Source organism: Brassica napus, chromosome C1, assembly GCF_020379485.1.
Source record: "Brassica napus cultivar Da-Ae chromosome C1, Da-Ae, whole genome shotgun sequence".
Classification (NCBI taxonomy): Eukaryota; Viridiplantae; Streptophyta; class Magnoliopsida; order Brassicales; family Brassicaceae; genus Brassica; species Brassica napus.
Window position 1 is genome coordinate 21,136,463 of NC_063444.1, and position 61,653 is coordinate 21,198,115.

General features: G+C 39.8%; 2 protein-coding genes and 1 non-coding gene across 5 annotated transcripts; 2 read left to right on the forward strand and 1 right to left on the reverse strand.

Annotated features, from left to right (window-relative positions):
* Positions 1-19,406: 19,406 nt before the first annotated feature.
* Positions 19,407-33,948, reverse strand: LOC125579880 (meiosis-specific protein ASY2-like). The gene is made up of 7 exons (XM_048743775.1): positions 33,753-33,948; positions 20,511-21,056; positions 20,301-20,435; positions 20,086-20,219; positions 19,745-20,011; positions 19,526-19,663; positions 19,407-19,418 (listed from the first exon to the last, which is right to left on the reverse strand). The coding sequence occupies exons 1-7, from the start codon at positions 33,946-33,948 to the stop codon at positions 19,407-19,409; spliced, it is 1,428 nt and encodes a 475-aa protein (XP_048599732.1).
* Positions 33,949-51,145: 17,197 nt separating this feature from the next.
* On the forward strand, positions 51,146-51,264 carry LOC125581221. The gene has a single exon (XR_007318921.1). It is a non-coding gene; the product is annotated as a 5S ribosomal RNA (ribosomal RNA).
* A 225-nt stretch (positions 51,265-51,489) lies between these two features.
* On the forward strand, positions 51,490-58,047 carry LOC111202332 (extensin-like). 3 transcript variants are annotated; one of them, XM_048745961.1, is made up of 3 exons: positions 51,493-52,563; positions 53,477-55,161; positions 55,244-58,047. In XM_048745961.1, the coding sequence occupies exon 3, from the start codon at positions 56,842-56,844 to the stop codon at positions 57,889-57,891; it is 1,050 nt and encodes a 349-aa protein (XP_048601918.1). In that variant the 5' UTR covers positions 51,493-52,563; positions 53,477-55,161; positions 55,244-56,841; the 3' UTR covers positions 57,892-58,047. The 3 variants fall into 3 exon arrangements, with proteins under 3 accessions (XP_048601917.1, XP_048601919.1, XP_048601918.1); XM_048745960.1 differs by having other exon boundaries at positions 51,490-52,630; positions 53,477-58,047; XM_048745962.1 differs by having other exon boundaries at positions 51,490-52,544; positions 53,477-58,047.
* The last annotated feature ends 3,606 nt before the right edge of the window (positions 58,048-61,653 follow it).

Here is a 61,653-nt window from a genome sequence, read left to right on the forward strand (position 1 = left end):
CGGCGTTCAGCTCCTTAGTGTTCTCGAACACTTTGCGCATGACAAAGTCACCGAGTTCAAGGGGTCTGGCTCGGACCTTTTTGTTGTAGTGACTCTCTATCTGATGTTGATAGTTTTGGATTCGCAGCAGAGCTTGGTTCCGTCATTCTTCAATTTCATCGAGGGCATCAAGCAGCATCTCCTTGTTGAGTTCGACGTACTGGGGCATTTCTGAGCGTCGGAGGCTTGAAACGTTAACTTCTGCGGGAGCCATAGCCTCGACACCGTATGCAAGAGAAAAAGGTGTCGATTTGGTCGACCCTCGTGGTGTTGTGCGGTGGCTCCATAGAACTTCGTCGAGTTCGTCGGCCCAATGACCCTTTTTCAGGTCTAAACGTTTCTTAATGCCGTCGATGATGAGCTTGTTGGAGGATTCCGCTTGGCCGTTTCCCTGTGGGTAACGAGGGGTAGAGGGGCTCAAACGAATGTTCCATTTGCTGCAAAACTCCTTGAAGTTGCCCGACATGAACTGTGATCCATTATCAGTAACGATTTCGTACGGTAGACCGTGGCGGCAGATAATGTTTTTCCAGACGAACCCACGGACTTCTTTGTCGGTGACTTGAGTGTAGGCTTCAGCTTCGATCCATTTGGGGAAGTAATCAGTGAGGACGAGAATGAAACGCCGCTGGCGGGAGCATGGAAGAGGTCCTATGTTATCCATTGCCCATCGCATGAACGGGTACGGTGTGACCGTCGTTCGTAACATTTCAGTTGGACAATGGATGCTTGGTGCATGCCGTTGGTATTTGTCGCAGCTTCTGGCGTAGGACTCGCAATCTGCGTTCATCGTTGGCCAGAAGAAGCCTAGGCTTCTCACTTTGATTGCTAATGCTCGTCCACCCGAATGGTTTCCTCCAGCGCCTTCGTGTGTTTTGGTCATAACCCTGACTGTTTCTTCGCCATGGATACATTTGAGGAGTACTTTACTCGCAGTCCATCGATGGAGTTTGTTGTCTAGGACGACATAATGGGCACTGCGCGTTTTTAGTCGGCGGGCTGCCCATTTCTCGGTTGGAAGTTCCCCCTTTGAGAGATAGTCGATGAACTCAGTTCGCCCGTCGGGGCCGAATTCATCAGTAACGAGAGTGTTGGTTTCGGCGATTGGGGCTATGATGATGGTTTGGTCCGTCGAGATATCGATGCTCGGCTTCTCAATGCGGTGTATTGGAATAGTTCGTTTAGCTTGGTCACGAAGCTTGCTTCCAAGGGCTGCAAGGGCGTCGGCGCAGACGTTTTATCCTCTGGAAACTTTGACGAGTTTGAAGAATTCGAACTCTGCGGCTAAGCCCTGTACGATCTTGAGGTAGGCGTCCATCCGATCGTTGCGGGTGTCGTAATCGCCGCTAAACTGACTGGCGACTAACTGCGAGTCGCAGTAGGCGCTTAGGCGTTTGGCCTTGACAGCTTTTACTAAGCGGAGTCCAGCGATCAAAGATTCGTATTCTGCTTCGTTGTTCGAGGCTGGAAAGCCGAAGCTAAAAGAATGCCTGATCAATTCGCCGGTCGGGGATTGCAGTTGAACTCCAGCACCTGCGCCCCTGTTAGTCGAAGATCCGTCGACATGCAGTGTCCAGTTTGGGTTTGGGAGTGTGAGATCTTGCTCTAACTCCGGGGCCAATTCGATTAAGAAGTCTACGAGAACCTTAGATTTCGCTGCAGTTCTGTTCTTGTAAGTGATATCAAGCTCACCGAGTTCGATAGCCCACTTCGTTAGTCTTCCGGACCTGTTTCTATTTTGAAGTATCGTTCGGAGGGGCTGGTCGGTTAATAGTTCAACCGAATGTGACTGAAAGTAAGGGCGAAGCTTTCTCGCCGCTTCGATGACTGCCAGTGCCATTTTCTCCAGAGTTGGGTATCGCGTTTTGGTCCGGTCATGCGCTTACTCGTGTAGAAGATTGGCTTTTGCTCACCACGATCCTCTTTTATTAGAACACTACTGACTGCTGCTAGTGATACTGCGACGTAAAGAGATAGAACGTCGCCGACATCTGGCTTGGCGAGAACGGGTGGTGTTGTCAGATAATGCTTGAGTTGGATAAATGCCTCCTCGCATTTCTCATCCCAGATAAACCTTTTGTTACCTCGAAGGAAGTCGTAGAATGGCAAGCATTTGTCGGTGGATCTGGAGATGAACCGGTTGAGTGCAGCTATCCTACCCGTAAGCCGTTGCACTTCTCTACTGTTTTTTGGGCTCGGAAGGTTCAGGACCGCGGAGATCTGCTTCGGGTTGGCTTTGATTCCCCGCTACGTGACTATGTATCCAAGGAACTCGCCTGAGGAAACCCCGACGTGCACTTTGCTAGGTTCAGTTTCATGCCGTATCTGTTGAGGGTTTCGAAGCAATCTTTCAAGTGACAGAGGTGATCAGCAGCGTGTAACGACTTGACAAGCATATCGTCGATGTATACTTCCATGGTGACGCCCAGCTTGTCTGCGAACATTTTGTTCACAAGCCGTTGGTAGGTTGCTCCTGCGTTCTTCAAACCGAATGGCATGACCTTATAGTAGTAGGTTCCTCTATCCGTGATAAATGCCGTTTTTTCGCGATCGTCGGGGTGCATCATGATTTGGTTGTACCCAGAGAAAGCGTCCATGAAAGTGAGCATCTCATTTCCAGCCGTGGACTCGACTAAATGGTCGATGCTGGGAAGAGGATAGCTGTCCTTTGGGCAGGCTTTATTTAAGTCTGTGAAGTCGACGCAGACGCGCCACTTCCCGTTCTTCTTTTTGATGACTACTGGATTTGCTAACCACTCAGGGTAGCGCACCTCAGCAATTGAACCAGCGCCAAGCAACCGGTCGACCTCTTCGTTTACAGCCTTTGACCTATCTGGACCGAGCTAGCGTCGCTTCTGTCGGATAGGCTTGACTGTCGGATCGACGTTTAGTTCGTGAGTTGTTATGGCCGTATCAATTCCTTTCATGTCTGACATGGACCACGCGAATGTGGACACATTCGCCTTGAGAAAGTCGAGAACTGACCGCTGCATTTCTTCAGACATATACGCACCCATCCTTGCGGTTCGGCTTGGATTGGTATCGTCAATAGGTAACTCGAGAATTTCGCCTTCCTGGGAGCAGGCTTTATAGGTTGGAGGAGTGACGTAGTTAACCGATAAAGACGATCGTTGGAGTTTAACTGTGGCGACTAGGAGTTCCCTAGCGGCTTTTTGATCTCCTCACAGTGGTTTGATTTTTCCGTCCGTACCGGGAAACTTGACACACTGGTGATATGTAGATGGAATGGCCTGCATTGAGTGTATCCGGGGGGTTCCAAGTATGGCGTGGTAAGGGGCCTTCGTGCTTACAACGGCAAACTTGACAGTCCGAGTGACTCCACATGCGCGTACCGGAAGGCGGATTGTTCCCAGTATTGTTTCAGAGGATCCGTTGAAGCCGGTTAATGTTCTGGAGGATGGTTTGATGTCGTCGAGATTGACTCCCATCTTCTGCAGGGTTCCTCGGAAGATGAGGTCGACGGAGCTTCCTGTATCGATGAGGACCTTGGTGACGTCGTACTTCCCAATTCCAAGAATCACAAGAAGAGGGTCATTGTGGGGTACGTGAATCCCCTCAGCGTCATCCGGCGAAAAGGTTATCGGAGGGTGATTTGGCGGTCTAGTCGCCCATCTCTACGAAGTCACGACCTGCCGGCGGTAATCCTTGACGGAGCGAACAGAGTTGCCGCAAGGAGGAGAACTCCCCATCATGACATTTAGTTGACGTCGCGTTTGTACATGCTTGGAGTCTAAGAAGGCGCGTAAATCGGTTGGTACACTGCTGTCGTTTTTTTATGACGGAGTGTCATTGCTTGACATCTTAGTTTGCTCCAAACGCCTCCGGAGGTCAGTGGGCTTCAAACGATTGAGGCGGATTCGGAGATCGCATGCTCCTGCGTTGAGTTTATCCCTAAGGTCGCCGTTCGAGCGTTCTTTGGGATCGGGGTCAACTGTCGAGATACGCCGCAACTTCCGTGCATTCAACGTTGTTCAGAGATCATTGCACGTGGAGCTGTTGCTATTTTCGGATTCAAACTTTTGTTTCAGAACATCTCTCAAATCTTTGAGTACAGGTGTGTCATCGTTCTCATCGTCCGACGATAAGGTTTCCTGAGAAAGTATGACCTCAATGCGTCTGCGGTTAGCTGGTTGCTCTTCGTCGGCCGAGGAGTCTGCCTTGCCGTTACTCTTCGGAGCATCCTCCTCGTCATCTTGTTGTTGTTGAGTTTTGCTATGTCGACCTTTGCCTGTAGCTTTGCGCTGGGCTCTCCTTTCTTTATTCTTGCTCCAGCTCTTGCCGTTCTTTGGCTTAGCCTTTAGGGGTTCGAACTTGAAGTCGCCACTTGCTAAGGATGAGAGGTAGTGCGCATAGAGTGACTTGCACTCTGTCATATCGTGCCCTTTGACGTCGTGATACTTGCAATGTTTGGTGAGATCGACGGTTCTGGAAGGTCATGCCACTGAACCTGCTGCTGTTGTAGCCTGGGTCGAGCAAACGGCGTCGACTGGTTTGTCGGACGAATCGAGCTCCCTTACCCACTTGTTCCATCCTTCTCCACGGACTACGAGAGTTGAAACCAGCACGTTGTTCTCGTTGACGACATACATGTATCCGTCTTTGCGGCCGTTTTTGTCGATTGGAGCATGATGGCGCGGTTCTTGTCGCGTGTTGGCGTTTTTAGCCGCTGGAGCTTTGGGTGCGTTCATCTTGCTGAGAATGGAGTTAGTATCTTCTTCCATTCGGATGAAATTGTCAGATCGCGCGATAGCGTCATGGAGCGACGTAGTTGGGTTTTGGTATAAATCCTCTCAGAATTTAGAACAAACCCACAACGTGATCCGCAGGGCGTCGATGGCAATACAGTCTGGAATTTCAATCCTCGAGACTACGGCTTTGAACTTCTCCATGTAGTCGCGGAGGCTCTGGTCTTTGGTTTGGTTGAGATTCCACAAGCTAGAGGCGGTAGCGCTGCGCTTGGTGAACATAATGTAAGTCTTGAGAAAAGCTGCTGACAAGTCGCGGAAGCTTCCGATGGAGTTTTCTTCTAACTGAGAAAACCAGGTTAGGGCTTGCTCGTGGAGAGTTTCGACGAACAGTTGGCAGTAGCATGCGTCCCTTTCTTCGTCGGGGAGTCGAGCCCGTGCCATCGCGATGTTGAAAGCTGTCATGTGTTCCACTGGGTCTCCACCGGGTTTGTACTCGGGTAGGCGCAGCTTCTCTATCTTTCCGAGTTGCACACTGGTCAGAGCGCTAGTAAAAGGAGTGCGTGATGTTGCGGCGAGGACGCTCTCGATTTGCGGGGCCGCGCTGGTTACTTGATGGATCTTCTCACTCATTTGTTGGAAGCTGAGTTTGAGCTCAGCGAGCTCGCATATGGTTGCAAGATCAGAACCTACTGGGGGGTGGTCGGCGAGAAGGGTTTCATTAGGCTCCGAATCGTCTGAGATATGGTCGCCTCCGGTCACCGTTGGGTTGGTGTTAAAGAGGCGACGGCGTATCTGCTGGGGACGGCTTGTTTGGCCGTCGGGAGCTGTGAGTACCGCGACCAAAGCAGCTAATTGGTCGTTGGTCGTCTTTTGGACTTCGTCTTGACGAGCAAGTCGAGCCATGATAGAGTTCATAAAATCTACGGCGATGGGTGGCTCGGTTTCGGGCGTTGGGGTCGGTTCTCCGCCCGGAGCGCCGAAGGTGGCGTCCTCTTGAACCATGAGATCTAGAACGTTACTTTAGTCAGCCCCACGGTGGGCGCCAATTGTTTGAATGAGAGTACTTCTGGTCGGCTTACTCGACCGGGTAAAAGCACTCTATGATCGAGCCGATACGTTTGGCCGCCGAGCCGACCAAACTGATCCAACTTGCTGGAATAGGACCTGTTATTCGATAGGCCTTGTGGAAGGGTGTAATCCATCTCCTACAAACTTAAAGCAAGATTCGAAAGGTAATCATTACTGTAGGCTTGTAGTCATATTCTTGTAGTGCACCAAGAAGCAGCCTAATTAAAATCCATCCACAAATACGAATATTCTTCTTATTTTGAGGGATGCGATCGAGTTGGTCGCTAAAGAGTAGAATATGAGACAACTACAAAAGCGATAACGACACGGTGTGTTTTGTCATGTGGACGTATAAGTTATAACAAATGAATGCTATAAGCAACTAACGTACTTTTTTTTTTCTAAGTACCTTGCTTAATTTTTCTTGGCTTTTCTATATGGACATTTGACAATGTTTAAAGCTATTACAAAGAGACACGTAGGAAGTTACAAAAAGCAGTAACTTAAGGACTGGTAATCTCTCACAAGCAGAGTACAATAACAAGATCAATAAAGTGATGAATGCTAAGAATGGTTAGAGTCTTAGAGAGAAGCTCTGAGGGCATCTCCAATAGGATTCTATTTTTTCTTCTATAAAACTATTTTCAATAGCTTTATATTTTTCACTTTGAAATAGAATAATCCTATAATATAATTGAGTTATACTCTAATTAATGGTACTATATTTTAGAATGAAAAATAGAGTGATGAACAACAAAAAATAACTTACTCTATATATAGAGTAAATCCATTTTTTACTCTATTATAGAGTGAAAAATAGAATACTATTGGAGCACTTTTACTCTAAACTCTATTTTAGAGTGGAAAATAGAATGGGATTGAAGATGTCATAATTTACACTAAAATAAAGTAATTATATTATAGAGTAATTTTTGCTCCAATGGTGTTATTCTATAATATAGAGGAATATCATATTTTACTCTATATTTGAAGTGAAAAAGTGATATTCATCTATATTTCACTCTATAATAATTCTATTACAGAATAACACCTTTAGAATAAAAATTACTTTATAATAGAATTATTTTATTTTAGTGTAATTTATTGAGGAAAAAATAGAGTTTCATCGGAGCAATGCAATAATTGACCTACCTTCTTTCCCGTGTTAGGTTTGTTATAAGAAACTTTTATCTGGGCCACAGTAATTAAGCTCATATTGTAAATCACACATTTATAGAACAGAGTTGTTATCAATGTTATTTGTCATCACGCACAATACACAGAGTTGTGTGTTCTCTCGATTGATGAGATATCTTTTGCAACTTTGCGGTTATATTTGAAAATATTTGAGCAACTTGTGGTAGGCTTGGGCGTTCGGGTCTTCAGATCGGGTTCGGACCAGTTTCTTTCGAGTCCGGGTCCTTCGGGTCTTGAACATTTGGATCCAATAGGTATTTAGAATTTTTTTTGTTCGGGTTCGGGTCGGTTCTTCTCGGGTCCGGATCGGTTTGAATCAATAATTAAAATACCCCTAAAATACCTGTAATTTTTTAGGTCCATATCAGGTCCGGGTCGAGATGGAGTATTTAGGATCTAAAAAGTACATAACATATCCAACTCCATCAAATTTAGTCGATATTTGTCATATATATCTAAAGTTGTTTGAGAATTGACTTGGTTGTTAAAGTTTGTACATTCTCTAGTTTGTTCCGTCTTTAGTTATGTAATGAAGTAGCAGCAACCATTTGCATTCTAGGTAATGAATCACGATGTTAAATTGTGTTTGAAATTTCTATATGCTAGCCAGAGCCTTGTTTTTGTTTGCATCTCCAAAGTCCAAACAATTACTTTCCAAAGCACTACTCAAGACCGGCTCGGACATTGATACGGTCGGACGAGACCATATCTTTGAATAGTAAGTTTGGTCACTATTCTTCCGCGTCAGTAGCTTAACCGGTGTAATAGCTGACCACCAAAAGAAAAGTATCGGTCAAAGTCGCGAGTTCGAACACAGACAACAAATAAAAGTAACGTTTCAGATTGTACAAGAAAAAAAGAAGCGATACAAATTAATCAAATCAATATACAGACGAATACACAAAATCAAATGTTCTTACATGTAACCCAGTTCGAAACTTTCTTAATGTTAATTAAAACCAACTGTAATAATGTCTATAACCACTAGCCGTTTAATGCTTTTCATATCATAAATAATACAACCAGGCGACGAAAGCGCGGCAAACTTTGTGCCACAGTGATCACAAACATCATACCCAATGGTCGATAACCTGCTGAGCATAAGTGAGACGGATCTTCAAGCGGGTCAATGGATTTGTTCGAGGTGCCTCTTTGTACACAGAAATCAACTAGTTCTCTTAACTCTTCTTGCTTGCTCGCTGGTGCCTTTGAGAGAAGCAGCTCCAGCATCTGCTTAGAGTCGCCATAGTTTTGGACTTCCATGTTTCGTTTGATTGCAGTTCGTATGCAGTTTATACGGTGCTTTGCCAGAAGTGGCAGTGAAGCTAGATGCCTTGAGAGTCTTGCCATTTCGTCCTTGGCGCTTAATGAGATGATTTTATTTCATAGAGAGGGGAGATATCATATATGAGAGAGTTAGGCTTTTACCTGAAGGAGAGTAACGGCTATCTTGTACTGAGCACAGATTGTGGCTTGAGCCTTGATATCAGCTCCACGTGATTGATCCCGTAGCCAGAGCCAAGAATACTTCGTCAAAGCAAGAGAGTGCATCCGGAAGCTGGTTTTGTTCAAGATGGGCAAGTCCAGTCTTAAAACAAATCGGTGCTGCAGCTCCACGTGGAACCTGAGGAGAGTAATAATCATAGTGGGGGCACAAGAAATAGTAAGATTTTATGCACTTTTATGTGTAATTCCATAAACACATAGGACAGAATCAAATGCGGATTCACTGAAGCAGGAGATTTAGGCTGCCCATGAGGCTTTCTAGAATCCGTATTTGGAACTCCAAGAACGCTTAGATCAAGGTATATGGAATTACTTCCCCAGCTAGCTCCCATCGAGGTATGCTCTTCTTCATGTCGGTTGGAGTCTTGATGTCCCAGTTGCCACCACACCTGTAGACCGTATCCTTTCACAGTATCGTCTCAGCTCAGGATCTCCGATTTCTTCTTGGCAAGACGACGCATAGAACTAGGGTTGAGGTGGCATATGAAAAGATCTAGCAGGCTCTCATAGTCGGCTATTACTTCAAAAGTTTCCTTTGCGATATCAAATTGATCATATCTACAGTACAGTGTGTCCAAAGTAGTTAGATGCTTGAACTTTAACAAATACATTTATGTATGAAACTAGAGCAGATAAGTAATACGGGAACACGATCAATAAGTGTTCTATCGAAGTTCCAACTAACTATAGATGGTAATTGGGGACGTAAAATATACTTAAGATCAACTTTTCAAGGTCCAGTTCAAGATGCACTAAACTCCCACAGAGTAGTTCAACGGCAAATGGGGTTAAATAGACCATACAACATTGAAAGGCAGTTTTTTTTTTTGCTAAGGCTTATTCAGAAAAGGCAGCGGTGGTTAGAAAAGGTCATGAGTCTAGATTTTTCTGAAAGTGTGATTGGTGGTGCAGCATCGCAAGAGGCGTAAGAATTGGTGGTTCAAGATCATGAAGGACGTCATTTTAACTCGGAATCTGCAAAATATGGAAAGCATAATCTACTTTTATGAGTTGTAGGTTTCGTGAGAGAACAACAAATCTCCAGACAAATGATACGTCCAGAATTGACAATGAATATACGTTGGGTACAAAAAGAGAAAGAGACAGTCTCTCTCTTGTTGCAGATCATTGAAGCCCTAGTGCTAGTTACAATGCATTTTGTGCAGCTTTTTACAACATAGAGTACAGCTTAAGCAAGACTACTTTTCTATATGGCACAGATGGAGAAACAGAAGATGCGTTCCCAGACTGTCTTCGAAAAAGGGGAGTATTGATGAGTACAGAAACTGAGCAGGCAACCTAACCAAAGAAGAAGGTTAAGAGAGTATAAATAGTAGACTTCTTTAGACGGTTAGATCATCTTGTAATTGGGATCTTTAGGCAAATAAGAGAAGTGTCTCTGTATTTGAGGCAAGTTCAGAAGGGTTTCTATTTGGATTTGAAGGAGCTTGGGGTTAGGGTACATAGCCTTCTCGTCTTGGTATTGTTACTGTTCGTACGATAAGCAAATAAGATCGTCTTGTCTTTTCCGTCGCGCGCTTACGCAGAGTCTCACGGTTGTAGGGAAGGGTTCAAGCGAGGACACAAAAATTATATGTGAAAAATGTAGCTTACATGTTGTGTGTAAACAAAGATTAATTTGGAGATTTTGTTTTATGTGCAAACACGTTGTTGGTCTGTTCAATCATGGGGTGTAGAATCAGTAAAGAGGTTTGTAAAGATACCAGAGGTTACAGCAACTATTTGGTGGTTGTTAGTAAAGGATGTTGAGGAATATTCATGACAGCAATCGATTAAATAAATACATGCAACCGAAATATTTTAGAAAGCAAAGTACAGAGCAACTGATGACAGAGTCTAATTTAATGGTATCACTAGTCGATTGTCTCCAGTGGCGTTTTAGCTTTAGCTTTCTTTGATGATTTCTTTAATGATCTCATAATTTGGTTGAACATAATATGTGCATCTTTGTGCATCTTTGAGACACATCTTCCTAATAGGAGGTTGATCTCCCACAGAGCCGTTCTTTTCTGCCTCTTTGGCTGCCTTGATATCTTTCTTAATCCTAGCCGAGGCAACTTTGCGACACAACTTAATCATAAGCTCCGGTTTACCTCTCACAAAGTATTGCTCATGTCCGAATTCCAAGTGCTCAAACCCCTCAATTCTTACAAATCCCCTACCAACCAACCAACCAACAAGAAACTCAGATTACAAAACCCCAAAAATTCCAAAAACTCAGTGAGAACAAATTAAAAATAAACTTACATGGAATTCAAGATTGATGGAGATGAATTTGACATTCCTCCACAAGGCCCATTAGTACCGGAAACCTAGCCAAGATTTGGAGTGTAAAGGAACTGGTCAGCTGGAAGGCTCATCGGACCAGCCTGGCCTTGCGATCGATCATCCGACGGAGCCGATATCAGCTCGACGAACCTTCGTTCGGCTCAAAAGCCCATCAAGCATGAAATTGGGCCCAGGCCTCTAGGCCGAACTAGTCTTAGGGCGAACGAAGGACAAACGAACCGAGGCTATAAAAGGACAACACAAGGAAAAGAATAAGGGATCCGAAATAGACACTTAAACAATGACGGCAAGTTTAGGGTTTTACAACCGATCGAGCCTCTTTGTATTCTCGTCGGTGTTTTCAACAAAACTCCGACCTTGTCTCTTTTCCTTAAAATTCCTTGTAACCAAGTTCGTTATCTCATACCGTTCAATAAAACGTCTTTGAAGAACCCACAAATCGAGTTTAGTTTCATTTCATTCGACCTAACTAAACTCGGATTCAACAGTTGGCGCCCACCGTGGGGCCTTACAAAGTAACGTTCACGAACTCAGTATGAGTCCCGATGACACCCCGACCGACGGTGGACAACCTTCGGTCGCCTCTACACCGGTCGCCATTACAGAGAACGTGACCAAGATGCTACAAGCAATCATGGTGCGTTTCGCCCAGCAGGACGAAGCCAACAAAGCGACGAACGACCGCTTAGCCGCACTCGCTGCCGTCCTTGGAACCCTAGACGGCGAGGGTTACGAAACAAAAACAACATGGCGAAGGCTGTTCGCCACAAAAAAACCTAACTCTGGGGTCGGACAACCATTCGACGGAGTAAACACTACGAATGCCGACGCCGTGCGTACGACCTCCGGTTCGGATACTCTCACCAACCAACATATCGCCGACATCCAACTCTCCCTACAGGATGTCCACTCAAGATCCACTATGTCACCACGTCAGCCCCGGAGATCAAACGCGTCCTCGCCGCAACGCAGCTGAACCCTTTTACAAAGCGGATAACCGACGTCAAGTTCGGACGAACGGAAAAACACTGTCTTGCACCATACAATGATGATTCGGACGGGCCGCTACCAGTCCTCTGAAGAAGAAAGAGATGCAGGATTCTGTCAACTCTTCATCGAAAGCCTCTCCGGACCAGCTCTGAGCTGGTTTTCTCGGCTACAAGAAGGTTCGATCAACAACTTTCGGACCAACAACTTTCGGACATTGTCCGCACAGTTCCTCAAATACTACATCATGTTTACTCGCCAAGACGCATCATTTGCTGATCTCTGGAAGCTATCCCAGTCTCTCACCGAAAGTCTCCATGACTTTATGGTGAAGTTCAAGCAAATACTCTCCAGAGTCGATATCAAAGATCACACAGCAGTCGAGGCGTTGACAAACTCACTTTGGATCAACTCCAAATTTCGGGAATACCTCCAAACGCACCCGATGATCTCCCTCGAAGACGCTCTGCACTGCTTGAAGAACTTCATCAATATGGAAGAAGACAAACGAGCTTTCAACGCCAAGCAGCAAGCCCTCAAACAAACGACAACCAGGGCAACATACGCCCATCAAGAGACAAGGCAGCACACACCTTACAACAAGCATGACAAAAAGAAAGGCATCGTCTACACTGTCGCCGAAGACGAGCAACAAGGCATAACGGCTGCAGCGAGCGAGCAAGGATAGAACGTTTGGGAACGAGATGCCGCGGAAAAAATTCAGCAAACTCGGAGCACTTCTTCAGCTAACCCGAAAAACCCTATGACCCAAACAAGTTCTGTGTGTACCAGAACATGAAAGGACATGAAACCAAAGAGTGCAAGCAGCTCTTTGGAGCCTGGTTGGCATCCTACAGCAGCGGCCAAGTGACAGTCGAACCACCAAAGCAAACATCCACCAAAAACAACAAGAGTTGGAGCAAGAGCAAAGACAAGAAGAAAAAGTCTCAAATGAAAAGCACTGAGGAATCTCCCGAAGAAGACAATACCGATCGCCAAGACGATCATTCGACCTCTGATGAGAAAAAACCAAAGTCTCGGCGAAAGAATTTTACAACCAGAAAGCATCTTCTCCTGCCACAGCCGTAACAGTACCTCCAAAGGAAGATTTACGGGAATCACTCAACCACAAAACAATGAAGACGACCGATAGTCTCACGTTCCCCGTGGTTCCACGGGCGGTGACCAACGAAAAAGAAACCCGTACGCTCAACGCTTCAAACGCTCGGCACGTGTTGGAGGCCAAGCGAAAGAACTCTCACAACAATGGTCCTGATGGGGTCAAAGCGACTGATCTGCGCATTAAACTCAACGCCAAGGTCCCAGATCTTCGCGAAAAAATCAAACGGCACAAGGCCGACCATTCTGATGCGCCATCAGAAAAGACCGTCCCGTATCAACGACAGACTCCAGATTTACGTGCGAGGCTCAACCGCATTAAAGCTGAGCGATCGACCCGGTCTGACGAGGAACGTCTGGAATGACCTCTTCACTTGAATGTTATCATGGGAGGATCCCCTCCTTGCGATGATTCCGTCAGGTCTGTTAAAGAATTTCGTCGGCGAGCAATAACTACCAAGAACTGGCCCAGAGCCCATAAGACAGCCCCCAAATCGCTTTCTCTCCGAAGGATACCATAGGCGTTCAAATGCCACACAACGATTGTCTTCTCGTTGAAATCGGCATCAGCAACTGCGAAGTAACAAAAGTTCTCGTGGATACTGGCAATTCTGTCGACCTCATCTTCAAAAATACGCTCGAAAAGATGCAAATCAGCCTCATCGACATGAAGCCTTCGACACGATCTCTAACAGGCTTCAACGGATCATCTGAGACGGTGCTCGGAACGATCTGCTTGCGCGTGCACGCCCAGGGTGTCACAAAAACCATCAAATTCTCTGTCGTCGGCGTTCGAGCACCATATAACGCAATTCTGGGTACTCTGTGGATCCACGCGATGAAAGCAATTTCGTCCACCTATCACCAGTGTGTCATGTTCCCTGGCAATGACAGTCGAGTCACTACCCTTCGTTGAGACCAATCCGCGGCCCGTGACCTCCTCGTCGCCGAGGTTAAACGTCAAAAGACGAACTCTCACGTCAATTCGGTGGGAAAACCAATCCAAAAAATCTATCCCCTGAAGGAAGAAATTCTCGAGGTTACTATCGACGAGCATGATCCATCCAAGACGGTTAGAGACGTTGCCTACTTGTCAGACGAGACCAAAGATCAGATCATTGCGTTTCTGAAGGAGAACATATCTACATTTGCGTGGTCGACCAACGACATGAAAAGAAACGACCCCAACATCACGACTCATGAACTCAATGTTGACCCAACCTTCAAACCGGTAAGGCAAAAGAGGCGCAAGGTTGGTGCCAAGCGATCGAAGGCCGTAAACGAAGAGATCGATCGATTGCTCAGGCGGGGTCAATCACCGAAGTAAAGTACCCTGAAAGGCTAGCGAACCCAGTCGTCAAGAAGAAGAACGGGAAATGGAGAGTGTGCGTCGACTTTACTGACCTCAACAAAGCTTGTCCTAAAGACAGTTATCATCTTCCTCACATCGATCGACTAATCGAATCCACGGCCGGAAACAATCTGCTAACTTTCATGGATGTCTTCTCAGGCTACAATCAAATACTGATGCATCCCGACGATCGAGAAAAAATGGCCTTCATCACCGGGAGAGGAACATACTGCTACAAAGTCATGCCGTTCGGCCTCAAGAACGCGGGTTCGACCTATCAACGTCTGGTTAACAAGATGTTTTCCGAACGCCTGGGAGACACCATGGAAGTCTACATAGACGACATGTTGGTAAAGTCCCGCGTGTCCGCCGACCATCTCAACCATCTCAAAGATTGTTTCCTCATCTTGAATAAGTACTGCATGAACATTCAGAGTTATGTCCGGCGAGTTTTTGGGCTACATCGTCACACAAAGGGGAATAAAGGCGAATCCAAAGCAAATCTCCACAATCTGGGATCTACCCAGCCCAAAGAACAGTCGCGAAGTACAACGATTAACCGGTCGAATCGCTGCTCTCAATCGATTCATCTCACGCTCAACCGATAAATGCCTTCCTTTTTACGACTTGTTGCGTGGTAACAAGAAGTTCATTTGGGACGAGCGTTGCGAAGAAGCTTTCGAACAACTCAAATGCTACCTCACGACGCCGCCCGTGTTAGCTAAACCCGATAAAGGCGATACATTGTACCTATACATCGCGGTCTCTGATACAGCTGTGAGCAGCGTCCCCGTCAAAGAAGATCGAGGCGAACAACGGACTGTATTTTATATCAGCAAACGCATGACCGATGCAGAAACACTTTACTCGGTGTTCGAAAAAATGGCACTTGCCGTTATAACTTCAGCAAGAAAACTCAGGCCATACTTCCAGTCTCATTCGATCGTCATCCTTACCAAGCTACCGCTGCGGACCATCATGCAAAACGCCAATCACTCAGGAAGACCCTCAAAGTAGGCAATTGAACTCAGCGAGTATGATGTCACATACCAGAACAGACAAGCCGCAAAATCGCAAGTGTTGGCCGACTTCCTGATCGAACTCACACCGGAACTCGAGCAAGACCTAAAACTACCAAGCGACAACTGGATTTTGCATGTCGATGGGTCGTCCTCCACCAAAGGATCGGGAATTGGCGTCCATCTCCAATCCTCAACCGGTGAACTACTCCAGCAGTCTTTCTGACTCGGCTTCAAAGCATCCAATAATGAAGCTGAATACGAGGCTCTCATCGCCGGGCTACGCCTCGTGTAGGCCGTCCAAGCAAAACATATTCACGCCTACCGTGACTCTTAACTAGTTGCCAATCAGTTCAGCGGTTATTATGATGTGAATAATGAGCGAATGGACGCCTATCTTAAGGTGGTGCAAGACCTCACCAAGAACTTCGATTCTTTCCAACTTACAAGGATCCCTCACGGAGATAACGTTTGCGCAGACGCTTTAGCAGCAGTCGGAAGCAATCCGGGCGATCAAGTCAAACGGAACATCCCGGTACAATATATCGACAAACCTAGCATTACCCTACCTCAAGAAGGAAGCGAACACGTCCTAGCAATCGACACCGCAGATGCAATGGATGCAAGTAATTTGAACAATCTACCCGAAGAAATGTCGTCCGACTGGCGAGTCCCACTTATCTAATACTTCTCCAACGGCTCCTTACCAGAGGACAAGTGGGAAGCTCGTCGACTGAAAGCCAAGAGTTCAAACTACGTCCTCATCGATGGACGACTACATCGTTGGACCTCTGCCAAGGTCCTCTTGACGTGTCTTGGCATGCAGGAAGCATCTTTAGTTATGGCAAAAACTCACGAAGGAGCAGGGGGGAACCATTTTGGAGGCCGAGCTTTATCTCTCAAAGTGCAAAGCCTTTGATTTTACTGGCCAACCATGGTCGCCGACTGTGAAATGTATGCCCGACGTTGCGATAAGTGTCAGCGTCACGCACCGAACATACACTGCCCGACAAAACTCTTGCAAACGACAACGGCTCCATACCCGTTCATGCGCTGGGCAATGGACATCGTCGGACCCATGACAAGCTCTTGACAAAGGAAATACGTTCTAATCATGACAGACTACTTCACCAAGTGGGTGGAAGCCAAAGCACTAGTCCAAGTAACCGATAAGGAAGTACAGAACTTCGTTTGGAAGAATATCATTTGCCGCCACGGTCTCCCCTAGGAAATCGTCACCGACAACGGATCTCAGTTCATTTCAAATAATTTTTGCGGTTTCTGCGTACGATGGGTGATTCGCCTTAACACCGCGTCTCCCCGATGCTCGCAATGCCATGGACTGGTTGAAGCTACCAGACGATCCTCGAGGGGATAAAGTAACGCCTCGACCTTAAAAAGGGCCATTGGGCCGACGAATTGGACGGAGTACTTTGGTTACACCGAACGACTCCACGAAGCGCGACAGGCAGAACACCCTTCTCTCTGGCTTACGGAGTCGAAGCAATGGCCCCAGCAGAGGTCAATGTCACGAGTCTGCGTCGATTGAAGATGCTGCAAAATGTGGAACTCAACAGAGAGATGTTGCTCGACGCCTTGGATACAATCGAAGAACGAAGAGACTAGGCACCTCGAGGGCGTGGAACGCCTCCAACCTTAGGAAGTATTTTACTTAACCTGCAGCCGTTTCCTGGAAAAAAAAAATAAAATAAAAAGAGAGAGCGAATGATTGACCATCACTTTCACTCAACACCGAACGAATGACACCACGTCAAAGCGAATGACAAACAAGTCACTTTCGGACAAATGCCGAGCAAGGAACCAGCTCGTCACTTTCGATCTACAACGGATGACTGCGCGCTACTCGGTCAAACCGAACTACGGATGGCTTGATCCCCTTTCAGGGTACATAGGCAGCCTGTCGCCAGGTTCAGCTATAACAATAAAAAAAACATATACCGATCGTATGAAGTGCATACTCTCGATGCAACACACAAACGCTTGTGTATCACTTTCGATCGACTCCAATGAATGCACATCACACGGCCTAATCATAAACGAAAACATTTCAGGCTGGCCGATCAACCCCCGCTAGGCTCGGAGTGCATACTCTCTAAGGCAACACACGGATGCTTTCATTTCACTTTCGCTCAACTCGAATGATTGCACATCGCACGGCCTGAGTATAAACAAAACAAAGTGTTATTGGGAAGAAGCGTTGAGAAGAATTATTGTTTTTTTTCTTTTGATCGGTGCAAGGAGGTGTTTTCTACGCTGATATGGAGCGAGATTGGGTGATGCAGCCTGTACAGAGATTCATCCAGACATTTTGGGAAGAATTTTGTCGCGCTTCATCTCTGCAGCAAGGAACGTGTCGTCATAAGCTTGCCACCTCAGCATGAGCTTGTCGTCTCGTCCTTTAATTCAAAAAACAATTTGCAACACAACTTAGGAGCTGAGTCTCGGCAGAGCTCACGAGCCTGATCTCGTCAAAACCTATCTATATTTCGAGTTCTCTGAAAAATCTCATCAAGCTCTTGCCTCTACGTCGCGCCGGACACGGTCTTAGCAGAGGGCATCACACCTAAACCTCCCGTCAAAATGTAAAAGAGGTGCAGCCTCTTACACTCTCTTAGTCACGTCATTCTCAAGCTCCACCAAAGACTTACTTTTCCCGACTTAGGCTTCAACGTCAACGGAAATGGTCTACGTTTATGTTTCGCCATACGCCTTTAAGCCAACCTCTACCAATTGGTCAAGCAATCAAGCCCATGAAAGCAATTCAAGTCAATTGCTCCAGATCAAAGGGAACGGCGACATGCCACTTGCTGCAGAGATCACCAACAAACTCACATTCGAGCAAACGATCAGACGTCGCTCTGATTTTCACATTTGACCAAACACGACTCAGTCGAGAACATAAGCCGAAGCTCTGGTGAGTGAGCGTCCGGTCGAACAATCGAAAGTAGAGTTATATGGTGGACAAACATATTGGGAAATCCGGACAAGCAGTTTATCAGAAACCAAGGAAATAAAACATCAGGGAACAAAGTGCAAGGTTTACAGCATGAGAAACAGTTCAAGAAAATAAAACATAAAGGAACAAGGTGCAAGGTTTACAGCATGAGAGACAGTTCCAGAGAGAAAAGCCGAGTTCGAAGACCACAACCAAAAATTCACAACAAAAGAAGATATATAATAAAACAACAACAATAGATAAGTCAATTTCGTTCGAGAGAACGGTCCTGAACGATAGGCTCAGACGCCTTCGGAATCCTAGTTGCAATCACCCGCTCTTCGACAGTAATTCCTTCGGTCTGAGCATCGGACGCTGGCTCCAACGGCCCCTCCAAAGCAACCTCCGGGATAATGTCCGTCGATCGATCGACGGCGGTAGCATTCTTAATTTCGAACAGCGGATATCGAAGAGACGAAGCGGTCGCCGGATCACCTGTCCCTATGTTTGACCCAAACTGGTCAAAACCTCGAAGCGGCTCGGACGGGGAGGAGATAAGACAAGGTCTTGCTCAGTAATAACCTCAACAACGATCTCCTCCACCTCTTTCTTGAAATTTATCTCGTTAGCAGTCAAGAGGTCTTTCAGTTTCTTCGGAACCTGCATACCCCACTCCTCTAATGTATCCATTAACTGCAAAGTCCTAGAAGCTTGGCTGAAGAGGAAAAGCTTCTCCTCCAGTTTGTTCCGGTCGGCCATGTACTTCAGAAACTTCTCGAAACGTCTAGCTGCCGCGACCATGATACGATCCCTCTCGGACGTAACTTCGCCAAGTCGCGACTGTCGCATACGAGCCATCTCCATCTTCGTCTTCTCAGCCGCCTCGACCTTCTCTTTCTCCAGTTGTGCGATTCTGCTTTGGGCAGTCTCCAATTCCTCCTCGAGACCCTCAGCCGTCTGGATCGCCTGCTCGCGCTCGCGAACAAAGCACTTTTTCTGAGTGATCAGATCCTTGGCCTTATCACGAACCTCTCCTTTCACCCTTTCGAGCTCTGCCTCTTTGGTCTTGATCCCCGTTTCAGCCTTGCAAAGGTCAAGCGTCATCTTACGCAAGCGCCATCATACTCCAACACTAAGATATTCTTTCAAGCAACGGCCTACCAACAAAAGTTAAAAGTTAGCGATAAAGAGAAGATTAGTCTTGCAAATCAAAAAAAAAAAACAAGACGGATATCAATCGCACAAATTCATATAAAAGGCTCACCGTAGAATCTGCGCGAGCAGACTCAGAAAAATTATCCAGGAACGCGAGCTCAGTTACCTCCGGCATCCTTCTAGTTCCTCCTCTGATTTGACGCATCAAGTTACTACACGTGGCTTGGTCGTTGACAAGCGGTCCATCCTGATCATACAAGAACTCCACACGCTCCGATGTAGAAATGAGAAGCTTCCCGGGTGGAGGATCCAATCCACCCTAGAGCACGTGACGACCAGCTGGCAGAGAAACGACGAGCTCCTCGCTATCGTCGGCCGAACGACTGACAATATCCTTCGGCCGCCTCTTCCTTTTCTTCCCAGTCAATCCCTTCGGATTTTCTACCCGAACATCCTCGCCTTCTCCCCCTATCTTATCGATCGAGTGGTCAACTTCCTTGCAGCTCATCCCGGGCCCAGGTTCTTCCTCTTCGGAGCGCACCTTAGCCTTGTTTGGAGGTTTGTTTCTCAGCGGCGTAGTCGACCTGATCTTACGCTACAGCGCCATCTTCAAAGATGCCTGTTTTACCATTCGGCGAGTTCTCAACCCCACCGCCTTTCCCTTCCAACGCGGTCATGGAACTGAAACTCTCGGCACCCAATGTCACTGTAACTAGGGTATGCCCTCGTAATTTTGCCCATGAGTGGAAGCGGCATTCTTTTTCCCTTCGTTTCTTCACAAGGAATGTTCGACGCCCAGTCAACTGAAACAAGAATAACGTAGTTAACATACGAAAAGGGGGAAGAAGGCCGAGCGATCGAACATAGTTAATACATGAAACAACCTTTGGCGATTCGTCTTTGCTGGTTAGGAATCCTTATCCGGTCGAAACTCTTCCACTGCTGCTCACTCAACGCCATGATCTTATGAACTTCGTACCAGAAATCCTCCGGGTATACGACGGTGTTGGGACGGTCAACTGCAAAACCACCAAAAGAAAGGGTTAGAGTCGAATGGTAACCAAAAACGCTCGACATAGATTATCTCTCAATACGATGGCTCCACAAAAATTGAGAGTTATCGCCCGGAGGTTCCTCGAAAGCAATTTTATCTGCCCTAACATAGAAGTAAGAACGCTGCCAATATTTGGTTCGCGATGGATGACCCGATAAGATATGGAGACCCGATCGCATCTGCACTGCGTAGATGCCATTCAGCTTGGGCTGAGTCTGCGTTAGCTCTTCGAAAAAGCGGACGGACATCGACACATCTGCTTCCGCTGCCATCACCATTAGTGCCACTGCAATCCTAGCGGTCCCAATCATTAACTTGGTCAGAGCGATATCTCGCCGCGAACAGTAAGAAGTAATCAAGCGAGGGATTGGAAACCAAAGCTTCGAGTCCTTCTCGAAAAGGGACTCATAAACGCAGTAGAAACCAATCCGAGCAGACCAAGGGCGTTGGTCCGCTCTGGGGATAATGAAATTCGCACAATCAGCCTCGCATCCTCTTAACAGTGATGGCACACTCTTCACCGTAGAACACGTCTGAAAAACATCTCCCCAACCCTGTTCCGCGACGACCGAGGGACGTGAACTCTCTGAATGAAGATCCAGAAGTTGTTCGATTGATCCGCTACTACTAAGACGGAACGGAGTCAGTCATCGACGCCCATTTCCATCAGCCTCGGTTGAATTAGGGCGTCCCTTAACTCCCTTCGCGACGATCGTGGGCTCGCCCTGATCCTCACCGTCGCTCGCGTAAACGCCTTTCCCATCTTCCCTAAACTGCTCTTGGATATCGAAGATCAATGCGCTTTGACCCAAGATCAAGCCAGGCGCATCACTTAGAGTATCCCAATGAGCTCCTATCGCGGACGCCAGTAACTTTGGGTCGAGCGATTGATCTCTCGAAGGAGCCGGGTTTAGATGCGTTTCATTACCCCTTTTCCCTTCTCATATGCGGCGTATTTCTCCCGAGAAGGCGGTGCCATCCAATCGATCGACAAAACATGACAGAGCAATCAACACACCCACGGCGGCAAATCGGAAAAACGAGATCGGAAGAAAAAGAGACGACAGAAGAAAAGAGAAAAAAGAAGAAGAGATAGAGAGGAAAGTACCTTTTATCCAAGCAGAAGTAAAAGAATGAGAAGAGAGGCAACTCTTTTATAGCAAAGGGCACAGAGTCCGAAGACGGTGCAATTATTTGGCGTAGGGAAACTGTAGCATCCCCGTCCCGCAGTATCAGTCCAAGGTCGAGTGTTAGTTGGACTGATCAGACGAACAAGGCATGTGCAACATGTCGTCTAGATTGTATTGGTGGGATTAAGAATCTACTGTGGGTCTGGACATAGCAGTTGAGTTTGTCGGACTAAGCTGGTCGGATTCAGACAAGGCAGTTGGACTTGTCTCTCGAGAGTAGTTAGTCGGCCAACGGACTAATTAATATACGTTCTGGCGGGAACGGATATAGAGCTAAACATGAACTGATTAGCCAAGGAAAATGGCGGGAATGGTTACTGGCGGTTACCAGAACGGTTACTAAGCAGTTCCGGAACAGTTACCTGAACGGTTACTGAGCGGTTACCGGATACTAACTGACAAGGACAATTGAGTCTTGGAACTGCTACGGCAGTTATAAAGCAGTTGGCTCGCTGGGATATTTATATCTGACGGGGAACAGTTATGGAACTGCCGGGAGTTATGTTAAAACTGTCCGGGAGCAGTTATTGAACGGGAAAAAGGTGATTTTCGAACGGATGGAGAGCGGGTAATAACTGGCTTGGACGGTTAAGGCAGAGAAGTAACCGCCAACTCCTTTTAATCTGATTTCCGCGGAAATGGAAGGACATTTTTTCTCTACACGGTTCTGGACAGACAAGAGGAGGGAGAGAGCCGAGAGAGAGGAAAACTGATCGAAAAGAGAGAGAGAGATAGCCGGAGGGCCGATCGGAGTCTCAGATATGGCCACGGGTCTGTCTGTTTAATGCGACTCCATCTAATCCGAACGTTGATCAGATCGTACTGATGATACCGGAGAGAGACAGAGAGAAATACCGGGAGAGGGTGATTCTGATCGAGAGACAGAGATCGCGAAGAAGAGACCGGTCGGATTCTAATCCGTTTGTCCGCGTACTGAAAGATGGTAGGGAAGCCATGTTCTGATTGATAGCCTGCGTATTGATGGTTCGCGATAGTTTTACTGGATGCGGTGGCTCATGCTATCAGACCGTTCTGATGAACTGAAGGAAGGATCGGATACTGTGCTTGGAACGATCCTAGCCATGGAGAGATGTGGTACTGAAGTGATCGATTTGATTGAATTGTTGGAGGCGATCGGGACCAGCAACATACTGAAGGAGGATCGACTGGAAATAGGATCGAGTTTGCTGATGCGTGTGGCACAAGAGGGCATGTTACTGATACTGGAATGACTGAGGAGCAGGATGGCCGTGGGGAGAACTGACTGGATCGAGGGCTGTGGAGCCGACTGTGTACTGACTGATCCGGGTGTGATCAAGGACTGGTTCTGGGGCGCTAAGCATGGCTAGCGTACTGTCTGTTCTGGATGGCTGGTGGGAGACCAAGCCGTCTCTCTTTGTTACTTGGGTCACGTGGCAATGGTTGGCTGAGTGACTAAGAAACAAGGGGATTCAGTTAAGTGTCTGATTAAGCTACTGGTTAGATAAGGAAGGACGGGAAAGCATGTAGAAAGCAAGGAAGGAGCGTATGGATTGATTGTCAGACAACGAAGCACCGAGGCATTAAGGTACATGTTTATCATGCTGCCAAAATTAGTAGACTACTAAGTTGTTGGATTAGATTTAGCGAATCCTGTGTACTGAACTGAACCTCATAGAGGAAAACTGGGATAAAATCCTAAATTAGAGAAAAATCAGGTATCAATCATGTTTGGTCGAGGGAAGCGAACTGGGGTCGTACTGGCGGTAAGGAAAACCGGTTCGAGGCCTTTCAAGTGGTATCAGAGCGATTACGGTTCTAGGACAGAGTTGGAAGGATTATTCAACATTTGTGTAGACCGAACGGACATGGAAAATGCTAAGCGCGAGCATAGGAGAACTGACGAGAGACTTGATCTTGGGAGTGATCAAGTCGGACTTACACTTTGTATGGGCAAATGTAAGTTAGAAGTCTAGCTGGAAAGAAACCGGAGATAAGATCATTGATGAATGATTGGATTGGTTGAATGAAGTCTGAGTTAAGATCATTTGGAGAATGATCGGATTGCTTAAGGTGTTCTGGATTACTCGAGAGAGTTATCCAATAAATTTTTCTGAGTGTTGGAAACAACCGAGAGGTTTATTTAAGTCAATGGATCCGGATACTGAAGTGAAGAAACGGGAAAGATTGAAGAAGTGTATTCTGAAGCTTAAGGATAATAAGCTGACTGGAGTTAGGATTGAATCAAGTGGCACAAGAAAGCCAAGCATGCTTCGGAAAAGTCTAAGTAAGACAAGGAACTGTCAAGGACAATGATGTCGGATATTGAGCCAAGGAGCTGACGAGTTTAACTTTGTATGGACAAGACGTCCATAACTGAATATGGAAGGAAGACTTCATCGGAAAGGTTCAAGGCAAGATAGTCGAGTGGATGAGCTGAATGTTGTAAACGGAAACAGAGTTGAACAGGTGGTCCGAGGATTGAGATGGAATCTCAATGAACTGGCTAAGGCAATAGATGGATTGCTAAGAGATAACCTGAAAGAGTCAGGAAATCGGAAAAACTGAATTGGACAAGTCGTCCATGGAAGAGCCTAAGGACTAATGGCCAAGGCACTGATGCTGGAATGTGAGTACGGAGACTTACATTCGAATGGAACGTCTGTTGAGAATGCTTAGACGGATTCTAAGATTTTCAAGGTAATGGACAAGCTGGTTCTGGAAAATGGAACTGGAAGTTTCATAAAAAGATTTTTTGAAAAATCTGAATAAGACTTACACTTAGCAAGTGGTGATTGTAGGCAAGTCTGGATATAGGAACTGGACCAAGGAATTGTCAAGGTTGACTAAGCTTGATCGTCTTAGTATGTTCGTGCGGTCCGAGAGTTGAGATCATCAGAACAAGAGATTGGAAGTCATATGTACTTGCCAAAGACTTGTTAGGTGATCAAGAAACTACTCGGATGTACAAGATACTATAGATGATGAGTTGTGGTTAGAGTTTCAAAAGTGGTAAATGATCGGTTCCTACCATGAGCGTCTAGATCACACAAAGTACTTGGGGGCGGTGATGCTTACTAAGGCTTGCTGGATTTTGGATGACGGCTCGATAAATTGGGACGATCATTTGAGTTTAAATTAATTATCCCTTTCATGCGAGAGTCTAGATCAATCTAGGAGCTTATGGCTGAGATGCTCATTAAGGCTTAATTGGATTGCAAGACGGCTTCTCGGTGACTTGGAATGATAATGCTAGATCAGACTGAGTGTCTGATTAACTTGACAAGTGGGAATACCGAACATTAGTATTAGTGTTGATGATAAGTCCTTAAGAACCAAGTGGGTTTGCTGAGGCATAACTGTACTGATACTGTCTGTTCTGGCGTCTATGGAAACTGAGAGTTTCCAAGCCGTGACTGTCTGTCATCGCGTGTTCTGTCCTAACGTCTGTGGGAACCGGAGAGTTGCCAATACATAACTGTTATCGCGTCGGTGGGAACTAGATTAGTTTGCCATCGCGTGTATGTACTGTAGTCTGCGGAAACCCAATCTGATGTCTGTGGGAGATGTACCTTCCAAGACATAACTGTACTGTCACTGGAACTCAAGGAGTTCACTACTGTGGGTTTCCGATCGCGATGAAAGCATGGATGGGAACTAGTGAGAGTTTCCCATCACATGTCTGTAGGACGTCTGTCTGTTTAGTATAATGAACTGAGGTCGTTAGGAACTGTTGAGTTTATAAGACATAACCGCGACTGAATCAAGACATAACCGCGACTGAATAATGGGAACTAGAAAAGTTTGCCATTTTGGAACTGTGAACCAGGAAGGACTGGGGAATCTGAAGGAAAATTGTGCAAGGGATCAAGTGTAGGATCCGGTAAGAAATATCTGTAAAGATCAAGAATGATTCGGAGGTGTCAATAAAGATCAGTAAAGATCTGAGAAAAACTGATGTCAATCATAAGTGGTCAGGGACTGGTTAGGATCAAGGAGTGATCCGAGAAAACAATTGTAAGGATCAAGATGAGATCCATGCGTTCTGAAAAGATTAAGTTCCTAGTACTCGGAGTTAGTCTATGCTAAGGAACACTGGAGTGCGAGAATCAAACAGTCAAGTCAGGATTGGACTGAGACGGTAACTAAGTTCCGGAAGGACTAAAGTTGAATCAATAAGTGATTGTGATCGGTTAAGGTTTAAGCTAGAAAAACTTAACTAAGATTGTGAGATAACACTTCGAGAATTGAGGTGAACTGGTCAGCACTGTTGGGAGTGTAGCGTTCTCACCAAAGTGTGTGTCCAAACACAAAGAGAGTGCTCGGAAGTAAGAACTACTATGCCTACTGAGTTGGTGAACTGAACTGAGTCTGCTGAGACTAAGTATGTGGAAATGCACTGAATTGAGGAAATCGATAGCTGAGATCGAATCTGTGAGTGCGATTTTGACCAGAAAGTCTTGAGAACAGTAATGGTCGAATGACCGAAAGTATGAGAAATGAGTTAAGGCATGAGTTTCGTATGTTGGAACAATTCTGATTGGATAGAAAAAAGTTCTATTAACTGCAGAATTCGAGGACGAATTCATTCCAAGTGGGGGAGACTTGTAGCATCCCCGTCCCGCAGTCTGAGTTGGGTCAGTCCAAGGTCGAGTGTTAGTTGGACTGATCAGACGAACAAGGCATGTGCAACATGTCGTCTGGATTGTATTGGCCGGATTAAGAATCTACTGTGGGTCTGGACATAGCAGTTGAGTTTGTCGGACTAAGCTGGTCGGATTCAGACAAGGCAGTTGAACTTGTCTCTCGAGAGTAGTTAGTCGGCCAACGGACTGATTAATATACGTTCTGGCGGGAACGGATACAGAGCTAAACATGAACTGATTAGCCAAGGAAAATGGCGGGAACGGTTACTGGCGGTTACCGGAACGGTTACTAAGCAGTTCCGAAACAGTTACCTGAACGGTTACCGGATACTAACTGACAAGGACAATTGAGTCTTGGAACTGCTCCGGCAGTTATAAAGCAGTTAGCTCGCTGGGATATTTATATCTGATGGGGAACAGTTATGGAACTGCCGGGAGTTATGTTAAAACTGTCCGGGAGCAGTTATGGAATGGGAAAAAGGTGATTTCCGAACGGATGGAGAGCGGGTAATAACTGGCTTGGACGGTTAAGGCCAAGAAGTAACCGCCAACTCCTTTTAATCTGATTTCCTTGGAAATGGAAGGACATTTTTTCTCTCCACGGTTCTGGACAGACAAGAGGAGGGAGAGAGCCGAGAGAGAGGAAAACTGGTCGGAAAGAGAGAGAGATGGCCGGAGGGCCGATCGGAGTCTCAGATATGGCCGCGGGTCTGTCTGTTTAATGCGACTCCATCTGATCCGAACGTTGATCAGATCATACTGATGATACCGGAGAGAGACTGAGAGAAATACCGGGAGAGGGTGATTCTGATCGAGAGAGACAGAGATCGCAGAGAAGAGACCGGTCAGATTCTAATCCGTCTGTCCGCGTACTGAGCGATGGTAGGGAAGCCATGTTCTGATTGATAGCATGCGTCTTGATGGTTCGTGATAGTTTTACTGGATGCGGTGGCTCATGCTATCAGACCGTTCTGATGAACTGAAGGAAGGATCGGATACTGTGCTTGGAACGATCCTAGCCATGGAGAGATGTGGTACTGAAGTGATCGATTTGATTGGATTGTTGGAGGGGATCGGGACCAGCAACATACTGAAGGAGGATCGACTGGAAATAGTATCGAGTTTGCTGATGCGTGTGGCACAAGAGGGCGTGTTACTGATACTGGAATGACTGAGGAGCAGGATGGCCATGGGCAGAACTGGCTGGATCGAGGGCTGTGGAGCCGACTGTGTACTGACTGATCCGGGTGTGATCAAGGACTGGTTCTGGGGCGCCAAGCATGGCTAGCGTACTGTCTGTTCTGGATGGCTGGTTGGAGACCAAGCCGTCTCTCTTTTTTACTTGGGTCACGTGGGGATGGTTGGCTGAGTGACTAAGAAACAAGGAGATTCGGTTAAGTGTCTGATCAAGCTACTGGTTAGATAAGGAAGGACGGGAAAGCATGTAGACAGCAAGGAAGGAGCAGATGGATGGATTGTCAGACAAAGAAGCACCGAGGCATTAAGGTACATGTTTATCATGCTGCGAAAATTAGTAGACTGCTAAGTTGCTGGATTAGACTTAGTGAATCTTGTGTACTGAACTGAACCTCATAGAGGAAAACTGGGATAAAATCCTAAATTAGAGAAAAATCGGGTTTCGATCATGTTTGGTCGAGGGAAGCGAACTGGGGTCGTACTGGCGGTAAGGAAAATCGAGTCGGGGCCTTTCAGAAACCCTATATTCTAAAACCAAAACTGGTCGGCTGGAAGGCTCATCAGACCAGCCTGGCCTTGCGATCGATCGGCCGACGGAGCCGATATCAGCTCGACGAACCTTCGTTCGGCTCAAAAGCCCACCAAGCATGTAATTGGGCCCGGGCCTCTAGGGCGAACGAAGGACAAACGAACCGAGGCTATAAAAGGACAACACAAGGGAAAGAATAAGGGATCCGAAATAGACACTAAAACACTGACGACAAGTTTAGGGTTTTACAACCGATCGAGCCTCTTTGTATTCTCGTCGGTGCTTTCAACAAAGCTCCGACCTTGTCTGTTTTCCTTAAAATTCCTTGTAACCACGTTCGTTATCTCATACCGTTCAATAAAACATTTTTGAAGAACCCACAAATCGAGTTTAGTTTCATCTCATTCGACCTAACCAAACTCGGATTCAACAAAGATCGCTGATAAACTGTGACAACTTGTTGCGAAAGCATCTCGAAAGACTAGCTCTTTCGAATCCCAAATGACGAAACTCTTGTTGCTTTTGCTCCATGAGATTATTGAATCCAGTGATGGATCATCCACCACCTCATATACACCTGCGTAAAACTGAGACATCCCCATCCACGACAAGTCGTCCATGGAAGAGCCTAAGGACTAATGGCCAAGGCACTGATGCTGGAATGTGAGTACGGAGACTTACATTCGAATGGAACGTCTGTTGAGAATGCTTAGACGGATTCTGAGATTTTCAAGGTAATGGACAAGCTGGTTCTGGAAAATGGAACTGGAAGTTTCATAAAAAGATTTTTTGAAAAATCTGAATAAGACTTACACTTAGCAAGTGGTGATTGTAGGCAAGTCTGGATATAGGAACTGGACAAAGGAATTGTCAAGGTTGACTAAGCTTGATCGTCTTAGTATGTTCGTGCGGTCCGAGAGTTGAGATCATCAGAACAAGAGATTGGAAGTCATATGTACTTGCCAAAGACTTGTTAGGTGATCAAGAAACTACTCGGATGTACAAGATACTATAGATGATGAGTTGTGGTTAGAGTTTCAAAAGTGGTAAATGATCGGTTCCTACCATGAGCGTCTAGATCACACAAAGTACTTGGGGGCGGTGATGCTTACTAAGGCTTGCTGGATTTTGGATGACGGCTCGATGAATTGGGACGATCATTTGAGTTTAAATTAATTATCCCTTTCATGCGAGAGTCTAGATCAGTCTAGGAGCTTATGGCTGAGATGCTCATTAAGGCTTAACTGGATTGCAAGACGGCTTCTCGATGACTTGGAATGATAATGCTAGATCAGACTGAGTGTCTGATTAACTTGACAAGTGGGAATACTGAACATTAGTATTAGTGTTGATGATAAGTCCTTAAGAACCAAGTGGGTTTGCTGAGGCATAACTGTACTGATACTGTCTGTTCTGGCGTCTATGGAAACTGAGAGTTTCCAAGCCGTGACTGTCTGTCATCGCGTGTTCTGTCCTAACGTCTGTGGGAACCGGAGAGTTGCCAAGACGTAACTGTTATCGCGTCGGTGGGAACTAGATTAGTTCGCCATCGCGTGTCTGTACTGTAGTCTGCGGAAACCCAATCTGATGTCTGTGGGAGATGTACCTTCCAAGACATAACTGTACTGTCACTGGAACTCAAGGAGTTCACTACTGTGGGTTTCCGATCGCGATGAAAGCATGGATGGGAACTAGTGAGAGTTTCCCATCACATGCCTGTAGGACGTCTGTCTGTTTAGTATAATGAACTGAGGTCGTTGGGAACTGTTGAGTTTATAAGACATAACCGCGACTGAATCAAGACATAACCGCGACTGAATAATGGGAACTAGACAAGTTTGCCATTTTGGAACTGTGAACCAGGAAGGACTGGGGAATCTGAAGGAAAATTGTGCAAGGGATCAAGTGTAGGATCCGGTAAGAAATGTCTGTAAAGATCAAGAATGATTCGGAGGTGTCAATAAAGATCAGTAAAGATCTGAGAAAAACTGATGTCAATCATAAGTGGTCAGGGACTGGTTAGGATCAAGGAGTGATCCGAGGAAACAACCGTAAGGATCAAGATGAGATCCATGCGTTCTGAAAAGATTAAGTTCCTAGTACTCGGAGTTAGTCCATGCTAAGGAACACTGGAGTGCGAGAATCAAACAGTCAAGTCAGGATTGGACTGAGACGGGTTGGAACTAAGTTCCGGAAGGACTAAAGTTGAATCAATAAGTGACTGTGATCGGTTAAGGTTTAAGCTAGAAAAACTTAACTAAGATTGTGAGATAACACTTCGAGAATTGAGGTGAACTGGTCAGCACTATTGGGAGTCTAGCGTTCTCACCAAAGTGTGTGTCCAAACACAAAGAGAGTGCTCGGAAGTAAGAACTACTATGCCTACTGAGTTGGTGAACTGAACTGAGTCTGCTGAGACTAAGTATGTGGAAATGCACTGAATTGAGGAAATCGATAGCTGAGATCGAATCTGTGAGTGAGATTTTGACCAGAAAGTCTTGAGAACAGTAATGGTCGAATGACCGAAAGTATGAGAAATGAGTTAAGGAATGAGTGTCGTATGTTGGAACAATTCTGATTGGATAGAACAAAGTTCTATTAACTGCAGAATTTGAAGACAAATTCATTCCAAGTGGGGGAGACCTGTAGCATCCCCGTCCTGCAGTCTGAGCTGGATCTGTCCAAGGTCGAGTGTTAGTTGGACTGATCAGACGAACAAGGCATGTGCAACATGTCGTCTGGATTGTATTGGCCGGATTAAGAATCTATTGTGGGTCTGGACATAGCAGTTGAGTTTGTCGGACTAAGCTGGTCGGATTCAGACAAGGCAGTTGGACTTGTCTCTCGAGAGTAGTTAGTCGGCCAATGGACTGATTAATATACGTTCTGGCGGGAACGGATACAGAGCTAAACATGAACTGATTAGTCAAGGAAAATGGCGGGAACGGTTACTGGCGGTTACCGGAACGGTTACTAAGCAGTTCCGGAACAGTTACCTGAACGGTTACCGGATACTAACTGACAAGGACAAATGAGTCTTGGAACTGCTACGGCAGTTATAAAGCAGTTGGCTCGCTGGGATATTTATATCTGACGGGGAACAGTTATGGAACTGCCAGGAGTTATGTTAAAACTGTCCGGGAGCAGTTATGGAACGGGAAAAAGGTGATTTCCGAACGGATGGAGAGCGGGTAATAACTGGCTTGGACGGTTAAGGCCAAGAAGTAACCGCCAACTACTTTTAATCTGATTTCCTTGGAAATGGAAGGACATTTTTTCTCTCCACGGTTCTGGACAGACAAGAGGAGGGAGAGAGCCGAGAGAGAGGAAAACTGGTCGGAAAGAGAGAGAGATGGCCGGAGGGCCGATCGGAGTCTCAGATATGGCCGCGGGTCTGTCTGTTTAATGCGACTCCGTCTGATCCGAACGTTGATCAGATCATACTAATGATACCGGAGAGAGACAGAGAGAAATACCGGGAGAGGGTGATTCTGATCGAGAGAGACAGAGATCGCAGAGAAGAGACCAGTCGGATTCTAATCCGTCTGTCCGCGTACTGAGCGATGGTAGGGAAGCCATGTTCTGATTGATAGCCTGCGTCTTGATGGTTCGTGATTGTTTTACTGGATGCGGTGGCTCATGCTATCAGACCGTTCTGATGAACTGAAGGAAGGATCGGATACTGTGCTTGGAACGATCCTAGCCATGGAGAGATGTGGTACTGAAGTGATCGATTTGATTGGATTGTTGGAGGCGATCGGGACCAGCAACATACTGAAGGAGGATCGACTGGAAATAGGATCGAGTTTGCTGATGCGTGTGGCACAAGAGGGCTTGTTACTGATACTGGAATGACTGAGGAGCAGGATGGCCATGGGGAGAACTGGCTGGATCGAGGGCTGTGGAGCCGACTTTGTACTGACTGATCCGGGTGTGATCAAGGACTGGTTCTGGGGCGCTAAGCATGGCTAGCGTACTGTCTGTTCTGGATGGCTGGTTGGAGACCAAGCCGTCTCTCTTTGTTACTTGGGTCACGTGGGGATGGTTGGCTGAGTGACTAAGAAACAAGGGGATTCGGTTAAGTGTCTGATCAAGCTACTGGTTAGATAAGGAAGGACGGGAAAGCATGTAGACAGCAAGGAAGGAGCGTATGGATGGATTGTCAGACAAAGAAGCACCGAGGCATTAAGGTACATGTTTATCATGCTGCGAAAATTAGTAGACTGCTAAGTTGCTGGATTAGACTTAGTGAATTTTGTGTACTGAACTGAACTTCATAGAGGAAAACTGGGATAAAATCCTAAATTAGAGAAAAATCGGGTTTCGATCATGTTTGGTCGAGGGAAGCGAACTGGGGTCGTACTGGCGGTAAGGAAAACCGAGTCGGGGCCTTTCAGAAACCCTATATTCTAAAACCAAAACTAACAAATCGATTCAAGCTTTTGTAGAGAACCGAACCGGTTTAATCTCATACACTCATTAAAATCATTCTTTCGGACCAACCTTCCGCTCGAGCGATCGATCGATCGCGTGCTGAATCACCCATCCAACAGACCGATCGATCGAATCGATATCATACCCAGCAGACCGATCGATCGAATCATGGTCAATCCTACGCTCACATCCATCGTCGATCGATCGACCAGTATAACACAGGCTCTCTTCTTCAGCGACCGCACACATTACGGTCGGCAGCACACGGGTATTCTCTACCTTCAATAATCCAAGTTGCATCCATCGTGACTGAAACATGGTCAAGTCGATCGAGGCATGGTCAATCGTCAGGCATTGCGCAATGAGCGATCGATCGGCAAACACCACGCGGCTTTTCTTTACCCTCAATGATCGATATCATACCCTAGTAGACCGATCGACCGAAGCATGGTCAATCCTATGCTCACATCCGTTGTCGATCGATCGGCCAGTAACACGAACTCCCCTTCCTTCAGCGATCGATCTCACACATTACGGTGTTCCAATAGATCGATCAATCGACGATCAGCAAGATATGTGGAGCCAGGCGTGCTCCAATCACTCGAGCCGTTATAAAATAAGATCAGAACGGTAGTTCTCTAAACCACTTAACGCATCAAGCAATCGATCCCATCCCACGGAAGATGCAAAGACGCATTGGGCGATCGATTAAAGCAGGACCGAACCCGTTATTCTCAAAACCCACTCTTGCTACTCCACTGCGAAGAACCACGATTCTTCACGAGTAGACTAGGGGGGCTTACTGTTGGAGATGAATTTGACATTCCTCCACAAGGCCCATCGAACAACAGGCTTTGGCCCATTAATACCGTAAACCCAGCCAAGATTTGGAGTGTAAAGGAACTGGTCGGCTGGAAGGCTCATCAGACCAGCCTGGCCTTGCGATCGATCGGCCGTCGGAGCCGATATCAGCTCGACGAACCTTCGTTCGGCTCAAAAGCCCACCAAGCATGTAATTGGGCCCGGGCCTCTAGGGCGAACGAAGGACAAACGAACCGAGGCTATAAAAGGACAACACAAGGGAAAGAATAAAGGATCCCAAATAGACACTAAAACACTGACGACAAGTTTAGGGTTTTACAACCGATCGAGCCTCTTTGTATTCTCGTCGGTGCTTTCAACAAAGCTCTGACCTTGTTTGTTTTCCTTAAAATTCCTTGTAACCACGTTCGTTATCTCATACCGTTCAATAAAACATTTTTGAAGAACCCACAAATCGAGTTTAGTTTCATCTCATTCGACCTAACCAAACTCGGATTCAACAAAGATCGCTGATAAACTGTGACAACTTGTTGCGGAAGCATCTCGAAAGACTAGCTCTTTCGAATCCCAAATGACGAAACTCTTGTTGCTTTTGCTCCATGAGATTATTGAATCCAGTGATGGATCATCCACCACCTCATATACACCTGCGTAAAACTGAGACATCCCCATCCACGACATCGCTCTTCAAACCTCGCAAAATAATCACCCTAATATCAAGCGACGGAATCGTGATATCAATCTTATATATATAGCCCCACCAATTTTCTGGGCTATTTATTGGCCTTTTGTATTTGTTTGCTCATGATCATTGGGCTTTTACGGTATAACCAAATATGCAAACCTTAAACTATTAATTATATTTTTGTTCGTAAATATCAAATCCTCTGCATATTAATTGAGAAACATTACAACTTTATTTTGTAGTCACGTGTCATCACTAGGATAATTCTTGGAATTAGTAGAGAAATAAGTTGGTACATCTAATTATATAATAAATTTTTTATTAAACAAACCAAAAATTCATTATTAATATTCTTTATTGTTTATTTAAATAAAAGTTACGGAATTGTCTAATGTACCTAAAGTATATATGACAATTAATGATTTTGAACCATCTTCTAAAACTCGGCGGAGCTCCACCGTGGCGAGTATATTGTAATCGGTGAAAAAATCGTTTCAAAAAGAAACCATATAATTCATGACGATTTCGAACTCGAAACCAGTAATTACATTATAGATCTACTATCTTGTCATGGTAGCAACAAAGATACAACGTTGGATTGAGGCAAATCGCAAAAAAAAAGTGGTTTTTTTGTTAGAATAAACGGCTGAAAGTTTAGGTCTGCAGAAAAAAAGGTCGAGGAAAAAGGTGGAACGGAAAATTACAACTTTGACCTTCATTAAAAATGATAAAGTATCAAAAAGTTGCATAATTGGGTTTGAATACGAGTCTAGGAGGATATTGACAACTAAAAAATCCAAAGAGCTACAGCTCTCTACACTTAGTGTTAGCTATAAACAGGTTATTAACGATAGGTTACAATAAAAATATTAAAATTTAAATTATTGATAAAATTTTCCCTCTTGTACTCCCTGTTTTTTTTCCGCTTTTCCAATAACTCGCTAGGCCCAAGTGTACCGCACGCGTAGCGCCTGCCGAATTTCCTAACAGAGATTTTGAATAATAAAGACTTGATAAAAATTATTATATCTTCTATCATATTTTTTAATTTTAAATTATTAAATAAATTAAACAACTACATTAACTATATAATAAAATTTAGATTTTTCTGTATATGTTATATTTTGAATTTTTAAAAACGACTATAAATTACTAAAACTGTTAAAAGTCTCAATTTCAAATTTTGTGATTTATGGTTTACATTTTTTTTTATGACAAAATGCAAATGATTACAAAATCATATAAGTAAAAAGTCTGATTTAATTGATTATTAAGATTAAAAATATATATATATCGTTTTAAATTAAACTATATACCATATAAAATACATAAATATTTTAGTTTCAAAATTTAATTTGAAAAAAAAAATTTTGATAAAAGCTTTGAAGAAACATTGACAACTTAATTTTTAAAAATTAAAAATTATTAAAATTATTAGTTACACAATGAAAATTTTCTTGTCACTAATTTATAGTTTTTGTTATAATAGATACAAACGATCAAAAAAACAATATGAGTAAAAAATCATTTAATAAACACTAATATTAAAAATATACCATGTATGTTAATATTATTTAAGTTTAATTATATATCCTATAAAATAAAATAAAAAATGTTGACTGGATTAATAAAATTGATTTATATTTTCGCATCCATTTAAATATATATGTAATAGTTTTTGAATTTTAATTATTCGATATATAATAGTCATTTCGTGCAAGGCGCGGATCTTAACCTAGTATAATATAAATTTATTTAGATTAAAAAAAAATCTAGATAGCTATATCTGAATAGTTTTATTCAAACAATCCAAATTACTTCATATTTTATCCAAGTAGATTTTTAACCAATTTACAATATTTTTATGTGATTCGAACTAAAATTCAAAAGACTTGAACCGAGTTTTATTCATAAGAAAAAAGAAACGAAAGCCAAAATAAACAAAATCGAGACCAAATCAAAAATCAAATAACCACCACACATATATAATCATCATTCTTTCAATGGTCGGACCTGATAAGTTGGCTAATGGAAGCATAGCCGAGAGGAAAAAGACTGCTCCGTCTATTAGCTTCTCAGGCTGTGTTTTTTTTTCTCCAAACGACTATTATATTACTCAAGCTTGTGGTGGTCTGGGAAACCAGACCGGAACAGAACAATCAATGTAGTACAAAGTCCTATGAAAGGATCGCGCTATCTTAGCTAATGAATCAGACGATACATTTTCTGAACGAGTGATAAAAACAATTGAGAACGCTGAGAGTCTACTCTTCAGCTTCGAAAACTCATTTAACTCTGTGGAAAAGCTAGGCCATGCTCATGGATCTTGAATCATCGAGACTAGGTCCTTATAATCGGTGCCAAAAGCCTGACACGTCGATAGTTGCAGCATGCATTCCATCGCCCATAATAGGGCCTCGAGCTCAGAGCGAAGGGGTGAGATCCTTCTTAGTTTGTTCCTGGCTCCCAATGGTTGAATTACTCCTCCTGCAGTCATCCATGTCCACCCATATCCACTAAAGAGTGCGTCATTTGTCCATGATCCATCCACCATGCATCTCTCTGAGATTGGTATTTGTTCAGGATGTGGTGGTGGGATCAGTTCTTCCTCTTTTCGGTTTGCTTCAAACCACGCATGGCATTTTGACTCTGCATGTCGGACAATTTCCAATGGGGCCCTGTCTATTCTTCTAAATAGTTTATCATTTCGCGCTTTCCAAGTGTACCATATGATCCAAGGATATGGGTCTTTATCTAGCTCATGATCTTCAATATCATTTTTCCGCTAAATTAGATAGTCCATGTTTGTATAGTGACTAGCACTAGGGAACACTAGAGGTGGAGTTGGCGTAGCTGCATGTGCCCATGTCTTTAGAGTTGGGGGACATTCAAAAATTGTGTGGTTTATAGTTTCGTCCTCTGCACCACATCTTGGACAATAATTATCGCATCGCATATGCCGATGTGTTAAATTGCTTGTCATTGCCAAATATGGTGTTTGATTTTTGGTGGTGCTTGTATCTTCCAAGCAAAGGCTTGAAGTTTTGTGGTAGTAGGTTCTATCTGGGTTTCCAATTTATTCTTGTTCAGCAAGTTCCTGGCTACCCAGTATCCTGACTTCACAGTATACTTCCCATTATTTGTATAGCTCCAACAAAATTCATCTCGATGATATCCTTGACTTAAGACCAAAGATTGAAGCAAAGGGATGTCCTCAGGATTGACATAATTTTCCAACATCGAAGTATTCCATCTTTTCGGAGTTCCTGTTATTAGTTCTCTCACTGGGAACATTGGGGGTACTACTGGTGCAATAGGCCTTGCCAGTCTAGCAGGTATCGTCGGTATCCAAAGGTCTTCCCGAACTCTAATCTCATTTCCAGAGTGTACCTTTTGTCTGATCCATAGGGATATTAATGGCTTAGCTGCCATTATACTCTTCCACCCGAGGGGTTGTTAGTCTTATTCAGTCGCAAAGGCGAACTGCATCTGTAGTATTTTCCCCTCAGGACTCTAGCTACCAGTGAATCTGGGTATTGTATTAAACGCCATAATTGTTTGCCTAGTAGTGCAATATTGAACTCATGGATCATCCTGAATCCAATCTCTCTTTCATCTCTTGATTTACACAGTTTATCTCATTTAACCCAATAGATACCCCGTTTAGGACGGTTGGAGCTCCACCCAAACTTTGCAATGGTACTAGCTAGATTCTCACATGTCTCCAGTGGCAGTAAAAAAGTCGACATTACATAGGTAGGTAGACCAAACAAGATCGATTTTATCAGGACTTTCTTTCCTCCATTTGTTAGCCATCTGCTCGTCCACCCATTAACCCTAATTTGTAGACGGTCTTTTAGGAACGCAAACAATTTCCTCTTTGAGCCACTGATGTCCTCCGGTATCCCAAGATATGTTCCCATTCTCCCCCCCCCCTCAGTTGTAATTCCAGTAGAGCTTTTGACTGCCTCCTTCACCTGTCTGGGAATCTTCTTACCAAAGAGTAAAGATGATTTTTCAAAGTTAATGCATTGTCCATAAGCTTTCCCATAAATCGTAAGAACTTTCATTACTTCATCGCATTCACGGGGCTCCGTCTTGCAGAAGAACAGGCTATCATCAGCAAAAAGAAGGTGTGATACCGGGGGGCTAGCGCGTGAGACGCGCATTCCCGTTATCTTACCTTGACTATCTGCATGATTAAGAAGTCTAACGAGCGCTTCCGTGCATAATATAAAGATGAAAGGAGACAAAGGATCTCCTTGACGTAGTCCCCTCTTTGGGACGATATTCCCTCTAGGTTGGCCATTGAACAAAACATGGTACCTTACTGATGTTACACATCGCATTATCCATCCAATCCATAACTCTGAAAAACCCATTGTCTTCATGACTGCACTGATAAAATCCCATTCTAGCCTATCGTAGGCTTTACTCATGTCCGTCTTTATCGCCATTCTCCTATTACTTCCACCGTGATCTGTACGAAGAGCATGGAACCTTGTGCTATTATTACATTATCTGATATTTGTCTTCCAGCAACGAAGGCTGACTGGCTTTCCGAGATCCGATCTAGCAAGATTTTCTTTAATCTCTGGCATAAGACCTTCGATATTGTCTTGTAGCTAACATTGCAAAGACTGATGGGTCGAAACTATGACCTCTCATTTGTTCTCTTTCTTAGGAATAAGACATATATTAACATCATTTAGGCCATTGGCCATTCTCCCGTCAAAGAGAAATTCGTTAACCATACTGGTTAAGTCTTCTTTCACAATATCCCATAATCTTTGGTAGAATAGGGCAGTAAAACCATCAGGTCCCGGTGTCTTCTCCGGATGCATTGCAAATAGAGCCAGCTTAACTTCCCATTCTGAAACCGGGGACGTTAGATCTGCATTCAGCTGGTCAGAAATAGTTGTCGTGACATTAGCTAAGGCATCCTCAACTAGCTCTGGATTGGATGTCGCAAACAGGTCCCTAAAGTAACTAGTGGCAATGGCCACCAATTTTTCCTCATCCTCCACTAGATTCCCAGCAGAATCTAGGAGACCCGTTATTTTATTTCGGGCTCTTCTCTGTTTGGTAATAGCATGGAAGAACGATGTATTTACGCTTAGCCATAAAACTCTATTCTTCTGCTTCCAGAACCTTTCTTCAGCCTTAAGAGCCTCCGTAAGTTCCTTTAGAGCTGCACTTTGGACTTTAGATCTTCTCAGACTGTATTTTATTGCATTTGGAAGCAACATAACAACATGATGCTCCACAATGATATTTCCATCTGCACAATAACATTTACATTGTTCCTCTTGCTGTCTTTAATAAGGAAATAAACAGATTGATCATCACCACGATTAATGCCAGAAAAAAAAAACGGCGTTGGTTTCAGAACATTATGCAACACTGGCTGATTTAGATATAAAATATGAAACTGAATGATTCATTAACGTAGGAGATTACAACATATATATAGCTTACAAGAGAGTCTAGGTATTAACTATTTACTAAATTACCCTTGTCTACACTTCTCTACACTTATGCTCTATATACCCCTCAAGATGGAGGAGATTTATGCATTCCAATCTTGTGTATAAGTTTCTGAAATCGAAGCGTGGTAGAGGTTTCGTAAGCGAATCGGCAAGTTGATCGCGGGTTGATACATGAGCGACTCGTAGACCTACTGATTGTACATTCTGACGAACAATGTGAATGTCTAAAGCCAAATGCTTCATGTGAGAATGGAAGAGTGGGTTGGCACTGAGATAAGTTGCTCCCACATTATTGCAGTATATTACTAGTGTACGTGGTAATGTGACGCCTAGTTCCGTTAAGAGAGACCAAACCCATCTGATTTATGTATTGGTGACTGACCGGTACTCGGATTCAGTGGGAGTGGGCCACACCAGACTGCTTTTTCGAAGACCAAGCAATCGGAGCTGTGCCAAGGTATAAGATACATGCGTTAGTTGATACGAAGTCATCTGTATCGCCAGCCCAATCCGGGTAGGAGAATGCGTGAAGAGATAATGGTGAGTGTTCTGAGAGGAACCATGAGACATGGTCCCTGCAAGGTAACAGAGCACGCGTTTGACAGCTTGCCAATGCATGTCTGTCAAACGATGCATGAACTGAGATAATATGTTGACGCAGTAGGCGATCAGGTCGGGTAAACGTCAAATACTGCAAACACCCCCACTACCTGTCTGTATTCGCGTGGATCCTAAAAGAGAACCAGAGAGACGCTGTAACTTGGGAGAAGTAGCCATAAGTGTAGAAACAGTCTTTGCCTCGAGCATGTTGGTCTTCACAAGTAAGTCTTGCATATACTTACAGTGCATAAGATGCAGACCGTTTGGCGTTCGAGTTGCTTCAACGCCTAAGAAGTAGTGTAGATCATGTGGGAACCAAAATTCGCACCATCGATTTCCGTAGTCGGGGGAAAGTTAAAAAACCCTAACTTTTCCTGAGGTCCCGGATTCTCTACGAGAGCCAACGACAAATGACCAAATAAATGCGGAAAATATAAAAAGATAACAAAACGAATTTTTAAAAGAAGTAGTGTAGATCATGTGGGAACAAAAATTCGCACCATAGATTTCTTTAGTCGGGGGAAAGTTAAGAAACCTTATCTTTCCCTGAGGTCCCGGATTCTCTGTAAGAGCGTTGCGATCATTACAAAATATTATAAAATTTTCGGCCGCAAGAGCTGTCGGCGAGTTACCTAGTTCTAGACACCTAAATCCTTAAACATAGTTGACTCGCTCGATAGCAAAAGACGAAAAAGATACGAAAAAGGTTTTGATTGATTTCAGACTGAAGCTTAGGAAAGGCTTCCTATGTACCCCTTTCAAGGATCAAACCGAACGTAGTTCAATTGAAAGAGTAGAACAAGAGATCGAACTACCTCTGTGAGTTCGTCTAGTAATAGAGTGCCAGTCATAGAAACATAACATGTCGAGAATAATTTCTAAAGTTTCTAAGTGCAAAGAGTTCTAAGAGTCTAAAAGAATCTTCTTTGTGCTCCTTGCCTTGGCTCCCTTTATATATGCCTCCTTGGTTGGTCGTCCTTTCCATTTCTGCCCCCAACTCGATTTTATCGTTTCGCTTAAATATTCCATTTTTCTTCGATCTTCATGTTTATCCTTTGAAACTTGACATTTATCTTCTCCTGTGAATATTAGATAAACCGCCATAGTAGTTTTGGTCTCGTTATCATTCAAAATCCTAAGTGGGCTTTCACTGCATTTTAGACCCTTTTCGAGTCATTTTTGACTTAAGTGTTTTTACGACTTCTTCGAAAAATCACCTTCGGTACGACGTTGCTTTTATGAAATAATTCAAACCAATCGTATAGCCGAGATAATTATGGGGTTAAGTTGAATGTTATCGTTTTATACGATTGATTCGAAGTTATGCAAGAAAACCAGTCTTCAATAATTTTATCATAAAGTTTCAACGGTAACTCCAATAGAGATGAAACAGGGAATAGTTCAATCAAGGCCCGAAGGAGGAACTCAGTCTTCGATAATTTCGTTGATTTTCTCTTATCCCTTCTAATCTATTTCTAATTGAAATTTCGATCTTTGGTCTAGATAATATCATATCTGTTTATTTGCAATTTTAAGTTGGCGAAATGAAGATCTTTGATACATGGCTATTGGAGGCGCAGATACGCTCTATCCTATCCTTGATAGAGGTTGAAGACGAGAAAGGAAGGTGACCGAGGAGAAGATGCTTCGGGTGGAGCCGGTTCCGTCGCGTCAGAAGTTCCTACTTGGTTAAACTATATTTGTCAGCACCTATGTTAGATGGAAACGAAAGTAGGTATGTGGAAGCGGAAGAAGCGCAGAAGCGAGATTTTTAAAAAAATTAGGAAACGGGTACGTGTTGGAAGCGTATCTACACATATATATATATATAAGATTTTTAATAAAATCTTGAAATAAAAATTATATGATTTAAATTTAAAATAAAGCATTTATTTGTTTTTAATAATTTTGAAATGATTTCATATTAAAAATGTAAAAATACAATAAATAAATTTAAAATAAATTATTATAATAATTATTTTTAATACTTTATAATCAGTTGACATAATATATTTGAATATATGATTTATCTTTAATAAAAATATTAATGCGTAAAGATAATTTATAGTATTAATTTTAATATTTGTATTCTCTCTATTTAATACTATTAAAATTTGGATTTTATATAAATTAAAAACTATAATTTTATATTTTTATTGATATTAGACATTGTGTTTTTTTTTTAAAACGGAATCGTGATTCCAAAACGGAATCGTAAGCTTTCAACATGTTTTTAAAGAGAATATTTTAGAAACGTTTTGCAAGCGAGATTTCGTAAGCTTGCACAAGGTTCTGATTCCGATTATGGTTCCGAAGCGAGAAATGATCAGATTTTCGATGAAGCTTCCGTGCAACGTAGGTTAGCACGTGTCTTTCGGGAGTGAAGCGGTGGAACGCATGACAATCGAGTGGAAGGCTAGAAGCGGTTCTATAGATAGTTGACCCGATTAGTGTATTGAGTTGTGTTAATGTGGGCTTAATTTGTAAAATGTAAACGGTTGGGATTTCGGTTTTCTAAGCTTTCACCTTGCAATAACCCAAGAAGCTTTTCCTTAGTGGAAGTCTGGTCGAAAAAAGTAATGTATATATAACTCATAAATCTCTTAAATATTAATGTTAATATAGTAACATCAACTCGCAAAAAGCTTCTCTCTCTTCTCCTTTCTCTCACTTCAATCTTTCACGGAGAAGAGATGTGACGAAGCTTTTTGGTTATCGCTGGTTTGTCCTAAAATCATGGAAAGTATAACAAATAAACAAATTCACTAAAATTATGGAGAAGATGGCAAGTAAGCAAATTCAATTCTAAAATAATAGTATAGATCAATAAATCATAAACTAATATAAGATAAACGTGATTATAATATTATCGGTATATATTGTAAATATTAATTTTTAATATTATTACTTATTAAATGTTCTAAATATGATGATAACTCTATATTAAAATATATTTTTAAAAATAATAGTATATATATCGGTAGAATAAGTTAATGTTTATTAATTATCTTAAATATCATGATAAATATATATATTAACACAAAAATTTAAATAATAATATTAATTATACTAATGATTTATCCTAAAATCATGACAAATAAGCAAATTTATATAACTAGCTGATGTCCCGCACCTTGTGCGGTCTAATATATATATAATAAATATCAAAACTACAAATTGTTAAATATATATATATATACATATATATATAATTAAAAATTGTTAAATATATATATAAATTATATATATATATATATATATGTATATTTAACAATTTAAATTTTAATGTTCATTTTATTAAAAATTATTAAATTAAATAAAATTTTAAATTAATAATATAAAAATAAATTTCAATATTCAAATTGATAATTAATATATTAAATTATGTTCTTTTGTTTTATAATTTATTTATGGGATGTGAATTGGATCAAAACATTCTATAGTAATAATCAAATCAGAAAACTTGGATTTGAAATTCAACATTTATTGTATTTGGACTGAAAAAAATCAAGTGGCATTGAAAGAAATTATAAATATTTACAACCCATAAAACGTAAACAAAATAACAATAAGCCTTGGAGTGTTCAATCCAATAAAACTGATCCATCTAGACCAAATGGATTTTATTTTAAAAAACTCACAGTATATAGATATTATTCAATATATTAACTGATTCAACCGAATAAACCGAAGAAACTGATTTATTAAATATGTTAGTATACTTGTATATAAATTTTATAATAATTTTTATTTGGATCAATATTTCCAATAAAATTTAGAGAACTTTCTATAATATTATTCATTAAATCATAAACTAATATAAGATAAATGTAATTATAATATTATCAGTAGATATTGTTAATATTATTTACTTATTAAATGTTGTAAATATGATGATAACTCTACATTAAAATATTTTTTAAAACAAATTGTATATGTATTGATGGAATAAGTTAATGTTTATTCATTATCTTAAATATCATGATAAATATATATTAACATAGAATATAAATAATAATATTAACTATACTAATGATTTGTCCTAAAATCATCGAAAGTATGACAAATAAGCAAATTCACAAAAATTATGGAGAAGAGGGCAAGTAAGCAAATTCAATTCTAAAATAATAGTATAGATCATTAAATCATAAACTAATATAAGATAAACGTGATTATAATATTATCGGTATATATTGTGAATATTAATTTTTAATATTATTACTTATTAAATGTTCTAAATATGATGATAACTCTATATTAAAATATATTTTTAAAAATAATAGTATATATATATCGGTAGAATAAGTTAATGTTTATTAATTATCTTAAATATCATGATAAATATATATATTAACACAAAAATTTAAATAATAATATTAATTATACTAATGATTTATCCTAAAATCATGACAAATAAGCAAATTTATATAACAAGCTGATGTCCCGCACCTTGTGCGGTCTAATATATATATATATATATATATATATAATAAATATTAAAACTAAAAATTGTTAAATATATATATATATATATATATATATATATATATATAATATACATATATATATATAAATTATATATATATATATATATTTAACAATTTTAATGTTCATTTTCTTAAAAATTATTAAATTAAATAAAATTTTAAATTGATAATATAAAAATAAATTTCAATATTCAGATTGATAATTAATATATTAAATTATGTTCTTTTGTTTTATAATTTATTTATGGAATGTGAATTGGATCAAAACATTTTCTATAGTAATAATCAAATTAGAAAACTTGGATTTGAAATTCAAGATTTATTGTATTTGGACTAAAAATGACAGTGAAAGAAATTATAAATATTTACAACCCATAAAACATTAACAAAATAGAGTTGATGTTTTAGGATTTAGATTTGAAGTTTTAGGATTTAGATTTGAAGTTTTAGGGTTTAAGGTTTAGAGTTGATGTTTCGGGGTTTAGGGTTTAGAGTTGATGTTTCATGGTTTAGGGTTTAGAGTTGATGATTAAGGGTTTAGAGTTGATGTTTTAAGTTTAAATTAGTTAACCATATGTTTTTTTAGTCAAGTGTAATTAAAAGGTTATAAATGTCTTTTACCCTTCATTAAAGATGAGGGTAAAAGTGATTAGTGTAAACATCAAAAGTGGTACTTTGAAAATGATATTTTTGACAATTTCCCTTAAAAACATTGGAAGTTCATTACATTATCTTTATATATAAAGTTAGTTTTTTTTCTTCTTATGACAAGTGGCAAGGAGGTTTGATGACATGTGTCTTTCATATTTTTTTTTTACATTTTAAGTCATTTTTCTTATAGATTATTGCAATTTAGCGAAATACTTTCTAATTATGCACTATTTACTCTTTTAATATTAACCATCTTTGTATAAAATTTGATAATTTATTTTATTGGTCAATAAAATTCAAGATGAATAAAAAATAAATAAATAAAATAAATAAATAATTTTAAATATTTTCTATTATTTTTGTTATTTTACTATTTTCTAATATTTTATGAGGAGATGATTCATGATGAGGAAGAAGAGAAGCATGACGAGCAAAACCAAGATAAACTTATGTATGCAGACTCCCAATCACAACAGGAGAGGCATGATTCGGGAAGAGGCGGTCGGTATGGATATCGAGGAAGAGGCCGTGGTAGATTTGGATATCAACAAAACGGATATTATAGGCAAGAGAGAGACACATCAAAGGTTGAGTGTCACCGATGTGATAAGATAGGTCACTTCGCTCAGAACTGCCCTACAACTTCCACAAATAACCAAACTAATAAGAAAAAACTAGAATACAACACATAATCTAAACCTACAACTTCCACAACCAAAAGAAAAAAGCCATATATTATAGTAACACTAACTCAATAAAAGTTTAGAGCTGGAAAAAGATCAACAAAGAAAACTAACTTACCTCATCTTACCAATAATATCATGGACAGAACAAGCAGATGTTAGAAAAGATAAAAGGATATTCATTCTGTTCCAAAATATTTGATGTTTTGAGTGTAGGCACAAGAATTAAGGTATACACTTTTTTTCTAAAAAAAACATTAAAAATATAAATCAAAATTAATTCATCCAATCCTTAAAAATAAATATAAAACATCACTGGCCACACAGTTTTCAATAAAATTTAAATTAATATAAAATATCAAAACATCATCTATTTTGAAACATCATAACATTTCTAAAACATCATCTATTTTGGAACAGAGGGAGTAAAACATAAGACAAAGCATTCCTCCGAGTTCAAAGGAGCGTGATCAAGCACCAACCCAAAAAACCAAAGAACCCCAAAAAGGTCAAAGAAAGAATAATCATCAGGAGACCAGAGTCACCACGAAACAAGAAGACACATGCCTCAAGCACCGGAATCACAACCACCAGCTAAAAGGTAAGAAGCACCTCACAAACTAAACAAGCACATACAAGACGTTCATGCCAGAGAAGAACCACAAAGCTCTAAATAGAAGAGACCAAAGGAAAGCAAGAGAAGAAAAGAAACAACCTGAGGGAGGGAGAATGGAAGCCTACCACCAAAAAACAAGAGCTCAAAATTTAGACTAGAAATAACCTTCCAAGCACACAAAGCATACACAGAAGAAAACACTATCCAAACCTGAAGTAGCAAATACGGCGAAAAAAGAGCCACCAGAGAAGCGAGCAGCAATGAAAGGTGCAACAAGATGAGAGAACAAAGATAGAAAAGGAGACGAAACAAAATCATCAAACCGTGGAGCCATCCTCGAGCTATGAAAAAGAGCATAAAAGTCAGATCACCAAAAACCAGATCTTGAAAACCAAGACGAGCAAAGACTATCGACGGCAAGTCAACGAGAGGAAGACAACATCAAAGACAACTGAACTCTGACCCAACCCAACGAGATGTAGTTCCTAAAATTAGCCAAAATCTAAAAAAGAAGAGGACCAATATTGACCAAAACAACCTACAAGACAATGAAAAACAACCGCACAATTGAAAATTCCTAAGCATGATCTATAACAAATACCAGATAATATCACAAGAGATGAATGTGAGGAAAAACAAGAACACAAAGGTGAGTCTTTTCTCAGTGATGGCAAGAAGCACCGCATACCGGAGAGGTAAACGAATTACATAGATGGGGACGGTTCAAGGTCAAAATATGGAGAGTGGGCAAAAAACATTTTAAAAGAGTAATGTTCAAAAATGCGACAAATTAAAATACAATTCTGACGCTAAAACCATCAATCTTAAAATTAACAAATGCCTAAATGCAAAGTTATTAAAATTCAATATAATTTACATTAGAAGCTCACTTCACCATACAAGTACTATTATACACACAACAACGCATTATTGAAAAACAAACACATAATATATTAACATATTGCCTAATACTACATAACACAATAAAACATCAAATAATTCTCTTTACAAATAAGACTGACCACTTAATTACATCATCCAAAAAATCATATCTAACCGCAATAAAACAATATCCTGCGCGAAGCGCGGGCACCCTTCTAGTATTAAAAAATAACGGGCTTATGTTACTTGATATACATATTCAAATCAAAATAATAATTTAAAATTGATTTATATCAAAAATTCATTCAAAAATATACATATATTCAAAATTTGATTTTTACTAACATATTTTCCAATAACCATTATAAAAATGTTTTCAATATATATAAGAAAAATACAATACAAAGCCCAATTTCAAACACCAACTTAAATTATTGTTTTTATATTTCACATTGAAATTTAAAAATATAATATATGTGACTATTTATATGATTGTACGTATAAAATATTATTAATTATACGATTAATTATATGATAATACATATTTTTGTAACATAAGATGACACATAGAGGATATATAATAGTGATTAGGGGTGGGCGTTTGGGTTCGTTTTCGGGTCTGTTTGGGATTTCGTGTTCGGTTCAGATCTTTGAAGATTCGATACGGATTTGGATAACCAATTTAAATTATTTTAAAAAATTTAAAAATTATTGTATGCTTTAATTTTACAAAAATCTGTAAGTAATAAAATATATTACATATAAATTTGAATAACATATGTCAGAGTACCTAACTTAACATATAAATTGGTTTGGTTTAAATATTTGGATAGATATTAATAATTATTTAAGTATTTTTAGAGTTTTGAGTATATTTTAACTATTTTAGATATTTATGTTTCATTATTTGTATATATTTTCAAGTACTTAAACGAACTTAAAAGTATTATATATATTTTGGATGTTTTTATATATATTAAATCTAAAAATAATTAATATATATCAGTATATAAATCTATTTTGGATACCCAAAATATTTCGGTTCGGATCTAATTAGGTTTCAGTTCTTCAAATACCAAAATTTTAAATAATTCAGATATTTAATCAATTTTGGTTCGGATTTGGTACTACTTATTAGGATTGGGATCGGTTCGCTTATTCGAATTCGAGTTTTGTTTCCAACCCTAAATAGTGACATAAAAACAAATAGCATCATATTTTTTTAAAAAATACACCCGCGTGGGCGCGCAGATCAAAATCTAGTTACATCTTATGATGCTAACATAATTTTTAATTTTGATGTTGTTGTTGTACATGAGTATGTGTGAATATGTGTTTTGATGTATAAGACAAAATATATAAATAATAAACAGAATTTTATATTAAAAATAAAATAGTTGTATAAAAATCTAAAAGAAAAACTAATTATAAAATAATTGTATAAAATATATAAGAAAAACTAATTATAAAATAATTAATTTCCTTTTGAAAAGTCTAAATAAAATAAAAATGTAAGAAAAATATTATTTTCCTTATAATTAACAAAACTTTACTTTTTAATAATTTTGTGTTAAAAAAATATAAACCAAAATTAAGTTCAAATATTTCACCTTATATGATTGTGACATGTGCCAATTAAAAAATTAGATTGTGAATGTGTCAATAAAAATTGTAATTATGTGAAAATAACTTCTTCTTTTCCTAAAATCTTAAATAAAAGAGATTTATAAATAAAAATATATAATCTTAACCAATGAATTATTTTTTCTTTTTAAAAAACATTCTGATGAGAGAGAATTGTAAAACTTTATTTAATAGTATATTGTACTTAAAACAATTAATGATAAACATGATAGTAAAAATTATTTAATTAACAAGAAATTTTTTTAAAATATTAGTGATATTGAAAAAAAGCGAATTTTGAGAATGGCAACTTTTAAAAATAGTTAATATTAACTGGAAATAATTATTTGATAGAAATTTTATTTTTCTAAATCATTGACAAAATAGAATTGTAAAATATTATCTAATATTAATTTCTTTTTCTAAAATCCTTAAAACAGTAAAAGGATATTTGATAGTTGTTTTCCTTTTTTATAAAAAAAATTCTAAACAAAAAAAATTGTATCATATTTTTAAGTCCTAACCTAAAGAGAATTGTAAAAATTTATTTGATAATATTTTTAAGAGAGTATTTTGATGAGGAACATTATACTAAAAATTATTTAATCAACAAAAGAAGTGTAAAATTAGTATTGGTACGAATTGTAAAAATAGTAATTTTAAAAAATAATATTAATAACTAAAAATAATTATTTGATAGCAATTTATTTTTTCTGAAATTCTACAGTTAAAATAATTGTAATAGGTTATATGAGAATAATTTTTCTTTTCTTTTTTTTTTAAAAAAAAAATCCTAGCAAAAGAAAATTTTACAAGAATTATTTAATAAAATATTAAATTAATACATAAGAACATGTATAATGTTGTCATTGACTCGATTGGTGTATTTGACTTTCATTTTTTTTTTACTTTTCATACAATTTCTCATTCAAGTTGTGTTTAGTTTAAACGTTTAGGTATAGTATTTTCTCTAATCCTAAGTACAAAGTTTATAACAATTTATCTATGCACCATGATTATAAAATACAAATATTAACTCGAACTTATGTGTTAAAAATAATCATAAAACTATAATAAAACAATTTATTATTTTATAGTTTTTATTAAACAAAACCCGTTGCAATGCAACGGGCTCATATCTTGTGGAGTATAAACTTCGCTACTAGCTGGTTGTCCGTGATCTCGTGGTTTTAAACATCATATAAAAACTAAACATTATGTTTATAACTTTGTAATTTTGAATAATAATCATAAATATTAGGAAGCAACTTTAAATAGTTTGGAAATAAAAAGTCTTAGTATTATATAATCTTAGAAGAATTTTTAGATCTAGTGATAATTTTTTAAATTTCAACCTGAGTTTCCAAAAACATTTTTGTGACATGATTTATGATTAACACAAAACTGAAGATTAATGGGAAAAAAACTGAATTTTCCATAATTGTCAAATCACAAATCATTCTCTCCCACACATTTTTGATTTAGTGTTTAACACAAAACTCACAATTGGTCAATCAAACAAATGCATCCAAAACCTTTTGCAATCATTACACTACGTTATCGAACGCTGATTCATTTGACCTAAATTTTCACTAAAGGTAATTCTAATTCTGATTTTTCATGTATTTTAAATTACTTTAATACTTACTTACTTTTAGTTAACTAATTATATATCATAAAAATAATATATAAATTTTAAAATGTTATGTTAGACAAGAATTATGTCCTTGATTTTTCAAGTTATTTACATATCAATGTCATTCCTACAACCAATCACGTTCAAGCAATTATTAACATATATACTATCAAATCAGAATCTCTAGTGAAATTATGTCCTTGATTTTTCAAGTTCTTTACATACCAATGTCATTCCTAATTCTTAGAAAAATTAAAAACAATTCGGCCATAATTTATTTAACCAATCATATGTAATGAATTCTTATAACCAATCATTTTCAAGCAATTATTAACATGTCATTCTTTATTTTTTTTAAAAATAAAAAATAATTCCGCCAGCTTTTATTCGACCAACAAATTTTAAAAGAGAAATGACCTCAAATGACCTTAAACCAAGTCTTTCTTCTCAATGTAGTCCATAAAGCCCAAAATCATCAAACTAGGTTTTATTAATATGATAATTTACAATATTATCCCTTTTGGAGGGGTGCGATCATACCAGCATTAATGCACCGGATCCTATCAAAACTTCGCAGTTAAGCGTGCTTGGGCGAGAATAGTACTAGGATGGGTGACCTCCCGGGAAGTCCTCGTGTCGCACCCCTTGAAAAGTGTTTCAGAAAAAAAAAACCCCCCTTTTGGAGACTTTGTTCAAATTTAGGATAGCCATGCTGAACAGGGATTGCCTTGTATTCTTCACAAATGAAACAAACCAAGCTAAAAGATATATCTTGCACAACTACAATTAAAATAAGAAAACAGTCGTTTTAGTTTTTATGAGAATCTATGAATTAAGTAACATTATATAAAAGACACAAACATGTATACATGTTGTACCAAGAGTTAAAAAAAATAACATCGCCACATTTCTATAAAAATAAAAGTAAGAATAGAAGAAGAAAAAACAAAATCAGAGAGAGGAGAGAAAAGCAATTCTCCCTCTGGTTTCTCCCCCACAACCGCCTTAACCCTAGATCCGCAAAGCCTCTTCTCCTCCGGTGACTGGGGGTTCCTCTACCTCCGGTCACCCCACCGTTCGTCTGCTGTCCCACCGGCCTTCCCCCTTAGTTTCTCCTTCTCTACCCTCTCCTTCTTGCTCAGTTCTCTGGATTTTCGAGTTTCATCGGATCTAATCAAAGACACATGTGTGTGTTGTCTCTCTGGAGAACCGACAAGGTGAGGGTTCGCTGGTGAGCCTAAGGAGCCTTCGATTCAGCTTCTCCCTGTCATACGGACAGATCTGGGTCAGATCTGATCTTGCCTCTGCCGGTGAGGATGGTGGTGCGTCGCTGCCTCTTCCTACCTCTCTCGTCTATGGCTTGTACCTGTGTATCTCTGGGTTTCAGCTTGTATCAAGGTCCCAGTGAATTTCTCCTCTCCGTCTAGGAGAAACGGTGGTGTCTAGGCCCATCGCTCAAGGGACCTCTGTTCTAGTTCAATCGATAACTGCCATGGTGTTCAGCAGCAGCGATTTGGTGGCTCGTCTCCTCACTTTCGGACATTGGTGATTAGGGTTTTGAGGACGACCCAACGTGCCACGTCTACCGCTGAGAAACAGAGCCGTCGAGTCCTGTAGTTGTGCCTGCTTATTGAGGTGACTCATGTCTCCTCTTGTGCTTCAATCCTTTCTCTAAACTCAGACGAAACTTCTTTGAATCCCCTTGATGTCGCCATCGTCTGTTTGTGTCGCGTGGCCGGATGAGGAGCCAAAAACCGCATGCGCTTGACATGATTATGTTCTTCATTTCATCGGGTCTTTGTCAGGGATTCTCTGTTTGCCTTCTGTTGAGATAGTTTGTGTATGGTTACTTGACGTCCTCCTACTTTGGTGTACCGGAACCGTTGCTTGCCGCCTCCGTCGAAGCCGTTGGGAGCCACTTTCGGGTGAGGGTTCGAGCTACTGGTATGAACTATACTCTTGATTTGCTAGTTACACTACGGATCGAGAAGTGTTTAGTGTGGGAAGTAAGGTAGTTGATTGATCTTATCTTCTATTAGCTCCAAGTTCATCAATGTCTTGGACTAATTTTTATGTTTTCTAAAGATTTTTTTTAAACTTTTTTGCAGTCTTTAGAAACAGAATGAAAAATAAATAAAATATTTCAATAATACTAATTATAAACTATTTTAGTCAATTAAACATATATGAGTTTATGTTACTTAATTTTTTGATGTAATCATGTAAGAAAATAGATAGATATATAAAAACATTATTTCTATTACTTTGAAAATTTATATTTTTGTATTGTTTAAAATTATGTTTTAAAATAAATAATATTTTTTTTTTCTAATATCAAGATTATTTTTGTGAATGTTGTTTTATGAAATCACATCATATGCAAATATATATTTTCATCTAAGAAAATATAGATATAAAGAAATATTTTATTACTTCAAAAGTATATTTTATGTTATTTAAAAATATATTTAAATGGAATATTTCTATTTTGTGAACTTTCCTTTTTTAATGAAATCATATTATATATACATTTATTTTCGTTTTTTAAACTTTATAAATGTTTCTTTTTATTATATATGTTATTTGGAAAATTTTAAAAAGGAAACTAAATTAAATCTTCAATAATAGTATTTAAATGTAATATTTTTTAATTCATTAAGTGTATCAGTGTAATCAACTATAATGAGAGTTAGGCTGAGCGGCTGAGCGGCTGAGCGGCTGAGCGGCTGAGCGCGACGCATAAGAAACTGACTTCTCAAATAATATTATAGAGATTCCAGCAAATGATAATTGATTTAGTCCACTTTGAAATGTATTAGTAACCTATTTTGTTAACGTTGCATTTTTCATCATGCAGTATGTAGTTTTGTCAATATCTAAAAGAACAAAAGAAAAGAAAAGATTATAAGAAGATTATAAGGGTTACTTTGGTGAAGAAGCACGAGGCGGTGGCCGCCGAAAAAGAAGCAGAGATTGGGGTCACTTTGAATCTAGCCTTGATTTTGTTATTTAATGAGTTAAGTATTCTCTTGAGAAAGATTAAAGGTTACAAATACAGTGAGATGATGGGTGTAGTGGGAAAATAATAGGAGTTTTATATTAAAAAATAATATATAGAAATTAGTTAATACACGAGACTGTTTTTCTTTTTAATTTTTCTTTTGCATTTTGGAAATTTTTTAAATTGTAAATAAAGTGTCATGTGTCAGAAATTTGTTGGTGATGTAACATGTGTTCTAGTATATAAAAGATTTATAACCTCATTTACATATATTATTTCTCCTCCATACTATAATCTTCATTAAGAATATGAAATAGTTTATATATTGAAAATGTGGATAAACATTGTAGTATTCTATAGACCATTTTTACTACACACATTAACATTCATTAGTATACAACTATTGTATTACATAAATGTAGTTTTGTAACTTGCTTAAATATTCAAGAAAGGTTTACTGTTTCATTTATGTTTATCAAAATTTATAAATTTATATCTTTAAAGCATAAAATCATAACTATAAACCCTAAAACATAACCCTAAACGCTATATTTAATTTACAAAATTCACATTCACCTTCAGTAAGCGTATTTTTTTCACCTATCCAAAACGATATGAACTATATTTATTATATTATTTTTTGACTAACGATTTTAGAACTTATCACCCTAACTAACTAAATTTTATTTTATTTAGTATTTCCCCATTTCAGTTATTCTTTTAGATATATATATATATATATATATATATGTTTCATTTATAAACGATTTGCATAATTTATGAGGATATCCCTAAGAAGAAAATCTTTAATGGATTAATTTTATTGAGTCAAGGATTTGATGTTTTAATTTTGAAAAGTATAAAAAAGAATCACTAAAATATCTACTTACAAAAAGTTATATTTTTACCATTACATTTATTTAACTTCCTACTAATTTTTCTACAACTAACTTAGTCATTATTAAATAAATAAATATATATATATATATATATATATATACACTAGCCTAACACATTATTTAAATATTTTCAAAACTAAAATCTAAAAAGATATTCTTAAGTATCTTTTTCTAAGATCACATTTTAATAATATATTTTTAATAATAAAATTTGTAATTAATATTAACTATTATTATAAATGAATATTAGTTCATTTTTTATTTATAGAATAAGAAATAACATTTCTATAAAATTTATATATACATAACTCATATTCATAATTAAATTACTACACGAATTAATAAATATATAATAAATTAATCCATTTATTAATTGGTTTATAAAGTATAAAATTAAATAATTACATGTACAGAATATATGTTCATAAATTTTAGAACATACTTTAATATTAAAATAAACGATTTAAAATAGTAAATAATTATCAATTTGCTTAGATATTATGGTATATTTGGAAATGTGGAAATAATAAAGTGTTCAGTAACCTGGATATCGACCCAAGGGAAACCCTCAGATTAGCAGAATTGGAATCTACACTTTGGGCTGAGGCACAGGTGAACAACGACCAAAAGCGAGAATTACAGGTACAGACCAGACCCACATTGGTAACTTCAGGACACTGGTGTTTTATAGATGGTTCATAGAAAGATAATGATCTATTTTCAGGACAGAGCTGGTATAGTACCCTACCGGGTTTCGATGGCTTATTAGGGGCACGGAATGTAAGGGCATGTCTTTCACCACTCCATTCGGAGGTGGAGGCGCTGATCTGGGCAATAGAATGTTTGAGGAATTTAAGACAGTTTCAGGTGATGTTTGCAACAGATTGTTCTCAACTGGTGAAGATGGTTTCGGAACCAGAAGAATGGCCAGCATTTGAAAGTTATCTGAAAGATATCAAGGTCCTACAAAGAAGTTTCTACAACTCATCGTTCATGTACCTCGGACGGAGAATATAAGGGCGGATAGTTTAGCATGCAGTGCTAGGAAACAATCGTCTTCCGTCGTTCGCATGGATGCGCAGTTACCGGTTTGGTTTACAGAGTCAAGTTGAGTCTGTGAATGTCTTGTTGTTAAAAAAAAAATAGTAAATAATTATTTAATATAAATATGTGAGTTCTAATATTAAAATATACTTTACTATAAGGATTTGATAAAAATAAAATACTGAATTTAGTTGATACTAATATTATTTAGTTGTATGGTACATAGTTGTATTAGACCTTGAGGTTGAGGTGTTGGTGTTCTTGTTTTTCCACTGACTTATTTTGGAGGGAGAGTTTTATGAGTTTTACGTGAAACAAACAGTTTTCGTTTTTTTTTTGTCACGGTGGAGATCAGGTGGAAAAGAAAAGAAGTGGAGATCATGGCAGAGTAGAGACAGTGGAAGAACGGTTTGGCTAAAAAAAACTTTTCAATAATTATTTTTTTGTTTTTGAAATGACAGACACGAATCAACATTTTTTGAAAAGAACACAAAAAATAAATCTTTTATATGACACGTGTCGCTCAAAAGATTGTCAATTGACTTCTGATTTATAATATAAAATAAAAGATGATAATTATAAAAATAGGGTTTAGTTATAGGCTAACACTAAATTTGTTGTTGTATTATTCTTTAGTTTGTTACGTTAATCCACTTTTTGGAAAATAAGTTAGTAACGTATAAAAAATTAAATAATAACACACAACAAAAACTTACCTAGAAAGTTCGTTTCAAATTTGTTTATTTCAGTTTAGTACTATCATATCGTAACGGCATTAATGGACTTGTTTTTGTGAACTTAAATAAAATGTTAAATATTTTTTTCTCTTTATCGAATTTTCTGTTAAACATTATCGTAATAGCTTTACCATTAAAAGAGGGTTTAGAGTTCGTGTTCTGGGGTTTAGAACTTTAGATTCATCCTTTAGGGAATAGAAGAACATTTCGTGTGAGTCGAATGTAATGTCCTTTCTGATTTAAGCTTAGCAACTTTTGACAACTAAAAGCGTTAGTTCTTTTTTGAAACACTTTTTTTTTTTTTGAAACACTGCTAAAAGCGTTAGTTCATATCGTGCTTTACTTAGAACAATGCAGCAACTGTATATAAAAAGAGAGAGAATAAAGGGATATCAGCGTGAGATAACAAAATATTTCATACATAGGATCATCTTTAACAGAATAGATATATCTAACCTAAAAATATTAAAATAATATATTAAAATCCTTTTCTCTATATAAACCCATATAGTCGGGCATCCATTTCTCACAAAAAAAAACCATGAAATGCTCCATCGTCCTAGTGGAAGCAGCTATCCTCTGCCTCGTCGCTTTTCCGACCACAACCGTCGGCAAGAACCTGAGATTCGGGCTAAAGCCTACCCAAGGATGGCCACATCCGTCGGAAGCCTCAACAAACCAGATGTTTATGAGCACTTCCCATAAGTTTAACTATGGGGACTCTAAAGTTTGGAGATGTACTCATAGCAACGGATCTGCTCCTGCCATTTCCATTTCCATTTCTCCGTCAACTCCAACAACGCCGTCACCGTCAACACCAACTACTCCGTCTCCTTCGCCACCCACTCCCAAAACGTCTCCGCCGCCACCTACACCATCTCCTCCACCTCCAACTCCCAATAAAGCTCCATCCCCACCGCCACCTACACCATCTCCTCCTCCTTCGACTCCAACGAAAGTTCCATCTCCGCTGCCACCTACACCGTCTCCTACACCTCCAACTCCAACGAAAGCTCCATCTCCACCGTTACCTAAACCATCTCCTCATCCTCCTCCGACTCCAACGAAAGCTCCATCTCCGCCGCCACCTACACCATCTCTTCCTCCTCCGACTCCAACCAAAGTTCCATCTCCACCGCCACCTACACTATCTCCTCCTCCGACTCCAACGAAAGCTTCATCTCCACCACTGCCAAAACCATCTCTTCCTCCTCCAACTCCCAAGAAAACTCCATTTCCACCGCCGCCAACACCATCTCTTCCACCTCCAACTCCCAAGAAGTCTCCGTCTCCTTCGCCTCCAAGTGATGATGAGTCATCATCTCCTAGCCAGCCATCAAACCCACCTCATCATCATCATCATGAGTATCCATTGGAACACATTGGAAGATGTTATAGAAACATGGGACAAGTTGGGTTTTGTCGGGGGCAGATGGCGATCAGTTTCTACACGAGGTTGTTTAAAGTCAGTAAGTATTGTTGCAACCTTATCGTCAACATGAAAAATGAATGCGACGACGTCATTTGGGGATACTTCTACGATCCTCACTTTGTTCCTCTTGTTCGTTGCACTTGTCACGTCTCCTTCTAGCTAGTTCTTCGCTTCTTTTCTTAGTTAGGGATTTTTATTTAATGGTTCTTTACTTCTTTGATTCCGTTTAATCATTCAATATTGTTGTCGTCTATATCTTATGGACGCCTCTTTTGTTACAACGTTTTAATTAATGAATTACATGGCTTTCTTTTATTGTCTTCCTAGCTTGTTTTTTGTTTACAACGAGAGATAAAAGTAGTTACCAAATTTTCCCTATATTCAATCGCAGTGAGAAGAAAGATCTTTTTGGACTTAATTAAAAAGGATTTTAGGAAACAAAACTGTTGTATCATATCTCTTCCGATTCAACGATAGATAATATTTCTTTCATTCCAATATTCGGGGAAAGATTAATTAAGAACACAAAATGTATCACGAATTGAATGTTTCTTTTCATTTTTATTCGCATATATATATTATTCAATTTTTTTTTTACCATTTTCTTGAAAGTCTTATCATCTGCTAAATATTATTGGATATAGTTTTCTTTACGTGATTTTCATTCCAATTCTTTAATTTAGTTAGATTGTGCTAATGTACAACTTAACTTTTTTTTTTACAAAGGTCATTCTATTACTCAGGCTAGAGGTGGTTTGGGTAACCAGACCGGAATAGAGCAACCAATAAAAGATAACTACCTATTGAAGGATCTTGCAGTTTTTGCTAAAAAATCTGAAATCTGATTTCGCGTTTTAAAAAAAACATAAAATATTGTATTATATTATATGTATAACAATATGCTTTTGGTATGGATATTCATTTACTGAGGAAAATAAATATTTATCTAAAAAGATGGTAGTGCAACGTAACAATAGAATCAACACATTGTTTAGTTCAACTGCTAAAATTTTAATTTGTTGACACTCTTAGTTTAAAATATCCTTTAGTATATTCTTAAAAGTATCCTTCATTCAAATGCTTAAAGATATTTACTATATATATATATATAGTTTTCAGCAACTTTTAACCTGACGATCTTTTAGTTGTCAAAAAAAAAACTACTCGAGGTTCTGTTGATGATTATTTATGACGTCTTCGTCAATAGACTCAATATCTCTCCATATCAAATGATTTAGAAAGGATATTCGATATATATTTTCATCCTTTTCAAAAACCGTTCAAATTTTTATTCTATTCAACTGTAGTAACAACATTGTGAATATATACTACATTATTTTAATATATGTGAATAATCGAATATTATATAATCGGATCCATCCTCACTCATTTTTCTTTTATTCCCTCTGATATATATTCTTCGTTTACATCGCCTTACATGACGAAGAGCCTTATTGTTATCGTAGCTCTCCATTTATATATTTTATCCATTTATATATTTTATTTAAGAGGCGGTTCTTAATTTTTTTAGTTAAAATCTAAAAAAACTTAAAAACCGTCTCTTACCCGAATCTAAAAACTCCAGTTAAGACTGGGGTTAATGATGGTCTTAGAGTCACCGAAGTTGTTGCCATTGTGGTTGGCTAGATCAGAAAGCTTAGACCACCATTAACCTCAGTCTCTTAACTCGGGTTTTTAGCTTCAGCTAAGAGACGGTTCTTAGCTTTTCTTAGAATTTAACTAAGAAAAGCTAAGAACCGTCTCTTAAATAATAGATATAAGGGCAGCTGCAACGGTGATTTTAGATGAGTCCTTATCGTTAATCCTTAGCATTATTTCAATATAATATTATTATTTTGGTTTAATTAGCTAGGGATCAATCCTTCAAGAGGGATCGGAAGGACTCAATCCTTAACACACGTGTCTCTCTCTATCTCTCCTCCCACGCTCTCTCTCGATCTCTCCTCGCTCCATCATCTCCCACCATGGCTCCTTTATAATCTTCCTCTTCATCTCCCACCACGTCTCTTGCTTTACTGCTTTCTCCGTTCTTTCGGTAGGCGCAAGTGTTCATCATCCATCCGCCCTCAAACACAGAAGAGACAATCGTTTCGTTCGTCATCTTTGAAGGTATTTGCAGCACTTTCCGATTAACGATTAGCTTAATATTTGATTAATTAACTATCTGATCCGACTGTTGTTCGAAAACTCTGGAGTGTAGATTCATAAAGTATCTATCCGTACTCTATCAATTTGATTGGCCCATGGTTATTCTCCATAAATTTGTAATGGAATCGGTAGAAATTGATTGTACTTGTCCTAGGTTTGTTAATTGTAAATCCCGGAACCTCTCTTTGTTTTCTGTTAATTTTTGTTTTTTTTGTTTGTGTGTTTTCAAGATTTAGGAAATTTCCGGTTAGATCTCCGGCTTAATCTTGTACAGTTGGTATTGGATTTTGTTTATATTGCCTTGTTGTTTGAAATTGAAACGCTCAAGTTTTTGTTTTGCTTAATATGAGAATGTTTCCGCATTGTTTCCTTTTGCTTTGTTTCCTTTTCATCAGTATTCTCCTCTCTGTAATGGTATTGTCACCAACCTTGTATTGATCGACTTGTAATATACTCTGTTTCTCTATTAACCAAGCAAGTACAAGGTTTAAGTCTCTTTTTTCTATGGCTTTGTCTTAATATTCCTTACCGTTTCATTTAGGAAACTGAAAATGGATCACCCAATATGTATATATGCTGTCTAAACAGATTCTTACAATATCTACATACTTAATCAGATTTTATCGAACTTGTAATCTTATGAATTTGTAATATTAGAACCCAATATCTAACTACTTAATCAGACTTTATCATTGCTATCATTGCTATAGAATGGTTTTAAATAGCGATTTCTATAAATTTAATTTCAATTAAAAAAAAATTAATAATTTTTCTAAGGATTCTATCTTCGGGAACACAATTGGACGATCAGTTTTGATTAGAATCCTTAACTATTCAAATCAAAAAAAAAAATATTAAAAAAATGCTAAGGATTCATGTGTTGGTCTCACCATTGCACATGCTCTAAGAACCGTTTCTTAGCCGAAAAGTGTAAAAAAAAAAAAAAAAGTTAAATCATGAGTTAAGAACCCCGGCTAAGAGACCGGTATTAATCATGCCCTAAGAATCGTCTCTTACATGAAAAGTGTAAAACAAAAAAAAGTGTCAAATCATAAGTTAAGAACCCGGCTAAAAGACCAGGTTAATCATGCCCTAAGGTTGCTTGGGCTTGCTCCTACACCTCAGATCCAAACGCTCCTCCTTCACCCCCTGCCTCGTTCCCTAATACTCCCAACATCCACAGGTTTCCAAAAATCCCCGATATACAAAACGTCCCTCAAATCCCAATACCAAACATTCCTATCCCTCAAATTTCGGGGATTCCTGGACTTCCTAACATTCCAGGTCTTCCGAGACGATCATTTGGCCCGTTTCAGTCAGTTCTCGTGTCACAGTCTGCTGAGCTAGAGAACTGTTTGACAGGTGATAAGTCTAAAGTGGGGGAGAAATGTTTGTCGCAGATTTTTTCAAGTTGGGCAGGGAACAATTTCTCTTTGGACAAAGAGTTGTAAGATCGTTCTGAATATGGTCAAAAAGTTTAGGATCTCTCTGTTTCTCGCTTCCGGTGGTGGTTTGAACCTCGAGCTTTCCTGCGGCCGAGGACTTCAAAGCTGTCTGGGGATGTTTCCAATCATTTGGAGTAGTGCTGTGGGCAAGCTAATTCCTTGCTGTAAATTTCTAAAGCACTAATTTTTTGCTCTGGAAATAAAGCTCTCTACAGCCATATTTTGATTTTGCAGAGATTTTTTTGCTGTGAGTTTTTTAAGGAAAGCAAAGCTCGATTGGTTGACATATATAGCTGTAGACTAAATT

What these genes read in the sequence shown, in the direction of transcription:
- LOC111202332 (XM_048745960.1), top strand. Translation starts at nt 56,842, where the DNA reads ATGAAATGCTCCATCGTCCTAGTGGAAGCAGCTATCCTCTGCCTCGTC.
- LOC125579880 (XM_048743775.1), bottom strand. Translation starts at nt 33,948, where the DNA reads ATGTCGTGGATGGGGATGTCTCAGTTTTACGCAGGTGTATATGAGGTG. An exon ending in GCAAAGACGAATCGCCAAAG is followed by an intron (nt 20,220 to 20,300) that starts GTTGTTTCATGT and finishes TTCTTGTTTCAG; the next exon opens with TTGACTGGGCGTCGAACATT. An exon ending in AGTTTCAGTTCCATGACCGC is followed by an intron (nt 20,012 to 20,085) that starts GTTGGAAGGGAA and finishes ATGGCGCTGTAG; the next exon opens with CGTAAGATCAGGTCGACTAC.